The sequence below is a fragment of the Glycine soja genome, chromosome 18 (genome assembly GCF_004193775.1).
Source record: "Glycine soja cultivar W05 chromosome 18, ASM419377v2, whole genome shotgun sequence".
Taxonomy (NCBI): domain Eukaryota; kingdom Viridiplantae; phylum Streptophyta; class Magnoliopsida; order Fabales; family Fabaceae; genus Glycine; species Glycine soja.
This window is the reverse complement of record NC_041019.1, coordinates 6,335,789-6,407,877: the sequence shown is the minus strand read 5'-3', so window position 1 is coordinate 6,407,877 and position 72,089 is coordinate 6,335,789. Positions and strand designations below refer to the sequence as shown.

Sequence of the window (72,089 nt, the reverse complement as noted above, 5' to 3'; positions counted from 1 at the left end):
GTTAATTGTCCTGCTTTTAATTCTCTTGCTTTTTTTTTTTTTTACTTATAATTCACTCTTATTGTTTCCTATTTTTTCTTCTACCCCTCTTTTTTATTTTAGCTTTAATTACTCATTTAGTCCCTATAGTTTTCAGAGTTATCCAATTTAGTCCCTATAGTTAATAAGTGGTTTTTTAGTTCTTGTAGTTTACCATTTAATTCCCGATAGGTCTCTACTGTTAAAATTGTTTAACACCGTTAAGTTAATGTTTCCAGTCTCCTTCCCCGTTGCAACGGATATTGCACTTCCACTCCCACCCTCACCATCGACGCCCGCTACAAATAGTAGTTGTTGTTGCCGTCAACTATGAATCTGAACCCGTGAGAATCTGAACTTGAACCTGTGATTGTTGTTGCCGTTGGAATCAAATAAGGACTCGAGGTTTATACGTGGTTGAGGGATGGTTGCAATCATTGTTGACGGCGTTGGAAGAATAGATCTGTGGTGAAAATGAGATGGAGGGAAACGACGACGGGGATGAAAAGAAACAAAACATTTGTCATCATCGTTGAGTGCTATGTCTAAAACGGAAAATTTTGTCGTATATCATGCCGTCAAAACTTTCCTCTCCATTTCTCGCCTTTGCATGTGTCGGAAAAATCGACGGCAACATTGATTTTGTAGCGGGCGCTGACGGTGAGGGTGGGGGTGGAAGTGCAGTATTCGTTGTAAGGCGGGAGCCTCCCAGAAGAGAGGGAGTTCCAGGAAAGGACGACTGACAACACTAATTTAACGGTATTAAATAATTTTAACAGTAGGTACCTATCGGGAATTAAATGATAAATTACATGGACTAAAAAAGTCACTTATTAACTATAAGGATTAAATTGGATAAATCTAAAAACTATAGAAACTAAATGGATAAATAAACCTTTATTTTATTTTCCCTTATAAATTGAAAAGTATCCAAGATAAATACAACATCAAATTCCGATAAATATTGACATTCGGACTTCCCAGACTTTATTATTTGAACATTTGATATACTTGTCAAACCCCTTACAAGCACCTTCCTAACATTTGGAACCTCTTAACCAACAAGTACTTAAGTATATAACTTTGCAGCAAACACAAAAAAAAAAGACCTTCGAATTATCTCTGCACATGACCTGTTTCCGCAATTTCGCAGCCAATCCTATTCACCTCCAACAAAAACGAGCATAATAACATAAATCCAGATGTACCTCCCCCAGGATCATACCAAAGTCTGAACCGCAGGATGTTTCTCACATATAAATCCATCATCCTTCTGCTATATACAGTGTGTTACTTATCTGTTTAAAACCAGCATAACAACCCCACCCTTGCCCCCCTTAATGTCTTGTTGAAATTGGCCAAGACAGGCTGCTGGGATTGTCGTCCACACCGCCTGAGAGTAGCTGAACCCCTTCTTCGTTGACCTTAGCCATTTCCAAGAATGTACATTAGCCTCCAATACTACGTATTTAATCTGAATTGTTTTTTGTCCAAAACTCATGTTATTCCTTCCTAACCAAATAGCACGGACTACAGCGAACCAAATTACTAGCCAACCCCAACCCTCCCCATCCAGCCAGCAGACCCTTTAAGGCCCTGGAATTCTTGAAGCTGGTGACACATTTCATTTTGCAGAACAGAATATGAAACCACCCAATGGTAAAGCCACTTTTGTGGCGTAGAAAGTAAAAAATGGCATGCGGTAAAATCTACCTCTACATAGCTAGGCCTGTACAATTATTGGTTGGAGTAATGAAATTTTGCCGTGGCATTCAATGCATAAATTCGAGGGCAAGCCCTGGTGCAGCGGTAAAGTTGTGCCTTGGTGACTTGTTGGTCATGGGTTCGAATCCGGAAACAGCCTCTTTGCATATGCAAGGGTAAGGCTGCGTACAACATCCCTCCCCCATACCTTCGCATAGCGAAGAGCCTATGGGCAATGGGTACGAAATTTTTATTCAATGCATAAATTCAAATCTTTGCCTATAAATAGCAAGCCATATTGCTCATCTATGCATCCCATCCAAGAAAGAAAAATAGATAATTTGTTCAGTGTCTCTTATTGTATTAAGAGAGGTCTATTATCCTATTATAAGAGAGATTGTAATCGTTCTCTTCTTTTATTTAGAGAGAGGTTGCAATTTCTCTTCTACTCAGTGAAAATATTTCTCTAGTCTTGTCCTTGATTTTTTCCATATCTTTTTAAGGGTTTTCCGCATTAAAATATTGCTTGCAATCCTCAAGGACGTAGAGAAGGTCTGCAAAACAAAACAAAAAAATCAGAAAATACAGCAAGTTCAAGTTGAAGAATATCAAGAGCATGAGGAAGAGAAACTCTTCGTCACCAACTGTTATGTGCTTTATGCTGCAGAGAGCAACATAGATGCTTGGCAGATAAACAAAGGCAGCAGCAGTATCATTGCTTCTCATGCAAACAATTCCAAGAAACCAGAAAAGACCTACTCTCCGAAGTCATGATAGCGTAATGGAGAATACACGATGTCAAAGGAAAGGGACAACTCGTAGTTGACACTTCAACAGGTGCAAACTAATCATTGATGTTCTTTCAGTACCTGGAATCAGTCAAACATTTTGAGTGTGAGTCAAATGCTTGAAAAACCATACTCAACATTTCTTACGATAAGTCATACAGGATTTATCATATTTGATCCATCCAAAAACAAATTGTTGATAGTAAATATGATACACAAAAACAAGTAGTTGCTCTCAACTCAATTATCTGCTCAAATAGAAAATGTCTTGGCAGCAAATCAAGCTATTTGGCTAAGAAAAAGCATACTAAATTGAGACAAAATTGAAATGAAGCTATTTTATCGTGGGGTGATCATAAATGATAAAGCAACCATTGCCCTCGCTAACACTCCAATCCAGCATGAAAGGACTAAGCATATGCTCTGTTCAGTTCAGATCTTTTTAGCATCATTCTATGTAGCAGGACTATTTATTTTTTTTCTGTTTATAAGTACCCTAACTCTATTTACTTTTCAGGACTAAGTTTATATGGTGGCATATTTAGAAGTTTAGGACTGAGTTTTGTGCTTGGTTTGTATGTGTCTAGGAAAGGCATAATTGTTAGCCGATGTGGGACTTGGATTATTTTCAACACACTCCCACAAGGAGGGCTAGTGGAAGCGTGATCAAAACTTGCTCTCATACTATCTTAAAAGGTGAGTTTGGGTCTAATTCAACCCCAAAAGTTATCATTATTCTCATTGTGAGGCCCTAATTCTGGACTGGAGGGGACACCAAAGGTCTCTGCCCTTCCATCCCTTGGATAGATAGATAGAGAGGAGAGACAGAGTTTTTGGTTTTTTCATGTTGTCAAAGAGTTGAACAATGAAAATGGATGACCAATACTTTTGAACTAATACATGTTTTTAAGTAATCAGAACAATCAGTCCTATATTTTTCGTGCTGAATCACCACTACTTTTGCGGTTAAAGTATATGATCCCAAATATCTCATTCTTTGAGAAAATACACTTAGAGCAAGACATGGGCTGGTTTCTCCACTTTAGGTTGGGGGTTTAATGAAGATATTCTTGAACTACGGATGCAAGATATATAACGCCCATTTTTTCTTCTTAATTTTGTTGTTGATTTTGGCGGCATAGCATTTATGTCCTATTTTCAATGAGCAGTTATTCAACTTGTTTATTTATTTTGATTGGAACTAATCATATTTAAAGAATGATGATTGATTTGCTAGATGTACTGTTTTGTTTTTTTTTTTTTATTGATAAATATTAGTTTATTAGTTTTTGTTAGAAATGTCAATTAGGGAGATTTGAATATGCATGTGATCTCTCCTTCTTTTGATTTTCTTTCACCATTTTTCAATTGGACTAACCTTATATCTCCTATGAAGAATTACTGCTTGATTCTCAAATTTCCCTAGTCTGCGCGCCTGCGAAATACCTTATATGATTTCTTGAGTGCGAGGAATATGCGAAATACCTTACATGATTTTTTGTTGTGCAAATTAACAACTCAACGAGTTGATCAATTTTTCAGCCAAAGCAGCCGGTTCGACTCAATTCATACATCGTTTTGGTTTGAATAAGGGTCATGATGGAGTTTTGGTCATGTAAAGAGTTGGCTCAATCCGGCTTGTAATTGGGTAACACTTTGATATTTATTTAAATATAGTTATAACTTTTTTTAGCTTAAGTTAATATTTTATGTAACATTTAATATTTTATATCTTGTGTTTTTGTTTTAAAATATAATTATAGACACAGAGACGGATCCAAAAAATCCATAAGAGGGGCTATTTTTTCATTATTTAAATATTTAATTTCTAACAAATAATAATCTCTAAAAAATATCTACTAGTTCATGTAACTTTTGTTTTAAATAATAAACATAAGAAACGTAATAAAATTTCCTAACACAAAAAAAAAACTATTTCAAAAGATAAAAAATTCTATAATACATGCGATATCGATTGTTTTAAAAAACTAAGCAAATGGAGTAATTATTTCTTAAAATTATTGTTGAATAATGAAATAATCACCTAATATAGATCGATTAGATTGTTAAGTAGTTTGTATGGATTTTCTATCTACTTGTCAAAAGCCTTGTATGTGTGCTTGTGTACGTCAAACATGCATATAACCGGCTATAATAGTCAAACCTGTTATATACATATGACCAACTATATGTTATAACCAAAACTTGTATACATATGACCAAATGACCGACTACATGTCATAACCAAAATTTGTATGCATATGACCAAATATACATAAGAAACCAACACTTGTACCAAAACAAGTAAACTTTATATTAATTAGTAAATTAATATAACTCTCCAGACCTTCACTCTTGAACTGTATGCGTGAGGCAAAAAGATGCTGGTTAATTTGAAAAATCGAGATGATACTGGATAAATATGAAGTCGTGTATAACACTTTCAGATTGAATCAAATTTCGGGGTTCAACCAAAATTGTTCAATCGGATAAAATCAGAAGATTATAATTCAAGAGTTTTGTTTTGGTCTTGTATGTTTTGTCACCCGTTATGCTTTCTGAACCAGAATGATTATTTATGATCAAAGAAAAGGTGGTTTTTGGCGGTTGATGGAAGTTATTTATTTTTAAAAATTGCCGTTGATGGAAGTTTTAGTAACTTCCATCTAACTTCCAACCGTTGATGGAAGTTTTAGTAACTTCCATGTAACTTCCAACCTTTGCCTAAACTGAACATCTCGTTATTACATTAAAACAAGCGTGCACTCTTATTTTAACATAATAAAGAGATCAATTACACTAAAATGTCCAACAAACCTCCCCCATTTTAGTGTAATTACCGATCAAATCACCAAAGTCATAACATACCACAAACTACTGCATAGATGAAATATCGTGACGATTGAATTTCATCTTAGCAAATTACACGTTTCAAATATTCGAATATCAGGGTGTCACTAAGGATTGAACCCTTTCTATTCATAATGAATACATGAAGATAATCTGCACAATAGTTTATAACATTACTCTTGCTCGACACTAGTTTTACTAGCCTGTGTCCCTATCCTTCATAAGCATATCAAAGCCAAGTCCCAACTTCTTGAAGCGGCTAAACTTCATGCTTATATAGGTAGTCCTTTTCTTTCTTGCACCTGCAAATGCAATTTTTCAAAAGGACCATTGAGAAGTTATACTTCAACCTCCTTAACTTACAGAACCGAACACATTCCTTTTGGGATACTTTCGATGATGTGTTCCAATCTCTACATGTTAAGCTTTCCACATTGAATTCAACACCTAATGTCATATTAGATGTGATTTGGGTATCTTAACATAAGAGATTTCAGATGGACTTTAATCTTAATCCCATAGCCGACCTTTTCACGAGATCTCTACTTAACCCTTTGGTTAAATGATCGGCCAAATTATGCTGAGTTCTCACAAACTCCGCTGATATCACACAATGCATGATTAACTCCCGAACCATGTTGTGTCTAACACCCAAGTGTCTAGACTTCCCATTATACACTTGACTATATGCCTTAGCCAAAGTAGCCTGACTATCGCACCTGATAGACATGGGAGGTATAGGTTTGGGCCACAATGGAATCTCATAGATCAGATTTCTTATAAATTTTAAATTTATCAAGAGCTTCATCTTTTGTATTTAATAAATATACATAACAATACCTTGATGCATCATCAATAAAAGTAACAAGATATTTTTTATGACCTAATGATGGAGTAGCATGCAAATCACTATGAATAAGGTCTAAGACTTTAGTCTCACTTTTAACATCCTTAAAAGGTTTCCTAGTGATCTTGGTCAACATGCAAGTTTTGCATTTTTCAATGTTCATATCAAAAGGAGGAATCATACTTGTTTTTGACATATCTTTTAATCTTTTGTAATGAACATGTCCTAATCTAACATGCCAAATTTCTGATTTTGTTATATTAGTTTTAGAACTACACGAGGCCATACAAACAGATTCATGAACAAAAGGAACATCAATGTTTAATTTAAACATTCCATTACAACGATAACCAAACCCAACAAACGAACTATGTCTTGACAAGATGTACTTGTCACTTTCAAGTACTTGTTTGAAACCACAATTATTTAAAACCATACCAGACAATAAGTTCTTACGAATACCAGGTACAAATAAGACATTATCCAAATACAAACTTTTTCCGGAAGTAAAAACTAAATTCACACAACCTAATCCTAGGATTGGTTCAGTTGCAACATTGCCCATCTTCACAATAGAGCCATCATCGATTGGTCTAAATTCCTTGAACCAACGACGATCTTTGCACACATGGCTTGTTGCTCCCGAATCAAACCACCAAGCAACGTCATCATCCTGCACATAGAATGCATCAGATATTAGTGATACATAATTTGAATTCGTATTCGAATTAAAATTATTCACTACAATCTGACCTTGTTGCTTTTTATGATCATTAGACCCACTTGGACCAGCCTTGTTCTTTCCTTTGAACACCCGGCAATCCCTCTTTAAATGACCAAGTTTCCCACACTTCCAACATGACAATTTTGTCTGTTTGTTTGGACCTTTGTTCTTATTTCCTTGAAATTTTCGTTTGTTACCTTTAGCATTGTAATTTTGCTTAACTGTTCCACTTTCCTCTACCATATTAACGGAAGAGGAACCTGCTACGATTTTATCATTGACTTTGTCAATTTCCTGAGCCCTCAGTGACTCCTCAATCATGAAATGACTATCGAGTTGAACCAGAGTCAACTCTTCCTTCTTATGTTTCAAGGTATGCTTGAAGTCTTTCCAAGAAGAAGGCAGTTTATCAATTATAGATGAAACTGCAATGGATTCATCCATTTTCAAATCATGTTGAGTAAACTGACCCAAAATCCATAGCAGTTCATTATATTGCTCCATAACAGGCCTCGAATCAATCATTTTGTAATTAAAGAAATTACTAACTAAGAATTTGTTACTTGAGGCATCTTCTACCATATACTTGGATTCAAGAGAGTCCCTTAATTCCTTAGCAGACTTAACATTTTGATAAATATCAAAGAGAGAGTCAGACATACCGTTCAGAATGTGTCCACGACAAATGTAATCGTCGTTCTCCCATTTCGAACGCTTCCTTGCTTGATCCAGAGTTTCGTCTTCCATAAACATCGGCATCGGTGTACTCAGCACATACACCACATTCAATGTTGTCAAGAGAAAGTGCATCTTCTTCTGCCATCTTCTGAAATCCTGCCCTTCAAACTGGTCCAACTTCGCAAACTTGCTTGTCATCTTCGAACTATCGTTCGTCATCTCAAAAAATTTGATTCAATCTTTTGTTGGTTAATTTGAAAAATCGAGATGATACTGGATAAATCTGAAGTCGTGTATAACACTTTCAGATTGAATCAAATTTCGGGGTTCAACCAAAATTGTTCAATCGGATAAAATCAGAAGATTATAATTCAAGAGTTTTGTTTTGGTCTTGTATGTTTTGTCACCCGTTATGCTTTCTGAACCAGAATGATTATTTATGATCAAAGAAAAGGTGGTTTTTGGCGGTTGATGGAAGTTATTTATTTTTAAAAATTGCCGTTGATGGAAGTTTTAGTAACTTCCATCTAACTTCCAACCGTTGATGGAAGTTTTAGTAACTTCCATGTAACTTCCAACCTTTGCCTAAACCGAACATCTCGTTATTACATTAAAACAAGCGTGCACTCTTATTTTAACATAATAAAGAGATCAATAACACTAAAATGTCCAACAAAAGATAATTTACACATCACTCAGGATAAACACTTGAATAGTGTTTCACTCACTATATATAGAGAGCTCCCTTCTTCATTTTTCCTTGCCCCAGTTGAGAAGCATTTCCTCAACTTTTCTTTTTTCCTCCCATATTTCAGCCGATGCATTTCCGGCAAACTTCTCCCTCTTTCTTTCTGTCGCTCTAAAATTTCGGTTGGCTATAATAGTGACTTTTTAAAGTCATATTTTTCGGTTGGCTATAAGAGTGACTTTTTAAGTCATATTTTCGGTTGGCTAGACTTTTCGAGTCATATTTTCGATTGGCTATTAGAGTGACTTTTCAATTCATATTTTCGGTTGGCTGTTAGAGTGACTTTTCAAGTCATATTTTCGGTTGTCTGTTAGAGTGACTTTTCAAGTCATATTTTCGGGTGGCTTTAGAGTGACTTTTCAAGTCATACAAGAGGGTGTAATTCTAGAAAAGATTCCCTCAGTGCAGTGGGAATCTTATACGGTGATCTGGACTGTTTTATCCTGGGGACTTCATGGTTGATAGTCTGCTTGCACAATGTTTGGCAGTGCCACGAAACGTCTTAAAGAAAGCGACATTGTCCGCGACTCAACCAGTAATTTTTTCGGTTTGCCATAAACTATTGTTCCAACAATTTTAGGTTTGAAGGGTATCATTTCAAACGTTGGCAACAAAAGATGAAGTTTTCTATGAGAAAAGTTGCCTATGTTTTAAACACTGATATTCCAATGATGCCTAAAGATGCTGAGAAGGAAGTGAAGGATAAAAAGACTATAGAATTAGCTCTTTGGAATGAAAATGATTACCTATGCAAGAATTACATTCTGAATAGGTTAGCTGATGATCTCTATGATTATTATAGCCCATATAAGTCTGCCAAATTAGTTTGGCTAGCTCTGAAAAAGAAGTATGATACTGAGGAAGTTGGGACTAAAAAGTATGTTGTTAGCCGCTACCTCAAGTATCAAATGACTGATGATAAATCAGTAAAGTCTCAATCCCATGAGATACAGAAAATTGCTCAAGAGTCATACATAGTTATGATAACTGAGATCAATATGATTGGAGGATCAGATGGATGGTGGGTAGACACTGGCGCTTCCTGCCATGTCTGCTATGATTGTGCTATGTTTAAAACATACACGAATGTTGGAAATAAAAGAAAGTGTTGCTGGGTGATTCCCACATCACTACTGTTGCTGGAACTGGAGATGTTGAACTGAAGTTTACCTCTGGAAAGACTTTGATTCTCAAAGATGTGATGCATACTCCAGAGATGAGAAAGAATCTAGTTTCTTATTTTCTTTTAAATTAAGGAATAGTGGGGGTACTTCATCTAGTCATCTTCCTGCTATTAGTAGTGAAAATCTTGCACAACCAGAACCAGATATAGAGCCTCGAAGAGGTAAGAGAGCAAGAATTACTAAAGAGTATGGGCTCGATTATATGAACTATACATTAGAGGAGGGTCCATTAGACCTTCAAGAAGCTTTGTCTTCTTGGGATGCTGACTTGAGGCAAGAAGCCATTAATAATGAGATGAATTCTTTAGAATCTAACAAGACCTGGCATGTAGTAAACTTGCCTCCTGGCTGCAAACCAATTAGTAGTGATCATTGTTGTGTAACAACTTTGATATGAAAGACCTCGGAGAAGCAAGTGTAATCCTTGGTATTAAGATTACTAGGTCAAAAGAAGGAATTTCTCTGGATCAATCTCACTACATTGAGAAGATCTTAAAGAAATATGACTACTTTGACTGTAAACCTGCTAGTACACCATATGATCCAAGTGTAAAAATGTTTAAGAACACTGGTGAAGGTATACAACAAACTGAGTACGCAAGTATCATTGGCAACCTTAGGTATGCCACTGATTGTACTAGACCCGACATAGCCTATGTTGTGGGATTATTATGCTGGTTTACCAGTAGACCTAGTATGGAGCACTGGCACGCTATTGAAAGGATAATGAGGTACCTTAAAAGAACCATAAACCTTGGATTACATTATAAAAGGTTTCCCGCTGTACTTAAAGGATACAGCGATGCAGATTGGAACACTCTTTCAGATGATTCCAAAGCAACCAACGGCTATATACTTAGCATAGCTGGTGGGGCTGTTTCTTGGAAGTCAAAGAAATAGACTATCTTAGCTCAGTCCACTATGGAATCTGAGATGATAGCACTAGCAACTGCTAGTGAGGAAGCAAGTTGGCTGAGAAGCTTACTTGCAGAGATTCCATTATGGGAAAGACTGATACCAGCTGTGTTGATCCATTGCGATAGTACCATGGCTATTGCAAAAATTGAGAACCGTTATTACAATGGTAAGAAACGATAGATACGTCGTAAGCACAACACTGTTAGAGAATTACTCTCAACAGGAGCTGTTAGAGTGGATCATGTACACACTGATGATAATTTAGCAGATCCTTTGACGAAAGGATTAGCTAGAGACAAAGTCCATAACACTTCTAAAAGAATGAGACTATTGCCCTTACTGTGATGATCATTCATGATGGTAACCCGACCTAAATGACTGGAGATCCCAAGAACTAGGTTCAATGGGTAATAACAAGTTATGAAGTGATATGAGATGAACATGCTGTTATAAGTGAAAGCAACATGATTCCTGAAGTAACAAGAGGATGAGTTATGAAAAAAAAAATTCATAATTCTTAATGAGATCTATACTCTACGTTGAGTGGAGTACCTAGGCTACAGGAGTACTCTTGATAGACTCACCTATGTGAATGTTGAAGTGGGGACCGCTTCATATGAAATTTTGGGCAAAAATTTTTAGAGCGTTCACTATACCAGGAGAAACGTGCATGGCCTTTAACGCACGGGCTTTATAGAATACACCTATGAAAAGGTTGTGTGTGGTTTGATGTTGGAGATAGAGTTCAAGACTTCGAGTCACTCTAGTAAAATCTGAATTTTACTCACTATGCAAAGGTTCAAGTTGTACGACACCTTTGTTTATGCACAATTTTATGAAATCCTCGAAAATCTTCTTTTCAAATTTCAAGTGGGGGATTGTTAGAACAAAGGAGAATGTGGATGAAAGTTTGAAAAAAAAGAAAGAAAAAAAAAGAAGGAAAAAAGGTTTCAAGTCCCACATCGCTCAGAATAAACACTTGAATAGTGTTTCACTCCCTATATATAGAGAGCTCCCTTCTTCATTTTTCCTTGCCCCAGTTGAGAAGCATTTCCTCAACTTTTCTTTTTCCCTCCCATATTTCAGCCGATGCATTTCCGACAAACTTCTCCCTCTTTCTTTCTGTCGCTCTAAAATTTCGATTGGCTATAATAGTGACTTTTTAAAGTCATATTTTTCGGTTGGCTATAAGAGTGACTTTTTAAGTCATATTTTCGGTTGGCTAGACTTTTCGAGTCATATTTTCGGTTGGCTATTAGAGTGACTTTTCAAGTCATATTTTCGGTTGGCTGTTAGAGTGACTTTTCAAGTCATATTTTCGGGTGTCTTTAGAGTGACTTTTCAAGTCATACAAGAGGGTGTAATTCTAGAAAAGGTTCCCTCAGTGCAGTGAAAATCTTATACAGTGATCTGGACTGTTTTATCCTGGGGACTTCGTGGTTGATAGTCTGCTTGCACAATATTTGGCAGTGCCACGAAACGTCTTAAAGAAAGCGACATTGTCCGCGACTCAGCCAGTAATTTTTTCGGTTTGCCATAAACTATTGTTCCAACATATCTATATATAGGTTTTGACTTGTGTTCCTACCTTTTTGCTCATGTTATGTAGTCTTATTTTTCTCCAAAAACATGTTATGTTGCTGTGCTGGTTCCTTTTTTAAATGTCTAATGATTAAGGGGTTAGACTAATCCCAAACTCTTGTGGTTATTGACAGCAAAATAAACAAGGCTATTTTAGTTTTACTTTGATTTTCTGTAAAAGTTGGATTAAGTGATATGCACATTATCATTTTGTTGGACTTAACAGTAGCTAAACTCAGTACTGTTCGTAATCATGGACCAATTGGGATACGTAATTCATGATTGTAAAAGTTCTATATAACTGGATTGGTGATCAATCTAAGGGTGCAAATTTTCTTGCTCTGTGTTGGACAAAATTCAATTGAGCTGCGCCTAGTTCCACTAAAAGAGATGCTTTAAGTGGAACTGAACTGAACTAAAAACACCTTATGTTGCAGAAAACTACTGAAAACAGAACAGGATGGACTTTTTAGAAGCTTTCTGCCATGAATGAATTTTATTAATTTAAGCTTTCCTGGCCACAGGCACACCAACTTCAACAAAATATCAAGCACAAAACTCCGTCGTAAACTTCAAAGTCGCAACTGCAAAAAAGAAAGTATGCCCTAAATATCTCAGCATATAAACTGCTTGAGATTTATCCTTGAACATCCAAGTTTAGTCCTAAGAGATTCAATTGTGTTCTTGGTTAGAGTGTCGGTTCCAGAGCTGCAATTAACTCAACTGACTTATTCCTCTCCCTCTTGGGTTGCATAAAATATAAATAATATATATGTTTAAACAATTGTAGAGATGGTATTAACTTGTTATGGTGTTGTTCCTACTGAGATACTTTATGTTTCACCAGAGGATTGAGTTGGACAACTACTTTTTTTTTTTTTGTTTCTGTTTATCATATTTACTATCATCACTTTGCCTCAGCATGAATCAAATATGATGCATCTGTTTTGATCAATTGAGGTTATAAGTTTTCTGGCTAATGTTGGGTAAAATTCAATTATTTGAAGTCGATTTCTGCTCTAAGAAATTCTTTAGCTTGATAGTATTGAGGAAAATCATATTGCATATTGTGTACTGTAGGCCAATATTTAATAAGGAGTGAAAAAAATAGATTTATCCATAACAGGATTCTTTCGGGTTGTGCTTCATAATGTTGTTGATGGACTACAGAAGGTACAACTAATAGTAGAAACGTACAATTGGTATGGCTCTGGTGTTAGGGTAATTATAAATCGAAAAATAAATAATCATGGTAAATTTGATTGATGCTAAAAAGAGAACAGAACATACGTTTCTACAAACTTTGAATCATACATTTCTGCCAGTGCTGAATATCATCATTTACTTAAGTTTTAATGGGCACACAGACGAACTTCTGCATAAACATTAACAAACCCCAAACTCAGTCCTAAACTTAAGGATCTAACATCTTTTGCTGTCAGAATGTCTGTCACAAAATTTCCCACAATATATGAATACAACTCGTCTCGAAGTTTATCCTTAAAAATGCAAGTTTTTTCATAAGATATTCAAATATATTTTTGGTTACAGCCTTAGTCATTATATGTGCTAACTCGTTTTCAGAGTTGCTATGAGCAAGACTAAGCCAGCTTTTTCTCTTTCTAATAGATTGCATGAAACTTAACTTTTGTGTGCCTAGTCCTATCATGCTTGACTGGAGTGTTAGGGATGGCAATGGTTGACTTATGATGATCCCACGACAAAATAGCTTCATTTCAATTTTGTCTCAATTTTATTTTATTTTTCCTAGCCAAATAGCTTGATTTGTTGCTAAGATATTTTTTATTTCAGCAGAGAATTGAGTGAGTTGAGCGCCACTACTTGTTTTTGTCTATCATATTTACTATCAAGAATCAACGAAGTGTTTCTTCATGGATCAAATATGATGCATCTTGTATGACTTATCATTAAAAATGTGGTGATTATAGTTTTTCAAGCATTTGGACTCACTCAATAAGTTTGACTAACTCCAGGTACTAAAAGAGTATCAATGTTTAGCTTTGCACCTGTGGAAGTCTCAACTACAATTTGTTCCTTTCCTTTGACGTCATGTATTCTCCATTACCCTTGGTCTCATGAAATTGTTTGCATGAGAAGCAATGACATTGGTGCTGCCTTTGTTTATTAGCCATGCATCCATGCTGCTCTTTATCATGCTCTTGATGTTCTTCAACTTATCTATATTTCCTTGCTGATTTTCATTTTGTTTCGCAGACCTTCTCTACATCCTTTGGGATTGCAGGCAATGACATTTATTATATCACTAAGGACAAGGAGGACACTTTCCATTTCTCCTAACATCATTATGCCTTTCACAATATTTTCTTCTTTATTTCTGTTTTGTCCAAGTTTCTTCCTTCAGTTGCAGGCAATTATATTGCTGTTGCATTCAGTTGTAGCTTAGACTTAATAGTTAAGCTATTAATGAATGTAGTTCTGAAATTTTCTTAGATCAGCTAAAATATTATAACAAACATTTATTCAATTAACTTTTATTTTGATTATATTTTCAGAATTCTATTCCTGTGAGCGACCCTGATGTGTTGGAGATAAGACAGACCAAGGGGGTGAAGATTTTGAGGCCTGATTCTGCTCTAGGAGCTGCGAGTAGTGGCGGCTCTGCAGAGCTGGGTGCTGTGGCGGCTATATACGCTCTTATTACTTGTTAGTACACATTGGCCCCTGCTTTTACTATGTTTCTTAAGTTTTAGTCCCTATATGCCCTTATAGCTTTATAGAGACTAAAACTTAAGCTTTTTGCATACAAGGACTGATTCTTAAGTGAGTGTCACCTATAAGGACCAAATGGTTTGTTTAACTCACTACATTTTATGCTTATAGGATTATGTTTGGTTTGACAAATTTGCTTGCTGACCTGAATTGTTAGAATTATCCAATGTGGAATTGTTTATCATGTTTGGAATGGGTGGTGAAACTATCATAATAAGTTAGATTGGGTGATATTGCTGACAGATCAGATTTAATAATAGTTAGGAAGCTTTCTATTTAGTCAATGCCTCAACAAATCTTGTGCTTGGTTATGTTCTAACCAATATGCATATTATCATGTTGCTTGTGTGTTACAAAACACAATTTTGCTTTTGAAAGTTTGCTTGCCTCTTGTCAGATTCTGCTTTTAGCTCTAATGGGGGTGGGGGGAATAATTCTGGGGATATCGAGTTGAATTCCAGTTCTAAAACGGCTATTGACATCTGCTGTTTCACTTCTATGATTTTCGGTGCCTATACAACCTTTTTTTCTAGAGATGAATTTGAGATTCAATGCATCAAACTTGAACCAACAAGAAATAAAATACCACAACCTTTTCACCTTCTACATGCCTCAAAAATTTTGGTTATCACCTTAGCATTTGGAAGTTATATATAGAGCATGGTGCTCAGTAGTGGAATCATTGTTCCTTGCTTTTCATGTTTGCATTAAGCTTAATTTGGCTCATATGTTGCTGAACAATTGTGGCACCCTAGGATGCTCAAAGAGGATCATCTACTCCAAATTGACCATGCACTGATGTATCACTTTTGCTGCCATTTTTTTAGCCATGCATCCATGCTGCTCTTTATCATGCTCTTGATGAAATTGTTTGCATGACAAGCAATGACATTGGTGCTGCCTTTGTTTATTAGCCATGCATCCATGCTGCTCTATATCATGCTCTTGATGTTCTTCAACTTATCTATATGTCCTTGCTGATTTTCGTTTTGTTTCACAAACCTTCTCTACATCCTTGGGGATTGCAGGCAATGACATTTATTATATCAGTAAGGACAAGGAGGCAACTTTCCATTTCTCCTAACATCATTGTGCCTTTCACAATATTTTCTTCTTTATTTCTGTTTTGTCCAAGTTTCTTCCTTCAGTTGCAGGCAATTATATTGCTGTTGCATTCAGTTGTAGCTTAGACTTAATAATTAAGCTATTAACGAATGTAGTTCTGAAATTTTCTTAGATCAGCTAAAATATTATAACAAACATTTATTCAATTAACTTTTATTTTGATTATATTTTCAGAATTCTATTCCGGTGAGCGACTCTGATGTGTTGGAGATAAGACAGACCAAGGGGGTGAAGATTTTGAGGCCTGATTCTGCTCTTGGAGCTGCGAGTAGTGGCGGCTCTGCAGAGCTGGGTGCTGTGGCGGCTATTTACATGTTGTTCCTTCATGTATCAAATTTTAAAGTTCAAGCACTAGAGTTTGGACCTACCGTCAGATGGAGATAGTTGAAGTGGCTGTTGCCCTGTCTCATGCATCTGTTCTTGAAGAGTCTCAGCTGATGAGATAGAAGCCGGAAGAGCGAAACCGAGCACTGCAAATAATGCAATGATGGCCAGCCAGGCAAGGAAGTCGTTTCAGAATGTCATGAGCCATGGAATGCGGAGGGCTATGCATTGTATTCTGGGGATGCTGTCATTATTTCAAGAGGATAATTTGAGGTCTGAGCAGAAGATTATTGGTGATATAATGTTGCCAGTTGGCCATGTGCCCTCCTCTCCAGTTTGATTAATGATGTAGTGGAAATTGCATAAAATGAAAAGGGAGGCTTCCAGTTAGAGATGAAACCTTTTCTTGAAAGTGATGGTGGAGACAGGGATGATAAAAATATTGGAATCTGGAGATCAAGCAGTCAAAATGAGTATGTACATATAAAATTTGATTTTCAGATTACTCAGAGAGTTCTCAGCCAGATGAAGCAATTTCAACAATACATTATACTGGTAGGAGGCAGTACTACAACAATGAACCTAAGGAGGGGTTGAGCTTCAGCATGTGCAAAAAAGTTGGTACAGGTAGATGCATCATTATCTATATCTAATTTGTGTATCATCATCATCTATTTGATTATAGTCAGATGTATAATTTCCCTGTTAACTTTTTAGCAGTAACTTATAAAGGACACATTCCTCCTCCTCTCTAGTGAATTTATGCGGTCATCCATTAACTGTATAAATTGATAGCAGTTAGCTTTAGACCTTAGAATTACATTGGTTAAACGAATCATTTGATCCTTATTGGCAACACTCATTTATGAATCAGTTCCTGTATGAAAAAAATTGAAGTTATAGTCCATATACGCTCTTATTACTTGTTAGTACACATTGGCCCGGCTTTTACTATGTTTCTTAAGTTTTAGTCCCTATATGCCCTTATAGCTTTATAGAGACTAAAACCTTTTTGCATACAGGGACTGATTCTTAAGTGAGTGTCCCCTATAAGGACCAAATGGTTTGTTTAACTCACTACATTTTATGCTTATAGGATGATGTTTGGTTTGACAAATTTGATTGCTGATCTGAATTTTCAGAATTATCCAATGTGGAATTGTTTATGATGTTTGAAATGGGTGGTGAAACTATCATAACAAGTTAGATTGGGTGATATTGCTGACAGATCAGATTTAATAATAATTAGGAAGCTTTCTATTTAGTCAATGCCTCAACAAGTCTTGTGCTCGGTTATGTTCAAACCAATATGCATATTATCATGTTGCTTGTGTGTTACAAAACACAATTTTGCTTTTGAAAGTTTGCTTGCCTCTTGTCAGATTCTGCTTTTAGCTCTAATGGGGGTGGGGGGAATAATTCTGGGGATATCGAGTTGAATTCCAGTTCTAAAACGGCTATTGACATCTGCTGTTTCACTTCTATGATTTTTGGTGCCTATACAACCTTTTTTTCTAGAGATGAATTTGAGATTCGATGCATCAAACTTGAACCAACAAGAAATAAAATACCACAACCTTTTCACCTTCTACATGCCTCAAAAATTTTGGTTATCACCTTAGCATTTGGAAGTTATATATAGAGCATGGTGCTCAGTAGTGGAATCTATCATTGTTCCTTGCTTTTCATGTTTGCATTAAGCTTAATTTGGCTCATATGTTGCTGAACAATTGTGGCACCCTAGGATGCTCAAAGGGGATCATCTACTCCAAATTGACCATGCACTGATCTATCACTTTTGCTGCCATTTTTTTCTTTAAAATTTTATGAATTAATATGATAACTTCAACTTTAGTGAAAGTATTTGTTAGTTTTGTTTGTTCTAACAATTCATTCGGAAAATGTAACTATGGGCAATCTGTTAATACGGAATTGTTGATTACTTATATTTGACACAATTTAGCATAGATTTCTCTCCTTACGGGCGGGATTCATCTAAGAGCTGGCATGCTGTTTCTGTCGTAATCTAACTCAAGTCATGATGTCCTTGGCTTAACATCGTTTCAGAGAAGATATTTTCCCCTGTATTGGAAAGATCCTTTTGTGTTTATCTCATATATATGTAACATCATTTATCCCTTTTTGGGAGCTTATCCTAGATTACTCTGAAAATACGGATTCCAGCAGGCTTACAACACACGCATCACAGGAAACCTGGAGATTATATTAGCAGAAATAAATTGCAATGATTACCATTTTTTTTTAATTTGTAAGATCATCCAATTAGTTATAGAATTTTCCTACCATAAACTAGACTAGAAAAAATTCTCTTTTTCTTTCATCGGTTGGATTAGGCTACCAATTAGAAGGTTCATGCATTTTGGGGTTAAGTGGGTGAATAGTTCTAGCAAAATGCTGAAGCGTTTTGCCCCAAACCCAAATTTCTTTCTCTGAACTTGGGGGATTTCTAAGAATATCAAACAATAAAAATAACCGGTTTTGTCCAACAATATGTTATGGCTTTTATACGTTAGTGCTTGCCTCCATCCGACTCCAACTGAGAGAGAGAGACGACATTAGGAGAAGAATCAAAATACGGGTTCATGAGTTGATCTTGAGTGTTTGGAAAATATTCGGTCAAATTAGTTTTGGCTATTGTTAATCTATTCCAAAGTCAATCAAGTGGCCCCGGCAGTGAGTGACTAGTCATTAACAAATTAAGTTAATATTATGATTATTTCATGTAACTTGAACATAATAGTTTTAAATCCTTTTATTTTTAAAATATACCAATCAAAATATCATATTATCTATTTTCTTTTTTCTTCTAATCCTAACCTTTTATCTTACAAATTTCTTTAAATTTCATTATTTCCTCACCTTCAGAATCTTACAAATTGTTTTATAACCCAAATTTGTACCCTTAACTATTTGTCAAGGGATTTAGTTCATCAGAGTATATGAATTGTAAATCATTGATATTATTTTCAATTCTTACTGATAAAAAAATCCTCAATTATTTGATAAGAAAATCATCAATACTGATGCAGTTCCTCCTGTCAAGTTTAACTTCAACTATCTCCATCTCACGGTAGGTCCAAACTCTAGTGCTTGAACTTTGAAATTTGATACATGAAGAAATGGCATGTGAATAGCTGCCACAGCACCCAACTCCACTCCACAGAACCACCACTACTCGCAGCTCCTAGAGCAGAATCAGGCCTCAAAATCTTCACCCCCATGGGATTAGTCTGGGAGACTCCATACTTCCAATACAAGTTAACTCCAAAGCCATAAGAACAAGGCAAGCTTTTCGGCTTTTAATACTGAACAAGGTAGGGACATGCTAGGTGCACCCAGCAACATTGCTGGTGCACCCAGCAATTAGGTGAATGGGCAAAATTGTCCTTGCGTTAAAAAAATAATTTCTTCTTCTGGAAGAACAATTTGTGTTCTACCGGAAGAACCTTCTTTCGAAAGCTTTTCGGAAGAACCTTCTTCCGGAAGAACAATTTGTGTTCTAACGGAAGAACCTTCTTTCGGAAAGCTTCCGAAAAAACCTTCTTTCGAAGAAACTACCGGAAGAAGGTTCTTCCGGTAGAACAAATTGTTCATCTGGAAGAACCTTCTTCCGGAGAAGTTATCGGAAGAACTTCTTCCGATAGCTTCTCCAGAAGAAGGTTCTTCTGGTAGAATAAATTGTTCTACCAGAATAACTTTCTTCCGAAAGAATGAATTATTTTTTTAACACAAGGGCAATTTTGCTCATTCACCTAATTGCTGGGTGTACCAGCAATGTTGCAGGGTGCACCTAGCATGTCCCAACAAGGTAGTGTGGGATAGGGGTGTCAAACCGGGCCAAGCCCGACGGACTTGTTCGGCCCGTTTTTAAAAAAAAATTGGATTATATTAGAATTTGAAGATGGAAGAGGCTACGAGGGAGAGAGAGAACACTTGCGGCAAAGGTAGTGAAGGTGGAAGCACAGCAAAGAACCAGAGGGGAAAAAGAAAACGGGGAGAAAGAAAGAGAGAAGAAGAGGGTAAAATAAAAAATAAAAAAAAACAATAACCTTTGATTTTAAAATAAATTAATCTAATGAATTAAAATAGACTTCGGATATCTTGTTGAAAAATTCATCAAATTCCAACAATGAAACCCAACACTTTCTCAACAAAAAAAATAATAACACATTCGTTACGAAGGACAAATTCAAGATTTAATGACTAGGGACCAAAATCAATCAATACGTAAACATTAAAATTCACCCAAAATAGTAGCTTTAAAAGCTTAATCTGCCATGGTATTAGTAACGTGAATAAGAAATTAAGTGGATGCCAGCATATTAATTGGTCATTTGAAATCTTCATGACAATTCACCCTTCAGATAATTAATGACAGACCTCAACTAATAGGAATAATCTCTTTATTATTAATTAATAGGCCTTGCGGTTAACAAGCCTGGTGTCTTTTAGAGCAAATATATAACTCCTATTTTATACAACAGTAACAAGGTTTTAATCTAAAACTTAGTATATATAAACTACCCAAACTTTTCAAAATATAAATACATGTATATAAAGAAAACTACCCACGAGCAAAACTAATAATAAAATCACAACTTATTTATTGGATGGGTCACAATTATTCCTGACAAGTGAAATATTATATGACTGGACCTTTCAAGTTCGTGTCAGCCATGGATGCCAGGCCATGGTAAGTGATAGAGGCGACGAAAAGGGTCATGGTTGGAGTAGGAAGGGATTGGTCTCTGGTTCTGTATACTTAATCTGAACTGAACCTAACAGCAAAATAAACAGAAAAACGTACAAGCCTTTGCCGTTTTCCATTGTGTGTGTTGATCAGAAGGTGCGTTGAGACTTAATAGAAGAAAATATTGTCTTGATAGTAGAGAGAAAGTTTGAACCGTTGTGGAAGGAAGAATTTATACTTATAGGAACGTATATTCCTCTGTATTGTTTCTTGAAATATAAAATTTACTAAATACTTATTTTTCCAAAAGTCATCAACGTTGCAAAACTTTCTTGCTGGTTTATTCTTATGTATGTGTAAATTATCTTTCTGCCACACGCATACAGTTCAAGAGTGAAGGTCTGGAGAGTTATATTAATTTACTAATTAATATAAATTTTACTTGTTTTGGTTCAAGTGTTGGTTTCTTATGTATATTTGGTCATATGCATACAAATTTTGGTTATGACATGTAGTCGGTCATTTGGTCATTAACTTTGGCTAAATATATTGTCTATTAATATATAAATTTTCATCGAATTTAAAATTAATTATCTGTTAATTTTAATTAAATAGATTGTCTATTGATATATCAACCTTTTTTTTTATCAAATTTAACTCACATTTTTTAAATAACAAGGCCTTGTATCCAATACTAAATTCAGCTAGAATTTTGTCCAACTAATCAATATATTAGCGGTGGAAGTCTGTATAAAATGTCATAGGAATTTTGGCCTCGTGAATTCGTGATGTTGAAAAATTCATTATCTTATAAACCTAGTATATCTATTATTTAGTCAAAAAAGGCAACAAGAGGCGCATTGGAAGGCATTTATTTTCTGTTTCAAACATAAATTCTCGTACACGGTTAGGGTCACTCATTATTTATTTTGTTATTCGATGACTCATTAAAATTTTGTTCTTACTAAAAAAAATGTTTCGATATATTAAAGAAAAAGAATATTTATAAATTATCACCGATGTCATCTTCTAATTAACATGAGACTTTGTAACCTACCAAACATTTTTCATATAAATTAAGTCCCTAAGCATTAGATCGATTCTTCTAATCTATAAAAACAGAACATCATACTAAACCAAAATAAGAAGATTTCAGCGATCCACGAGAACATGGATGCTACATAACACGGTATCCACGCGAGCTTCCTAGGCTTCGAAATTAATTTGGCGGGTGGCGTGTACCACGGATGAGCTCAGTGATATCCTTGTAGTTGAAGCAGAATGATGCCACGAGTAAAACAAGCACGTTGATGATGTACCACCATAAAATTTCAGATACAAGAACCCACATAAGTGTTTGACATGCAACTATTCCAGAAACGTGGAATATGAAAATAGTGGTTGGCAAGCTCATTTCAGCTGTGGATGCAACCACGTGGCTACACATTGCTGTGAGGAAAACCACATGTACTTGGGCTTGAATGTTGGAAGGGGTTGTTATTTGAGCCTTCATACTTAATACCAACTGCGGTTAACATCAAGGCCATGAGAATAGTGTAAGCTTTATGCTTCATTTGTGTGTTGATGGGAATTAACAAAATCAGGTAGTATTGGTAGTTGGGGGTCGTTTGATATTACGAACGTTGATTAAATAGGAGTAAGAGTATCATAGCTAGTAGTATCATAGCCGCACTTGGCTAGCTAGCTAGCTTCGATTCTTTTTCATGTTTATTCTTTCCCTTTTAGCTAGTCTCTGCTTACGTCTTGCTCTTTCTCCCTTTTTAGTGTCTGCTTACATCATGCTCTTTCTCCCTTTTTTTAGTGTTTAGTGTATGCTTAAAAAAAAAGCTTTCCTATTATAACATATGGATTTTTAATAAAATCAATATTAACAAAAGGATGATGATATTTTATAAATAAATTTATTTTTGTTAACATTGATTTTTTAATAATCGATGTTAAAAAATAATGTTGTTATTTGACAATAAAAAATAAAACACGTAATAGAGAAAAATAATAATAAACAAGATGCAAAAAAATTTATTTAGGATTAAAAGTGAAATTTATAAAAAGAAAGCTGAATTAAAAACATAATTAATCCCATATTTAATAATAATTAATATCATACAAATGTACCTCTGCATGGTATAGGTATTCTTGTCATCAGTGGACTTAATCCGTGTCCGAGTGTGTTTGAGATGGTAATGATATTTTAATAATTGATTCTATAAAATATTGATTATTGTTAAAATATTATGATCAGAATTAATTCTTATTTCGGTAAATTTATTGAAAAGCGATTTTAATAGACTCAACCCTTAACTCATAAAATAGAATCAAGCCTTGAGTTAGATGGTTTAATCAGGAGATTCACATAATTATGTAAAAAAATCACAAATAAAAAAATGTCATACCTCGCTCACCTTTTCATTTTCTTCTATTGAATAAAATCACCATTCCTCCACCACCTTTACATTTTCTTCCTAAAGTACATGATAATTTATAAATTGATCTATGATGACATAGTAGTCCCAGTTTGTAGACTCTGCAGTTAGGTAGAAAACATGCTAAATTTGTTTTCTATACTTAATTAATTTGTTTTTTTTTTTACCAATGTGTACTTAATTAATCAATAACTATTATACAGTACTTATACGCGCGAAACCCTTCATCTTTTATCACGTAGCCATCTTCTTGTTGTTTAGTAATAATGTTGCAAATATGCATATAATTTTCAAATATATATATATATATATATATATATATATATATATATATAACACTAAATTTTGAATGAATTGGGTTCATTATCACCCTTAACTGTAGCTATAACTTATTTGAGATAATTTATTTTAATATAATTTTAGTCAAATATCTTTTTGATGCATAGCAACACATAATTTGATTATGAATAATTAAAGTTATTTATATGTTGAAATACACTAAAGTATAAACAATATGAAATAAAAAGTAAAATATATAAAAATAAAGAAACGTATTAAGTACTAATTTTCTTCTAAAGCTTACATCTGAAATGTAAAAAATCACTTTTGAAATGTGAATTCAAACGTATTAAGTACTAATTTGCTACCTTCGTACATAAGTTTTATTTTAATTCCAACCTCTTTTTCTCGCATTATTTGGATTGCATGTGATATTTCTAGCATTCATGCAGTCAACTAATCAGAATTGTTGGATGATAATTAGATGGCTCATTTTATCTTGATGAATTAATCCAACATAAAACATGCATCTGAGATGTGAATAGTCCTATTTTCCTCCAATGGTATCGATTCATGAGTGTGATAATGCAAGGAATTCACTTCCGTAAGAGTTGACACTTTCTTATTTTGGTGTTTTGTTTATGTGTTGTATAATGTGCAAGTGAACTATTAAATTGGACACTGTATATCTTGTTTTCTATGGTTACGAAATTGTGAAGCATTTGAATAGGGACATGCAATTCTAGTTTTCTTTGCTTTGGATTTGCCCCTCTTTAACTGTAAGGTTTAGATTTTACAATTACATTATTTATTTTATTAGTTCATGTGTTTTATCAATAGTTATTGATCCTTTAACAAGCACTCTGTATATTCTGGGAGTCAAATCCTTTTTTTAAGCCTGTTATAATATTATATACAAGAATGTTGAAGGAAATTCTTGTGTGCTCTTACTAATACAATAATTAAAACACACGAATGTGATGCAGAAATTTGATGATGTGTATGCGGAGTTAATATGATATTTAAGAGGATTTAAGCCATTGGTCTATTGCTTTAAGAGTATGTACGAATTTCTTTTGTTTCTTTGAATTTTCTTTTTAAATATGTTCTCTGAATTGGTTTTAGCCTGTTAATTTTGGGAATGGGAGAAATCGCGTATGCTGGGGATGGTTTTTTCTAATGCTAGATTTGCTAGGTATAAATGTCATTTATGTAGTTGAAAATAAGGTTCTTGCTTGAAGTTACAATCTATAGTCATTGATTTTTACTATATTTTTCACTTGCATGGATGAAGGGAGAACCAAGTTTTCATCTATTTGGATTCATAATGTGCATCGCAGCTACAGCAGCCAGGGCACTCAAAACAGTGCTTCAAGGGGTCTTGCTGAGGGTAATGAGCTCAAACTTTCAAGCCATTGTATTGGAACTCTGCTGATTGAATGAGTGAAACATTCATATTCCAAATATAGTATCTTTCTGATTTTTTGTCCAGGTCAGTACTGAAATGATTTCTTTGGTTTCTCAGGGAAAAGCTCAATTCTATGAACCTTCTTATGTACATGGCACCAGTGGCTGTTGCATTCCTTCTTCCAACTTCAATCATAATGGAGGAAGATGTAATTGGAATCACAATTTCACTTGCTAGAGAGGACTCAAGCATTTTGTGGTTGCTTATGTTCAATTCTGCATTGGCATATTTTGCCAATTTGACCAATTTCTTAGTCACAAAGCACACCAGTGCATTAACACTTCAGGTAATCATCCCTCTTCCTTTCCCCATTGAAATTGATGATTAAATATTAATGATATAATTATTATATTTTTTATATATTTAAAGATTGAATAAGAATTTTTATTTTTTCAAGAATAAAATTCCATCTATTTATATATTTAGGAACCAAAACAAAAATTGTTATTTATCCTTCAAAAATTAATTCTATAACTCATTTGTTTGAAGAAGTGTTTAATCCATATAAAAATTGAGTTTTAACCTCAAGAAAAAAATTAAGTTATGGTGACGCATTTGTGTGTGAATACATTGGAGAAGTTTTAGATGTGCAGGAGGCACGTGATAGGCGCAAGAGGTTTACATTTCTTCTAGATGTAATACACATTGGTGCCCATCCAATTAATATTAAAAAAAAATGAGCACGTATGTTGGTGCATGCACTCCTTATAAAAAAAATATGAAAAATGAAAATGACTGTGCTCATTTTTTAATACACTGCATGCGCATCACACAGTCGGATATATGGTATTGAGTTGTTTAAATACATAATATTAACTATTTTTGTTATTGTTCCATGTAACAAAAGCAGTGGCGGCGGAGCTTGGACATGATATCTAGAAGCCACGGTTTCCCCAAAAGTTTCTAGAAGTGCACATGTACATGTAATAAGATGTGGATGTTGATCGGGATTTCAAGTGTTTCTTTTTTCCTAATTCGAATCAAATCACAAATCAACCTTACAATAAATTGGTTTGGTTCAGGTGATCCGATATCCAACCAAGAAAACTAAAATAACGGCCCATGAAAGCGCAAACGGCCAATGACCTTGAGAAGACACGAATTGATAAATTTTCCTTTGGGAATTTGAAGCTTCACAATTTGACATTATTATTCCTCGTCATCATCTAATCATCAATAAATAAAAAAAATAAAACATTAACTTTATTTGTCCTTAGAGTGGGAATAGGTCAGGCCGACCTACAGATATCTACGACTTGTCTACATAAAGTCTGACTTATACTGACTTATTTAATTAAAAGGTTAAACTCATACTTTTTTAAAAGTCTATTAAATTAAATAGGTCGGGCTTACACTTATTAAAAAACATTATATTATTTTTTTATATCAATTATATTTATATTATTTTTTGGGTAGAATTATTTTTTTTAAAACTAGCAGAGTTTGATTATATATTACTGCTCCACAATTTTCATTCCTATAATCAAGTAAGACTTTAATTACAAGTTAGGTGTTTCTTTTTTCTTTAGCTTCCCTAATAGGTTCCCTACTCTAGAGCAAATGAATATTAAAGAATTAATGTGAAGAAGTTTTTTAAAAAGACTATCAGGTTAGGCTTTTTAAAAGATCAGACCGAGTCAAAATAAAAGTCTTTGATAGACTATAGGTCAGACTCAAGCCTCGGAAATTTATCGTAGGCTAGGCTCAGGCCTTTTAAAGCCTGGCCTATTCCCACCCCTATTTGTCCTAAATGTCGATATTTTACAATTTCACTCAGGGATTCGCAACATTCACAAAACACAACTCCACACAGCAGCTTTTACGATAAAACCAAATGCTACGCATCTACTAATTATAAAGATAATCTGTGTGCCAAATTTTTAATTAAAAAATGGTTGTGTACTAAGGTGAAAATGAGTCGAGGTAAGTCAAGTTTTACTAGGTTTGAGCTCGGCTTGACTTGAACATGTAAGGTTTGAGTTTGACTCATTACTTGTTATAAACTTTTTTTGAATACTCGATTTGGCTTACATAAAAGTTTAACTTGACTTAGAAGTCTATTTTTTATCAATTAATTATTTTAAAACTAAAAAAAACGTACATAATTTCAAATAAGTAATGTACAAATCCAAAAATAATTAATAAACAAAATCATATTGAATTCAAGTTGTTAAAACACAAACTATATCAAAAGAAAATGAAAAAATAGAGTATAATATTAAAAAAATGTATGAATTAGAGATGATTTATACTAATATAGCCAAACAAAAATATTTAAATTGTTTGAAAATGTCTTTACAAAATATTTTTTCTTGGAAGTATTAATTTGGTTGCATTATCCTTTTATTCTCTTTCCTTTTGAAAATTTTTTACATACAAGTGAACTCTTTAAGCATTTTATGTTACTTTATCCTGTCATTCATAATGTCATAAAAATGATATAGATAATCATCGTTAATTTGTCAGATGCTATAAAGCTAGCAAATAAAATATAATTCAAGATATACACGCTTAAACCAATACATTAAAGTGCATACCACAAACATGATGTTTAACATTTCGTCAGCACTAGTATTATTATTATTATTATTATTATTATTATTATTATTATTATTATTATTATTACTTCAACAAATTGACTTGTTAAGTTTAATAATTTTTTTTATAGTTTGAGATTGACCTTTTATCTAAAAAAAATTTAAAAAAATTTGAGCTTGACTTTTATAATAAATAAGTCAAGTCGAGTTAAGTCTTAAATAAGCCAAGGCAAAAGCTCTTGACAAACTGGTTGATCATCTCTGTTATATACTTATGCTTGAGTTTATGTGAATGATGGATTATTTTTACACGCAATAAAGCCTATGTATACTTTGGATTTGATTTTTACTTTTGTTAGAGCTATTTAATCTTTCAAGTTAAACTCTCACTGTCCCAAAATATAAGACTTATTTAAAAAATTTAGTTAATTTAATTTAAAATATTATATTTATTTGTAATTATAATATTTTTAAAATTATTGAGACTGTTATAATTATGGGTATTATTAGATGTATCTTTAGAGTAGATTTCCCTATTTTATCTTGTTGTAGAAGACAGCAGTGTGTACTGTCTTGTCAAAGCTTGTTAAGTTGTCTCTCTCCTGTTTGTATGTATATATATATATATATATATATATATATATATATATATATATATATATATATGTTATTTGAATGAAATAAAACCAAGCAAGTGAGTGAAAAGTTTCCTTCCTCACATATTCAAAGCTTCAAGTTGGTATCAAAGCGGGTCGTATCCGCCGCCGTCTGCGCCGTCGGCCGTCTTCACTCCGACCACCATTTTGGCCGGAAATTGCAGGGTTTGGTGCGCCTCGAAGAGCACAACCTAACCCAACTGGTCGCCTGACCGGAAACTTCTCCACGCGCCACCACGCGCCGTTCACCTTCGTGCCAAACACCGACGCATGACCACCACGCGCCGCCTTCCCATGGCCGGAATCACACGCATCCTGTGTCGGCCGGCTCGTCGGACTCTCCTGAGTCCATATCAGTCATCAGATTTCAGTTTCAGCACCTCGTTGGTTGATCTTGTGTCTTCCTCTTCTCTTCTTTAGTGTTTCTTTGATCCGTGAAGCGAAAATGACCTCGTCTGGCCCAGTGCTTTCTTTTTCTGGAACCCCCACAATCACAACAGCAAAGCTCAATTGGAAAAATTACTTATCCTGGTCTGCTTCAGTAGAACTGTGGTTCCTTGGGCAAAGGCATCATGACCATCTTGAAAAAGATGCTGAGACAGTTCCGGATGATAAAAGACTTGAGTGGGAAAAGTTAGATTATCAGCTCTGTGCTGTCTTATGGCAGTCAGTTGAGGCAAATGTTTTGGAGATTCTCAGATCGTTCAAAACATGCTGCTCTTTTTGGAAAAAGGCCCGGGAAATCTTTGCCAACGATATTCAAAGTTTGTTTGATGCAACCATGAAGGTCACAGCCCTCAAACAAACCAGCCACGATATGATTGCACACATAGGTAAAGCTCGGGCAGCAGTGGAAGAATTGAAGAGGTTCCTTGTGGCTGAATCGTTTGAGGAAGTGAATAGAAAGCTAGATAAGTTCTATATGGTTCTCATCTTGAGGAGTTTACTTTCAGACTTTGATCACGTTCGTGATCAAGTCTTAGCTGGAGATCAGGTTCCATCGATGGATTCTCTCATCACAAGGCTGCTTCGTGTTCCCCATGCATTGAAAGAAGAAAATCTGGCTGATGTAGTGAAGACGTCAGCCATGGTTGCACCTTGTGGGAGAGGGGGAGGACGTAACAGTAGAGGAGGCCGCAGTGGGAGAGGTGGACGTCCTCAATGCACATATTGCAAGAGGATGGGCCACATTCAAGAGACTTGCTACTCCTTGCATGGCTTCCCTGATAAAGTAGCTCAGGTAACTCAGACCGAAAAATCAGAGTTTAAGTTCTCTGATAAAGAATATCAAGAATATTTGAAGCTGAAATCTGAGAAATCCAGCAGCCAAACTTCATCTTCCCCTGTACCATGTCATTCAACAGCATGTATTTCTCAATCTATTGATGGTCCCAGTCCTTGGATACTTGATTCAGGTGTCTCTGATCATATTTCTAGTAACAAGTCTTCTTTTACATCCATTTCTTTTCCAAAAATTCATCATCTTGTTACTGTGGCTAATGGTTCCAAAGTTGCAGCTCAAGTGAGTGGTCAAGTGTCTTTATCTTCCTCATTGAAGTTGGATTCTGTTTTGTTTATTCCTCAATGTCCCTACAATTTAATTTCATTGAGTCAGTTAACTCGTTCATTAAATTGCTCAGTAACCTTTACCGCTAATTCTTTTGTTATCCAGGAACATGGCACGGGTCGACTGATTGGAGAAGGACATGAATCACGAGGACTTTACTACTTGAAGCCCAACTTTTCTGTTTCTTGTTCAGCAACTTCAAACCCCAAACTTTTGCATGATCGTCTAGGTCACCTAAGTCTACCAAAACTGAAAATGATGGTCCCTAGTCTGAAGAATCTTCGAGTCTTAGAATGTGAACCTTGTCAACTAGGAAAGCATGTTAGGTTATCATTTTCACAAACTGTTCAAAGATGTAATTCAACCTTTTCTATCATTCATTCTGATATTTGGGGACCAAGTCGTGTTTCCTCTTTTGGTTTTCAATATTTTGTAACTTTTATTGATGAATTTTCTAGATGTACTTGGGTCTATTTAATGAAAGACAGATCTGAACTTTTGCCTATTTTCATGTCCTTTCTCAATGAGATTGAAAACCAATTTAAAACAACAATTCAGGTTTTTAGAAGTGATAATGCCAAAGAGTATTTCTCTCATGATTTCTCCTCTTTGTTATCTTCAAAAGGCATTCTACATCAATCTACATGTCCCCATACACCACAACAAAATGGTATCGCCGAAAGGAAAAATCGTCATCTCCTTGACACCGCACGATCACTAATGTTAGCCTCTCATGTTCCCACACACCATTGGGGGGATGCGGTGCTTACTGTTTGTTTCCTAATTAACAGAATGTCTTCCTCCTCTCTTGAGAATCAAATTCCTCACTCAATCATTTTTCCTCATGATCACCTATTCCATGTTTCACCTAAAGTGTTTGGTTGTACTTGTTTTGTTCATGATCTCTCCCCTGGTTTAGACAAACTTTCTGCCCGTGCAATCAAGTGTGTCTTTTTAGGTTATTCTCGTTTTCAAAAGGGTTACAAATGCTTCTCACCATCCACCAGGCGATACTACATGTCTGCAGATGTAACCTTCTTTGAAGACACACCATTCTACTCATCCTTTACTGACCATTCTTCTTCCATCCAGAATGTTCTTCCAATTCCCTCTCCATGTCCTCTAGATACCTCAAATCCAGATGCCAGTGAGGTTCCTTCTTCTCCACCTCATCCAACTGAAGTTGCTTCTCCACCTCTTCTCACAAACCAATGCAGGATACAGCCAGTTGGTCCTTCAGTACCTGAAGCTTCTCCTCATGATTCTCCTCCTTTTTCAATCAATCCTCAAGCCGTGGATCCTGCTACTTCTCATCCCTCTGATTCAGATTGGCCCATTGTCATCCGAAAAGGTACTAGATCCTCTCGTAATCCTCATCCTATCTATAACTTTTTGAATTATCATCGTTTGTCTCCTTTATATTCTTCGTTTGTTTTATCTCTATCTTCACATTCTGTCCCTTCTAATATTCATGAGGCACTTAGTCATCCTGGATGGAGACAAACTATGATTGATGAAATGCAGGCTCTTGAACATAGTGGTACTTGGGAACTTGTTTCTCTTCCTCCTGGTAAGAAGGTTGTGGGTTGTAGATGGGTCTATGCAGTTAAAGTTGGGCCTAATGGTGAAATTGATCGACTTAAGGCTCGATTAGTAGCTAAAGGCTATACTCAGATATATGGCCTTGATTATTGTGACACCTTCTCTCCGGTAGCTAAGATCACTATTGTCCGTCTCTTTCTTGCTATGGCTGCCATGCGTCATTGGCCTCTCCATCAGCTTGATATTAAAAATGCATTCCTTCATGGTGATCTTGAGGAAGAAATTTATATGGAACAACCTCCTGGGTTTGTAGCTCAGGGGGAGTATGGTCTTGTTTGTAAGTTGTGTCGATCTTTCTATGGGTTGAAGCAATCCCCTCGGGCTTGGTTTGGTAAATTCAGTCATATTGTTCAACTTTTTGGGTTGAAACGTAGTGAGGCTGATCATTCTGTTTTTTATTGTCATTCATCCCCTAGAAAATGTGTTTGCTTGATAGTATATGTTGATGATATAGTAATTACAGGGAATGATGCTTCTAAGATTAATCAGCTAAAGGAGCACTTATTTAGTCATTTCCAAACCAAAGACCTGGGATATTTGAAGTACTTCCTTGGTATTGAGGTGGCTCAGTCAGGAGATGGTATTGTGATCTCTCAAAGGAAGTACGCCCTTGACATTTTGGAGGAAACAAGAATGCATAATTGTAGACCTGTTGATAGTCCTATGGATCTGAATCTGAAGCTTCTTGCAGATCAGAGTGAAATGTATTTTGATCCCAAGAGATATAGAAGACTTGTGGGAAAACTCATATATCTCACCATTACAAGACCTGATATTTCCTTTGTTGTTGGAGTGGTGAGCCAATTTATGCAAAATCCTCGTGTTGATCATTGGAATGTTGTTATGCGTATTCTTAGATACATTAAAAGAGCTCCAGGTCAAGGATTACTTTATGAAGACAAAGGTAATACATAAGTATCTGGATACTGTGATGCAGATTGGGCTGGTTGTCCTATGGATAGGAGATCCACATCCGGAAATTGTGTCTCTATTGGAGGGAATGTTATTTCTTGGAAAAGTAAGAAGCAAACTGTTATTGCTAGATCTAGTGCAGAGGCTGAATATAGATCTATGGCTATAACTACATGTGAACTTATGTGGGTCAAACAAATTCTTGAAGAGTTGAAATTCTGCAAAGTGATGCAAATGAAGCTGTATTGTGATAATCAGGCTGCTCTTCATATTGTTTCAAATCCAGTCTTCCATGAGAGAACCAAGCACATAAAGATTGATTGTCACTTTATTTGGAAGAAGCTACTGTCTAAAGAGATTGTCACTGAATTCATTAATTCCAATGATCAGCCAGCAGATATTTTGACTAAATCCTTAAGGGGGCCTAGAATTCAGTTTATATGTTCCAAGCTTGGTGCATATATTTTATATGCTCCAGCTTGAGGGGGAATGTTATAATTATGGGTATTATTAGATGTATCTTTAGAGTAGATTTCTCTATTTTATCTTGTTGTAGAAGACAGCAGTGTGTACTGTCTTATCAAAGCTTGTCAAGCTGTCTCTCTCCTGTTTATATATATATATATATATATTTGAATGAAATAAAACCAAGCAAGTGAGTGAAAAGTTTCCTTCCTCACATATTCAAAGCTTCAAGTGACTAAATATATTACTTCTTTTGTTGGGAGACAAAAAAAATATTTAATATATAACTTTTTTTACTTAATTACTTTTTACCTATATAATTAGATTAGATTATGTTTTTCGGTAAGATATTTCAACTAATTTTTAAATTGTTTTTACTAGCTGAACAACTTAAGTAATTTTTTTAATGAATTTTAGTATTTTTTTTAAATATTAGTTGAATTAGTATTTTAAAAATATTAATTTCTAAATTTTTTTTTCTTTTCTTTTTGTTCTTGATATTTTTATCAAATTTTCTAATTATTATTTTTAAATAAATTATAATTTTATTGTTTTTATATTATTTTACACTTTTTAATTATTCTAACCACTAATTTTATCAAATATTTATAATTTATTTAATTTTGTAGCATCATGTTACTGACTTTTAGTTTTTAACTATTAATTAATTTTTTAATTTTTAACTAATTTTTTATATAATTTTACCGAATATAATCTTAATGTATACGGAAAGAGTAATAGTAGTAGAGTTTTAATTTTTAAAAGTAACTTCTCCGATCCCTCCATCATTGTGAGAAAGAATCAATTCATGACATCTATTATTATTTATGGACTAAAATAACACAATGTATTTTGATAAATCCATTTTACTAATTACACTTTAAGATTCTCATACTATTCGATTTTATACAGCTCCAATCCCACTAATGTCATTACACTTTCAGAATTTACTAGAAAGATCTGCTGTTATGTTTGGAAAGCCGTACTAATCACTGTCCGCCACAATTTACAGCAAATTCTGCATCCATTAAATTTATTATATTTAAATGAATAGTCAAAGAGGTGTTGTCTACCACAATTTACAGGACGAACTTGAAATTTATTATAAATTATGAATAGTCAAAGTGTGGCGTTTCGCTGGTCGGTTTGGTTAGAAAATAAAATAAAATAAAATAAATAAGAACAAATGTAAATTCTTTAATTAAATAATAAAATAACAATAATAAAATAAATTTAATTGACAACACATGAATCAATAATGCATTATAGCATACAATAAGCACAAGAAAAAAATTAAATCAAGGAAAAAAATTAAATAGTTTGGATTGACGCACGTAAACGTTATCCTCAGAGAGAAAACGCCTCCACTGCACGGGTAAAAAATTCTGATTGCGCTTTTCTTCCAAGATACGACAAATCATTGGTTTTGATCGTGTGCAGCGAAAGAATCCCCGAATCTTATGAACAGTCATGTTCTTACTCTAAAGAAATAAGTTTTTATAAGAGAAAAAATATAAGATTTTAGGAAGAAAGGAATGAGACTGTAGGTCTCTGTCAGTAGTGTGTTCTGTTTCTAGATAGAAAAAAAGATATATATAGGCATTTATGCAACAACAGAATATGACCGTTGGAAATATGACATGACTGTTGGATAACAACCTAGAGGTACCAAGATAAACTTAACACACTGTTGACTCATTAAAACAAAATCTTAAGAAAATCTAAAATAAATATTTTATTTTATAAAATAGAATTAATATAAGTAATATATATTTATAAATTTTAAATTATAACGCAAATATTTACCAACATTCCCCCACATAATTTAAAATTTTAAAATATATTTTCTAAAAGATAATTTGTATAAAAACAAATGTAAGAGAAAAAACATGTGATATTGTATTTCAATATAAAGAACCTTCCGAGTTTGAACCTTATACTTAGTGATTATGAACTTCCATTCGAGAAAAATGTAGTGACTTAATTGTCTTGAACTACATATTCTTTAACCGGACTTAGTACACAACCCCTACAATATTGGCATTCAATTAAGTTCTAATTAGCGGTAGCGCATTACACGTCATTGCACTTGTATCTTGTTTCGTGTGTGTCACTTATAGATTAACTCATATCTCACAGTGACAGTCCCACCACCACACTCACTAGGTGAATCCTCAAAGAGTGGGTTGTGACCCCCACCCCTACAATAATTTTCATCGGATTCATTAAGAGGTATTTTTGTTTTACCAAAAATACACATATATAAATACCTCAACCTTAATATTGTCACAATTTATAATACACCTCATCATAAAAATGAGAAACGGAATAGCTCCGCCAAATTTCATTTTGGTGTACTTTAGTCAACAAATAATTTCGTTGTTACCCATTGAACTTCATTCATGGGATCACCAATCACACGGAGACGGGTGTCCATTGTTGTAACTAAATAATGGACTTTAGTCTCATTCCCCTCGACGACTCAAGTACTTGTTGACATGTCAACCTTTTTGTAAGCAGATCCGCAATATAATTTTCTGACCTGACAAAGTCAAGAGAAATGACACCATTAGAAATCAAATTTATGTTAGACTTATGTCTCACTCTTACGTGTTTTTTTTTATTAAAAGTTTTGCTAATAACTTTAGATATAACAACTTGACTATCACAATGCATTAAAATTGGAGGTATATAGGCTTATTCAACAATGATAAATCGCATAATAAATTTTTAAGAAATTCAACCTAACTAGCTAGTAGCAATATCTAAAGCAATAATTTTTGCTTTCATGTGAAACAATAGTTTGTCTAGTAGGTTTTCACGATACTGCACAACCAATTAAAGTAAAGACATAATCACTTGTCAATTTTGTTTCATCAAAATCAGAAATTCAATTTGCATTACTAAACCTCTCAATTACTTTCCAATCTACAAACTGCATATGCAATGTCAGACCGGCCTAGAGAAGTTTGTCAAATGTAACAAAAACCAATAATTTGATAATATTTATATGAAAAAAAATTAGTTTAATCAAATTTTTCTTTAACTTAATGGATGAGTCATAAGGAACAAAAACATTTTTCACATCAAAATAATTGAAATTTCTCAATAGCTTTTCAACATATTGTGATTGGGTTAAAAACATATCATCATTTTTCTTTATAATCTTAATACCCAATATCACATCTACGTGACCAAGGTCCTTCACACCAAAATTTCTAAACAAGAAAGACTTCACATAATTTATGAAATGTATTTACTACCAAATATCAATATGTCATCCACATACAAACATAAAATGACACATCCAATATCATCAAATTATTTCACATACACACATTTATCACTATTATTAATTTGAAAATCATATGAAAGAACAACTTGATCAAACTTTTTGTGTCATTGCTTTGGAGCTTGTTTCAAACCATATAAAGATTTAACAATTTATTTTTCAAGGAAAAACATTTTCAAAGAAAAGATGTCATAATAGCATCATTAGAAATTTTAGACACTTCTGAATTAACAACTAAGAATCTATAAGTAGTATTATGTAAAGAATACCCAACAAAAATATAATTAACATTTTTTTGTCAATCTTTCTTTTCTTATTAATAGGGATGTTAACCTTTATTAGGCACCCTCACACTTTAAGATATTTTAAATTTGGTTTTCTTTTTCACCATAACTCATAAAGATTTTTTTAAAAAAAATTATAAGATACCATGCCATGAAAATGACATACAAAATATAAAACTTCACCCAAGTATTCATTTTATTGCTTTGTATTTTATATTTTCACATGTTTATTATTTTTATAGCAAGAAACTACATATATAGAGACAATCCATCACTAACGTGTAACATTAAGAAATAGAAAATAAAAACTCGAACAAACTTCCTAACATTAAATACTTTTAACGTTCACAAAGGAAATTGACAAAGTAAAATATAGCTTCATAACATATATGAATGAAATTAGTGGGATGTTTATAGTTTTTCACATAAACTAATTCTAAAAGCATTTTATCTTTAAAACTATCATTAGTAAAGAAAATATATTTAAATTTTAAATTTCAAATTATAAGAAAATATTTTTCAACAATCTCGCACTAATTTAAAATTTAAAGAGATGAAATAATACAAAAAAAATATTTTTAATGGACCATAAGGACTCAATGTATCCATTGCATACATTTTGATAAAACAGGATGCTACTGCAGAAAAGACTATGCATGAAGAAAGTATAAAACCCTTTTCTCTCTAAGACGGTTAGAAAATAAAATAAAATAAAATAAATAAGAAGAAAATGCAAAGCCTTTAATTAAATAACAAATAACAGTAACAAAATAAATTTAATTGACAACACATGAATCAATCATGCATTATAACATATAATTAGCACAAGGAAAAAATTAAATCAAGGGAAAGAATTAAATAGTATGGATTGAAGCGTGTAAACGCTATCCTTAAAGAGAAAACGCCTCCACTGCATGGGTAAGAAATTCTGATTGCTTTCCTCTCTCAAAATATGACAACCCGTTGATTCCGATCGTGTGTCGCGAAAAGATCCCCGAACCTTATGAACAGTCATGCTCTTACTCTCAAAAAATAAGTTTTTATAAGAGAAGAAATATAAGATTTCAAAGAGAAAAGGATGAGACTGTAGCTCTGTCAATGTTCTGTTTCTAGAGAGGAATATAGACATATATATATATATATATATATATATATATCCAACAATAAAATATGACCGTTTGAAGGTACCAAAACAAATTTAACATGACTTATTAAAATAAAATCTTAAGAAAATATAAAATAAATATTTTATTTTATAAAATAGAATTAATATAAATAATATATATTTATAAATTTTAAATTATAACACAAATATTTACCCGCAAGTTTTAATCTGTTCTGGCCCATGCATGGGTGGATTTGCAATTGCTACTTAAGAAGGGGTGATCTAATAAAATGTTTGCGTTTTTTTCAACCTTTATTTTGCCTTGTGTCATTGACTGGATGTTGTGATTGGATGTGTGGGTGTAAATCGTTCTAATTCTCATGTGACTCCTTAGGCCGAATGAATGTTCTTCTCTTTAAAAGCACATCAATCATAACTTTACTTCTCTTTGTATTTATTCTCTTTAACTCTTTCAATTTTAATATTTTTTATCCAAAAAATAAATAAAAAATAAATAATATCAAATTAATATATTGAAAAATTTTCAAAATTTTAAATTTGTTGATCCAAAGACACTCTAATAAAAAAGAAAAATGTAGTAAATCACTCCCCTTTATTCAGAAGTTTTACATCACTTTGCTAAAGAAATTAAGTGGTCCACATACAGAAAACCCAAATCGAGAATCAAAGAAGAAGTAAACCGAAAAAAAAGGGGGTAAATAAAAAGTGTGGTGCATTTGCTAGGCATGAAGGGGACGCGTGGCCAACGTTGTTGTAAGCGTGGGAACGATGTGGGGCCCACACAGAAGCCACACGTTCCGGGAAGAGAACTAATTTTATTTGAAAAGTACAAGTATTGTTACACTTTTTCTCGGGTACACGAATATTTGTAAAAGTTACTTGACTTGGTTTGGTTGACCATTGTTTTGGAATTGGATTGAATAAGCTCCTAGGAGTGGTACTTAATTTAGAGAAAAATATAAATTGTTGTTTTTTAGTTATTGCTGCAACTACGCAGTCAGCGTGGAGGACTGGAGGTGTTGAAATCTGATCCCGGAGGTGTTAAAAAGTACCAATACTGTTACAGTTATTCATACTTCAGGGGTTATTGCACTTTTCCCAGCCCCTAAGACTACCACACAACATGAAAGTTCAATAGATAAAAAATAATTAATATAAAAGTGAGGTTTTTTATATTTATAAGCAACGCTAAATTTTGACATTAATAGGATGTTTATTTCAAAATAACTAATATTAGTAACACTTGTATAGCAGACATTTTTATTACTTGTTAAGAAATTCAACTACTAGAAATATATTGTATAAAAATAAGAATACCAAAAGATATAAAGTATATTTGTTCTTTTCAAATTTAATATTTTCTAAAAATATAATTTAAGTGACATGGTTTTTACATGCCTAATCCCATGTTTACCTGTGATCTTGATGTTATGGTGGTGTGATTTTGAATAAAGTGACTAAAAATATATAACCTTTTAAATAAAATATTTTTTATATTTTTATTTATTTATACCATTGACTTTTCATTCATGTGTTAAAAGAAAATACTATAAACTTGTATTATTTTCTTCTTATGACAGACAACATGAAGATTGATACAGAATAACTACGATGAGTAAATACTATAAACGTGTAAAGACAGGGAACAAGTGTATTAATTTATTTTTTATTTTTATGTTTTTTTATTTCTTTTATGGTTTTTCTTTATAACAAAATTTATTTACTCCTTTATTTTTATAAGAAATTGGAATAATAAATTTAGTATGATGAAATAATTCTATACACTTAAATGTATAAAATTATCCGTACTGTACATTTAAATTTCATAATGTTTTCTTTTTTAATGTTTCTTTCATCTTAAAAAATGAAAATTTAACTAAATATTTTCACATTTTCCATTAAATATAATCTTCCACATCAATTTTTTTCTTGTATTATTTTCACATCAAGTGTTCTTTTATTCTCGTCTCTTTCTTATATGGGCTTGTGTGTGAGATGTGTTTTTTCTCCTCCAAATAAATCATTTTATTTATCAAGAAACAAATGTGGTGAAAAGAGAAATCGGTGTACGGTCTTTGAAAAATTATAATTATTTAAAAAAATACCACCCTTTTCATGTTCTGTTTTGTGGTACGGACGTTGACCTCGTCAAGGGAAGTTTCGGTCGGTTTCCAAGACTGGACCCCACTAGTTTTATAAATACATTGGCCCAACGTTCAACTTCTTCTTCAAGACATGAGTATTTTCATCCTTCTGATCAACACACACAATGGCAAACGGCAAAGGCTTGTACGTTATTCTGTTTACTTTGCTGTTAGGTTCAGTTCAAATTAAGTATACAGAGGCAGAGACCAATCCCTTCCGATCAACTCCAACCACGTCCCTTTTCGTCGCCTCTATCACTTGCCATGTCCTGGCATCCATGGTAGACACGAACTTGCAAGGTCCAGTCATAATATTCCACCTGTCAGGAATAGTTGGATGTGAGGTACTCATCTGGGTTCTTCTCACTGACATTTTGTGGTACTCTATGGTCAACATGCTTGCTTCACTCATAGCTTTCGTATGCTTCTTCAATCATATTCCTAACATCTTTGCTGATCATGAGATGCCAATTATAGAAATGCAGCCGCTGGAAGAAGAGGTGTAGTACTATTTGTAAGAAAAGCCCGGTGCATGTGTGCTTGTGTACTCATGTTTTGGTTCGTGTGTGACCCATCCAATAAATAAGTTGTGATTTTATTATTAGTTTTGCTCGTGGGTAGTTTTCTTTATATACATGTATTTATATTATTCTGAAAAGTTTGGGTAGTTTAAAACCTTGTTATTGTTGTATAAAATAGGAGTTATATATTTACTGTAAAAGACACCAGGCTTGTTAAGGCAAGGCCAGTTAGGCGCTTGGCTTTGGCCTATTAATTAATAATACAGAGATTATTCATATATATATATATATATATATATACATATATACATATATATATATATATATATATATATATATATATATATATATATTCCTATTAGTTGAGGTCTGTCAGTTCATGAAGATTTCAAATGACCAATTAATATGTTGGCATCCACATATTAATTTTCTTATTCACGTTACTAATACCATGACAGACTAAGCTTTTAAAGCTACTATTTTTGGTGAATTTTAATGTTTACGTATTTGATTGATTTTGGTCCCTAGTCATTAAATCTTGGATTTGTCCTTCGTAAAGCACATAATAATTTATAAATTGATCTATATGACGACATAGTATAGTCCCAGTTTGTAGACTCCGCAGTTAGGTGGAAAACATGCAAAATTTATTTTATATACTTAATTAATTTGTTTTTTTACCAATCTGTACTTAATTAATCAACAACTATTATACAGTACTTATACGTGCTAAACCCTTCATCTTTTATCACGTAGCCATCTTCTTGTTGTTTAGTGATAAAGTTGCAAATATGCATATAATTTTCAAATATATATATATATATATATATATATATATATATATATATAATATTAAATTTTGAATGAGTTCGGTTCATTGTCAATCTTATTTGAGATAATTTATTTTAATATATTTCTAGTAAAATATCTTTTTGATGCATAGCAACACATAATTTGATTATGAATAATTAAAGTTATTTATATGTTGTAATACGCTAAAGTACAAACATATGATATAAAAAGTAAAATATATAAAAATAAAGAAAGAAAATTATCAAGAAGATAAAAAAATGCTATTCAATGGATACTAAAAGAAATACTCGAAAAATTGTAGAAATTATAGATCATAGATAGAGTTGAAGGCAACCAATTTTTCATTTTTTTTCTGAAATTGCCGATAAGGTTGGCGATATGTTTGAAAATGGTCTTATTTGATTATTTTTTTAAGAAAAAAATAGTGTCATACTTTGTTCTATTACTATTAAAAGCAAGTCAAACATTTTTTTGTCATTTTCTAACTTTTGTTGGTCTCCTTTATATCGTTTGTGTTGGTTGGTCTTGGGAGGGAGTGGAGAAACAGTCAACGGAGCACGAACTGTAGCTTCTGCGTTGTTTCCATATTTTGACGCAAAAGTGTCCCCAAAATAAATGCATGTGTTGGAGGTGCATGCAAAAACTCTCTCTGAAATTCGAAAGTTGGGGTTGGTATTGGTAATAACGGTGACAAACCATGCACGTACGCATCCATGCGTTATATTATTTGAGCAAGCAAGTTTCTGTCGACATAAATCCCACAGTTTACTTTATACACAAAAAAAGAAGTAAAATTTAGACACAACTAATGGTAGGATGACACGAGTAAAATTAAAAGAAAAATAGAAATTTGATTAATTTTCACGTATTTGACACATGCCAAAGAAATTGAATAATGTATTAGTTATTAAAAATTTTGATATCTAAGTTCGCTTCTGTGAATATAAAAGAAAAGATACTGCGTGATATATAATTTAAATTTACTGACAGAATTTAATCTGTCAAAAAAAAAAACCATTGGTAATTAATATTTTTTTTACAGCTATAGTCAATTTAAATTTACTGACAGAATTTAATTAATCTGTCAAAATAATCCTGTAAAAAATGTCATAGGAATTTTGGCCTCGTGAATTCGTGATGTTGAAAAATTCATTATCTTATAAACCTAGTATATTTGTTATTTAGTCAAAAAAGGCTACAAGATGCGCGTTGGAAGGCATTTATTTTCTGTTTCAAGCATAAATTGTCGGACACTCATTATTTTGTTATTTGATGACTCATTAAAATTTTGCTCTTACTAAAAAATTGACATGAGAACCGGGCCCGAATCTGTGGAGTCTGTCCTGGACTCACCTCGATTTTGACAGAAAAATCTGAACTAAATAAAATTGGGGTCGAATTTTTCCCGATAACTAAAGTCAGATTCGGAGTTGGGAATGAAATTATTAATATCCGCCTTGAACTCTTCCCCAAATCCATCTGTCATAAAATTATAAGATTGAATTTAAGGTTAGTATTGAATTGAATTTTATGTTTTATTTAAAATTATATTTTTCATTTTATGAAAAATTATATTTTTTAATAAAATTTTATAAAAATATCGGGGCCGGGACGAGACGAAAAAAACATGACCGGGGATAGAGATGAGATTAAATATACACCTCCATCGATTTCGAAAAACAACGAAAAGTTGGGAACATGGTGAGGTAAACAAAACCCGATCTCGACCCACCCCATTATCATACCTATTAAAAACAATGTTTGGATATATCAAAGAAAAAGAATATTTATATATTATGAAGGATCTCATCTACTAATTAACATGATACTTTGTAACATATCAAACATTTTTCATATAAATTAAGTCCGTACGCATTAGATCGATTCTTCTAATTTATAAAAACAGAACATCGTACTAAAACAAAATAAGAAGATTTCAGCGATCCACGAGAACATGGATGCTACATAACACGGTAACCACGCGAGCTTCGTAGGCTTCGAAATTAATTTGGCGGGTGGCGTGTACCACGGATGAGCTCAGTGATATCCTTGTAGTTGAAGCAGAATGATGCCACGAGTAAAAGAAGCACGTTGATGATGTACCACCATAAAATTTCAGACACAAGAACCCACATAAGTGTTTGACATGCAACTATTCCAGAAACGTGGAATATGAAAATAGTGGCTAGCAAGCTCATTTCAGCTGTGGATGCAACCACGTGGCTACCACTACTACAAAATCAGAATTTAACTTAGGTTAAAAACGGTATTCTATGTCGGTTATGGACCGTTAGGTGGAAAACATGCAAAATTTATTTTCTATACTTAATTAATTTGTTTTTTTACCAATCTGTACTTAATTAATCAACAACTATTATACAGTACTTATACGTGCTAAACCCTTCATCTTTTATCACGTAGTCATCTTCTTGTTGTTTAGTGATAAAGTTTCAAATATGCATATAATTTTCAAACATATATATATATATATATATATATATATATATATATATATATAATATTAAATTTTGAATGAGTTCGGTTCATTGTCAACCTAATTAACAACTTATTTGAGATAATTTATTTTAATATATTTTTAGTCAAATATCTTTTTTGATGCATAGCAACACATAATTTAATTATGAAAAATTAAAGTTATTTATGTGTTGTAATACACTAAAGTATAAACAATATGAAATAAAAAGTAAAATATATAAAAATAAAGAAAGAAAATTATCAAGAAAATAAAAAAATGCTATTCAATGAAAAGTAAAAGAAATACTCGAAAAATTGTAGTAATTATAGATCATAGATAGAGTTGAAAGCAACCAATTTTTCAATATTTTTTCAGAAATTGCCGATAAGGTTGGCAATATGTTTGAAAAGGGTCTTATTTGATTTTTTTTTCATAGTGTCCTGCTTTGTTCGATCTATTACTATTCAAAGCAAGTCAAATACTTTACTTTCCGAAAGTATAAAAAATGTAACAAATATATTCAAACGTTAATAATAGATGATGACTCATTATTACAATTTAAAAAAATTATAATGATTATAACAATTTTTTTAACAAACTCGTAAATTAAATTGAGTTTAAAAGAAAAAAGAATACTCATCTTACAAACTATAAATATTATTTTTACATTCTCATATTTGATGAAAGGTTCAAGTAAAAAAAATACTTATTGTAAAGTATTATAGTTAAATTAGGTCCATGAATAATTTTTAGGAAAAATTATAACGGTAATGACACCTTTAATTTGTAAAACATACGCACCTCTTTTGAAATGATTTTTTTAAGGATATGATTTTTTAAATGATCAATCAATAAAAAATAATTGTGTATGATTTAAATTTTTTAAAAAAATCAACAAACTTTTTAGAAATTCATATTTTATTATGAAAAAATTATTAAAAAACAATTAATTAGATAAATAGAGTTTAATTAAACAAAAACAATAATTTCCTTATCGTTTCACAATATAAAAAAAAATTGTTTTTCCTGTGTTGATAGCATTTGTTCGAGAGTTAACAACCAAACGATTGATTTTTTTTTTTTGTAGTTGAAAAAAAGTAAGAAGAAATCACCAAAATAATAAAAAAATCACTTTCATTGGTAATATTTTATATATTTCTTAACAGTTGATGAAGTTTAAAAATTATATAACAGAAATAGATACTTACCGATGTGAGATAGCTCTCCCAAAATTTTGTCGTAATCATTATAAATTTTTTCAAAATTTTGATAATTAATCATAATCTATTATTAATGTCCAGATATATTTGTCACATTTTTTACACTTCTGAGGGCTAAATTTTAGATTTTCATCTTTCAAGAATGTATTTGTTAGCAGAGGGAGAAAGAAAAATTCAAAAAATATATTATATAACAAATATGTCTCTATACTGACCAGAGATGATCATGTCAACAATCATTCCGGTGACAAATTTGTTGTTCTGTATCATGTAGACTATTTTATTAATGGTGAAAAATGGAAATTAACTATCGAATATATTTATAGTATTTTTTACATTTTTAATAACTAAATTTTGTATTTTTTTTATTTTTTAGAGATACATTGCTGAGCAAATGACACATTCAGGATAAAAATATTACTTTATAAAAAAACTAAGTAAAATTTAGACACAACTAATGATAGGATGACAAGAGTAAAATTAAAAGAAAAATAGAAATTTGATTAATTTTCACGTATTTGACACATGCCAAAGAAATTGAATAATGTATGAGTTATTAAAAATTTTGATATCTAAGTTCGATTCTGTGAATATAAAAGAAAAGATACTGCGTGATAATTTAAATTTACTGACAGAATTTAATCTGTCAAAAAAAAAAACCATTGGTAATTAATATTTTTTTACAGCTATAGTCAATTTAAATTTACTGACAGAATTTAATCTGTCAAAATAATCCTGTAAATTTAAATTATACAAGGCAACAGAGTAGTGGAAAGGAACCATTACAACCAAACTTATTCGCACGCTGAGACTAAGAATAAGAAAATTTCTGATGGAAAATAAAATCGATCCATCACGACATCTTTTGTTTGTCTTTATTTGTCTTATCAGGTCAACTATTTATTACATCTATTCCACTGGGCGTAGAATAACATACGAGTGTTTAAGAATCGTTTTCCTTAATGTTATTATTCTGTGTCTTCAAATCCAACATCTGATCAGCATTTGAAACTGTATCCTTGAAGCAGAAGCAGCAGATTGGTGACATAATACCACCACCACCACAAATAAACATGAGTGTTTCACATGCAAGTATCCCAGAAACGTGGAAGATAACACTAGTTGTCAAGTTGGTTTCACCCATGCATGCAACAACGTGGCAAACCATGGGTGTTAAGGTTTAATTGAACCATTTAGCCAAAACTAATTTAGCATTATTTTACCGATCGATAATTAATATAATATAGAAAAGGATTACTGGGTGAATTTTGTCTTTTTAAATTATTAATAGAAATATTTCCAACACTCTTCCACATGCAGTGGGAGATGTTATATTTTCCCACCGTAGAACCCATCCTTTTATTATTGGATATTTTTAAATGGAAGCCCATGTACTGTAGCAAGCCACTTGTGAATTGTATTATTTCTCAACAGCCCAAACTCTGATGTCTTATTTCCTCTTCAAAGTTATGAAATTCAATTAGAGAGTTTGTATGTCTAATCCCTTGATGCTCTACATAAACATCACAATGACAAAATACAAATATTAATTATTAGTTTGAAGCCACTGTAACTTGTTTATAGAATGACCCCTCAATCACTATACAAAATTTGGATTCATGATGTAACACTGATCCACTATGCAAAGTTCCCTGGTCCGTCCTGGATTTCTAGCTATGTAACCTATTAAGAATTATTAAACCAATGCCAATTTTATTTAATGAACCAATTAGATCAATTCTATAATGAAAATATTTACACTGTTTTTGATTCGCATGAAAGTTGAGAGATGAAACAAGCTGAAACACTTTCAGCTCACATGTTTGTTTCTACTACAATTGTGATGAAAGTTTTTTTTTAAAAAAAAAATTGAGTTCCAACTGTGAAATTTTCACCTTAAAAAATGAAGTAAAAGTGAACTAAATATATAGTGTCCCTTTGTTCGTTTGTCAACATTCCAAAAGAGCCCTTCCCTGCATGCACTAGTGCTCTCATGTGAATCATAAAAGCTTTTTTACAGACACATAATCGACTATGGACCTTTAATATTTTATTTTTTAAAACGAAGAAGCTTACTACCATTTGGCATAATCAATTTTTGAAAAAAGCTTACCAAAGACATGTAGTAGATTATGCCTTTCCTATCAATTTTTATTCTTTTTAACAAAAACTTTCGTACTATAAAAGACGAGCAATTTTATTTCCACTGGTGGTCAAAACGAGATTTGATAAATGCATACTTTTAGTTTACTTCTTTTGTTGTTTACCTAATTATTTTAATTTAAATATTATATTAATTTTTCACTTTCTTTCATATTTATCAAATAACCTCACTTTTTCTCTCTCTTTCATATCTGTCGTTCATTCATTTTTATTTCTCACGCTTTCATTCCTTCTCATTTCTCTACCAAACACAATATTAGATATTTGCTTTATGAAATTTTATCTAATTCAAGCTTAAATAACCTTTTAGTCTATATAAAATAGGAAATTTCTATTCTAGGTTTTTAAAGATTTTTATTCTAATTACTCATTTAAATATTTTTTATTTTAATTTATTTTTAAGTAACAATATTATATAATAATGTAATAACTACATAACAATTCATTAATCCATTAACTTATCTTATCGTATCATCAAAGAATGAAAGAATATAATAAGATAAACACATGTAATTTCTTTGTAAATTATATTTTTAATTTGTCACATGTTTAAAGCACTAAACACATAATTTATTAAACAAAATTACATTCTATTATATACTTGTGACATAACAAGTTATTAGACTATTAATATTGGGAATATATTATTAATTAATGTTAGTATTTAATATTAAGAACTAAAAACAATAAAAAATCACTTTGTTCAAAATTTAGATTAGGACTAAAAGTATAAATTAAAAAAATAGAAATAAAAAATACTAAACCTTTCTTTCGATTTTTCTCATCTCTACTACCCTAAACCTACTCAAAATAGGATACACATTTACAATTTTCCTTTTTTCTTAATTCTTCCCAAAGAGATTCTTTAATCGCATATATTAAAAAAATGATTATTTTAATAATAGTATAACAGATAACATCCCCTCATGTTTTAGGACTCACGTAACAAAATTTTCCAAACCCTTTCACCTCCACAGAGCTTCTCACTCTGCATCACCCATTTTTTCCTCTCGCATTCCTTCTACGTACTCTCCCCCAAAGCCAAAACCCATTTCCTCAATCCACCCTTCTTTCACCCCACATCATCAAAATCCTCTCTTCACCCATTTCAATTCCTCCCCCACCCCCCACTCCTCCTTCTTTTCACCTCTCAGATAATATCCACACCATTATCATCTCTAAGAAAAAAAGAAAAAAAAAATAGCAACAATCACATCAACACCATTGATACATTACATATACACCACAATGAAGGTTTCAGTCTCGGGAAAGCTCTTCACAGTAGGGTTGATAAGTTTCTGGTACGCCTCCAACATAGGAGTGTTGCTGCTGAACAAGTACCTTCTGAGCAACCACGGTTTCAGGTACCCTATATTCCTAACACTGTGCCACATGATGGCTTGCTCAATTCTCAGCTACGTTGCCATTGCATGGCTCAAGATGGTGCCCATGCAAACGGTGCGTTCGAGGGTGCAGTTTGTGAAGATATCGTCGCTGGGACTCATATTCTGCTTGTCCGTGGTTGGGGGCAACATCTCCCTCCGCTACCTACCGGTGTCGTTCAACCAGGCCGTCGGCGCTACCACGCCGTTCTTCACGGCGGTGTTCGCCTATTTGATGACCCTCCGGAGGGAGGGTTGGCTCACGTATGTCACACTCCTCCCGGTTGTCGCTGGTGTTATTATTGCTAGTGGGGTATCACTTCTCTCTTACCTCTTTGAATTGAAAAATTATAGATGAATACCCAATATGCTAATGGACTCCAGACGATATACCCAATATGATAAAAGTGGGAGAAAAAAAAATATAGATTTTATAAGTAATGTGATTCGACGTATAAAGAAAAATAGAGAAAAATTAGAAGTGTTTTGTTAAGTGTATAAAAAACATAGGTGTTCATCTATCATCACTTCTTTGAATTTCTTTCTCCTAGAAAGAGGATTAACGTCAAAGGACAAACTATTATTAGCATGTTTGAAAACTCGTTAAGAATAGAAGAATGACATATAGGATGCGGAAGTTATAATTATAAATATTAGCTTCTAAAGCTTACATCTGAAATGTAAAAAATCACTTTTGAAATGTGAAATCAAACGTATTAAGTACTAATTTGCTACCTTCGTACATAAGTTTTATCTAAATTCCAACCTCTTTTTCTCGCATTATTTGGATTGCATGTGATATTTCTAGCATTCATGCAGTCAACTAATCAGAATTGTTGGATGATAATTAGATGGCTCATTTTATCTTGATGAATTAATCCAACATAAAACATGCATCTGAGATGTGAATAACTAGATGTACGAAGGTAGCAAATTAGATGATAATTAGATGCCTCATTATATAGTCCGATTTTCATCCAATGGTATCGATTCATGAGTGTGCTAATGCAAGGAATTCACTTCCGTAAGAGTTGACACTTTCTTATTTTGGTGTTTTGTTTGTGTGTTGTATAATATGCAAGTGAACTATTAAATTGGACTCTGTATATCTTGTTTTCTAAGGTTACGAAATTGTGAAGCATTTGAATAGGGACATGCAATTCTAGTTCTTTGCTTTGGATTTGCCCCTCTTTAACTGTAAGGTTTAGATTTTACAATTACATTATTTATTTTATTAGTTCATGTGTTTTATCAATAGTTATTGATCCTTTAACAAGCACTCCGTATATTATGGGAGTCAAATCCTTTTTTTAAGCCTGTTATAATATTATATACAAGAATGTTGAAGGAAATTCTTGTGCGCTCTTACTAATACAATAATTAAAACACACGAATGTGATGCAGAAATTTGATGATGTGTATGCGGAGTTAATTTGATGATATTTAAGAGGATTTAAGCCGTTGAGTCTATTGCTTTAAGAGTATGTACGACTTTCTTTTGTTTCTTTGAATTTTCTTTTTAAATATGTTCTCTGAATTGGTTTTAGCCTGTTAATTTTCGGAATTGGAGAAATCGTATGCTGGGGATGGTTTTTTCTAATGCTAGATTTGCTAGGTATAAATGTCATTTATGTAGTTGAAAATGAGGTTCTTGCTTGAAGTTACAAGCTATAGTTATTGATTTTTACTATATTTTTCACTTGCATGGATGAAGGGAGAACCGAGTTTTCATCTATTTGGATTCATAATGTGCATCGCAGCTACAGCAGCCAGGGCACTCAAAACAGTGCTTCAAGGGGTCTTGCTGTCTTCTGAAGGGTAATGAGCTCAAACTTTCAAGCCATTGTATTGGAACTCTGCTGATTGAATGAGTGACATTCATATTCCAAATACAGTATCTTTATGATTTTTTGTCCAGGTCAGTACAGAAATGATTTCTTTGGTTTCTCAGGGAAAAGCTCAATTCTATGAACCTTCTTATGTACATGGCACCAGTGGCTGTTGCATTCCTTCTTCCAACTTCAATCATAATGGAGGAAGATGTAATTGGAATCACAATTTCACTTGCTAGAGAGGACTCAAGCATTTTGTGGTTGCTTATGTTCAATTCTGCATTGGCATATTTTGTCAATTTGACCAATTTCTTAGTCACAAAGCACACCAGCGCATTAACACTTCAGGTAATCATCCCTCTTCCTTTCACCATTGAAATTATATGAATTTTTCAAAGCATTAGTACACCAAGAATGATCATATGTATGGAATAAAAATTTCTTAATAGTAATAGCTACTTATCTTGTCGTTTTCTATTAAGTAGACAATAATGCTATGATTGAATGGAACAATGGAAATATGTCTACTGGAAAGAAGTTTTGCAAAACTGTTTTGTGATGTATAAACACAAAGGTTTATAACTTGATTGAGATCGTATGGTATCTACTTATCACTTCGTTCCATCTGTTCCATTTATCTGAAAGTCTTACACAGGTTATGAAGGTTGCACTGGGTTAAAAAATAAACTACCTAAAAGCTATTTTTTTCACACCCTTCTCTTTTCTTCTTTTCTTACCAGTGTATAATGTGTTCCTGGTTAACAAATTTGTGTGATTGCCTACATACTGCATAAGATAATTAATATTGGCATTACTGAACATCTTTGATAGGAATCAGGAAGTCTGCACACTGTTTCCTTGAACACTAACTGCCACTAATAACATCGAGAATTAGTATTTAGATGAAAATAAGGTGTTTAATTGCAGTCTTTTAACAGAAAGGAAAACAAAAGTAAATGCAGATAGAACAAGCCCTTCAAGAGGCTTGCTCTATTGTGCTCATATCCTAACTCAATACTTGCCTAACTTCTCTCTCACCCTATCCTGAATCCTCCCTTATATTCTTGCCGACCTCCCATGTTAGCAGGTTAGTTACAAAGTTTGTCTTGCTCTTGCCCTTTCATATTTCTCACACAGCCTTCATAAGGAATAACATCCTATATTCTGCTGTTTGTACCCGTGTTACTAGCGTGCACCTGAGTAATAGGAGGGTGCTTAACAGTCTTGCAGACCATAAATTCATTTTGTATTAAAGCTTCGAATTGAAGGGTTCCCTGTATTAAAAGTTTCTGTCGGCATATTAGTATAGAATAACTTGAATTGCATGGTCTGTTTGTTATACACTATTGTTAACATTAACAACTATGACCTTGTGTTGTTTGGTGTTCCTGCATAAACTCATTTTACATCAATGCTATTCGGAATTTGAGCACATTAATGTATTCGCTGGTTTGTTTGAGGTGATAATATAATTTAGTGATATTTTCAATAACATCTAACCCCATGCATTTTTTGTTAATATCGTACATCGTTAACTTTAAGTCATAAATACTGTGCCAGGTGCTAGGAAATGCAAAGGGAGCTGTGGCAGTTGTTATCTCCATTTTGATATTCCGAAATCCTGTATCAGTGACTGGAATGTGTGGATATTCTCTCACAGTCATTGGAGTCATCCTATATAGTGAAGCCAAGAAACGGGGTAAATAAAAGTGAAAAATGCATCCATTGACTCTTAAAACTGCTGATGCAACTATAGGAAAGATTTAATCTTCTGATTCATTGAAAGTATAAAAATTTTGCCCCTTCAGCCAAAGTTCAATCGTATTTAGTCAAATTTTTTAAGAAAAAGTTGGAAAGTATTTTGCCTTAGCAATCATCAGCAGTGAAGTGAATCAGCCTATGGGCGAAGTTAGTGCTCGGGCTTGAAATGTGTAGGAATCAGTGGACTGGAGAAAGAACTTAATTTGTTGTAGCATTTGCCTTCGTTCTTTTAACTCTTGTATGATATTTTGACCTATAAGGGATGCTGACGCAATTTTGGTGAAATGAGCAATTTGCCTCAATTTAATATTTATTTAAGCAGTACTATTATATGGTTAACTCAAGGTTTCTACTTACATGCAGTATTTTGTTATGAAGTTGTTCCAGTTCACAAAAAATAAAATCACATCAACAAGAAAAATGCACACCAATTGTTTCACATTGTTCTAAACAATAAACAATAAATTCAGGAGAAAATAAGGTGGCAGGAAACTAATACACATAAGAAATCCACAAAATGCCAATTCGTTGCTCACAAGGTTAAAATATCTTCAAAGATGTATAACAAAAACAAGTTCAAAAGGCATTAAAATCCTAATATCCTAACCCAACATCTAATAGGTAGATTAAACTTGAGGTTTCGTATCTTCTTCATCCTCTTCTATCTTGGGAGCCAAATAGAACCGCACATAACCCATCTCAGCAATCTTATACTCGACTACAACTGGCAGCTCATTTGACAGACTAATGGTAACTGTGTTGGACAATGGCGTTGCCTTTGTAAAAGAGTTCATATATCGCAAAGCAAATGTCAAGGACACAGGCTCATTCATCTCAATGACAGTAGCTTCTTCAGGCTGCAATATTAACCAAAAATTACAAGCATGTAAAAATCTCACCACAATGCAATTCAATAATTGACTATTAAGCTAAAAAAATCATAAATGGAACAGAAACTACAAGAAGGAAAACAATATCTCACCTTGTCCACAGAAGTATTCTGCCTGCAAACTATATTGGCAGTTCCAATGTCTCCTTTGGTGGAAAACTTAACACCCTCCTTAGTAATTGAAATGACAACTTCAACATACACAACAAAACACCCAACATTTATCAGCATAAATTTCTCAACAAAACAATCAAACATTAACAAACCACTGAAACAGAGAAGCAAAGCCAATTACCAGTGTCACCAATACTACTGAGATCCTTGCAGATCCTAGCAAACTCAGAGGATGGCATCTTAACAATGGCATGATACTCTGCCTCTGGAATCCCAAGGTGCTCACTGTCAATGTCCATCAGCTTCATCTCAAAATCAGAAATCTTATCTTGTGCTGTAAAACACAACCCCAAAACATAAGTCAAACTAAAATTGCCATAAATAGTAATTATGTTTCTTGACAACATATGAGTACACACCTCAATTAACATTCATTATTTCTATACATCTCTCTAATTTGACACATCACATTACATGTTACATCCATGTTTTTCTCACTTTCACTCCTTTTTCTCTCTAGCTGTCTACTAATGCATCAATTTTCACATTAAAAAAGTTCAAGACTTCAGAACTCAGCCATACAGTACACAAATACTTCCTTGATAAAAGCAACCCCAAAAATCCTGAAATTTGGGAATCTTGAACCAAATAATTGCAGTATAAAGCTAAAAACATCAATGGGTTTGTTAAAAAAAACCATTCTTTATGCAAAACCCATACCATTTCAAAGAGAAAACCTATTTCTTTTAGAGAAAAATAGAAACAATTGTCTCCAGCAAGTAATTGAAAATCGAAGTACAAATGAAACAGTGCGTGACTGGTTTCGATTCAAGAACACACATCTCGGTAGTTTTTCATGTCAAATTAATAAAAAAAAAGTCAAAACATGTTATATCTACTTCACGCACAAGAAAACACAACGATAATTATAAAAACAGAACAAATAGCACTAAACAAAAACAAAAACCTAAAACATCAAATTCGGCAACAAATTCAAAAATTAAAATGAATGTTCAAGAAAAGGGGAACGTACTAGGGCTTTCGAACATGAAAGTGACGGTGTCGCTGCCGTCGTCGGCCTTGATGGTTATGATGTCGTCATTGCCGGCGCACTTGAGCATCTTGGCCATGTTGTTGAGTTTCATGCCCATGGAGGTATTGCGGTCGCAGCGGTAGTGCTCAAAGCCCTCGGACCGGAGGAGGAGCGCAACGAGGGCGACGTGGCTGGAATCCATGGCCTGGAGGGAGAACCCGGTGGAGGAGCAGTCGAAGTTCGCGTCGTTTACGAGCTCCTTGATCGATTCCAGAACCTTCTTCAGAAGGGAACCTTGCACGAGACGGAGTTCCAACATCGTAACGATCGGAGAAGAAGACTTTTTGTGACGACGAGAGGAGTTAGGTTAGGGTTTGAGCGGATATTGAAATTGAAATGGAAATGAGAGGGAAGGGGGGTTTATATAGGGGAAGGTTCTGGAAGCAGTTGGCGGGATTTGGGGGGAAATAATTCAGTTCCCACCATGAGGTTTTGTGGAATGTGTGGAGGGAACGGAAAAATATTTAATTTTTTATTTTCTTTGTCTTTTTACGATTATTATAATTAGAGCAGTTGATTGTAACCAAAAAATAATTAGATTGAAACACAAAAATCAAAATCAAAATCAAATAAATTAATCTAAACTCATTCATTATTTTATATATATATATTAATTATGACTTACTATATTAACTATATGAAACAACTTAATAGAAACATAAGACAACCAATCTAAAACGTCACAAATCCTCAGCTCTGGGATGCTCTCAATGTCAAGGAACATGTACAAGGTGTATGTGTGACCCGTGCAAATCGTATATTAAGAAGAAGAATTTAATTTCATTTTTTCAGTATTATTGATTGGTTAAGATATTGTGAATGGAGTTTTCTCAATCACTATTCTTGAAACAACTTATATTTTTGCCTAGACCCCTAATTGGAGTTCAAGATGGGTTGTTGCTTCTTGCAACTTTTCAGAATGTATTTTTTTACCCTTCGAATTAACCATTTCAGAAGCTAAAAGTGTAACTAATCCAAAAGGTAATTTTACATTCTTTGAACAACCCAGAAGTAAAAAAAGGGTATAGGAAGCAAAATTTAGGTACAGGAAGCAACAGCCTCAACAATGTGGGTTTGAACTTTGAACGCGGAAATAAAGGCCTAATATAAGCCCACAACCATAGTCCCAATATAATTGGGTTTATCTACTAAGTCTTTACTGGGCGTACATGTTTCTTCTTTTATTTTTTTTGTCGTATTATTGACTTGTTGAATGTTGGTTATGGATGTTTAAATTAAGTTTGTCTCTTTCTTATTCTTCTGCATTGTTTGAGAACCGTAAAACCCGAGATTACATTCAAGACAACAATTATTTCCATGTTAAATCTGTCTTTATTAAAGTCACTAATACTTTTTTTTGATAAGTAACTTAATATATACATATTTTGAATAAAACTTAATTCACTTAAATATAAGATGAACACGACTCATGATATAACTTATTAGAGATTTGGCCATTTGGAGATGAGACGTATTTTTACAAAGTAGCAATATAAATTTTTACCAGAAAAAACTCAAAAATCAATCGGGTTCAAAACATTATAATTCTCACTAGAATATATAAAACTTAAAAAAAAAAAAAAAAAGGTCACCATAACGTGACAGTTGTCAACAACTATCACTATTATTTTGGCCATGTAACGTCGATATTTTCATTAAGGGGGTAGCTTTCTTATTACTGCATCTGCATCTCATGATTCACATCAATTTCTCCCTTCGTACCATTTTATCTCGGGTCTGAACGAAAATTTGGAGTGTGAAAGTATCGCAATTAACACTGCACACAACAACTATATAACTCGTTTGAAGGAGAGTTTTGGATTTAACAGAAAGTGGTTGCTTGCGTTAATGCTACTACTCTCCTTCAGCTTCTTAATCACTCACTCAATCCTTTCTTCTTCTTCTTCTTCCCAGAGTCAACAATGTCAGATCCCAACCAGATTTCGTTCGCTCAAGCCTTCTTTTGCAGCGCTTTCGCCGCCTGTTTCGCCGAGGTAACCTTCCTTCTCTTCCTGGTTCCTTTCGTTTCATTTCGATTTCGATTCAGCATTCGGAATAAAGCTTCTCGCATATTTGATTTTGTTGGATAGAAAACTGAATCGTACTGTTTGAAACCGAAGGAAAGATAATTGAGGACTCAGTTGTGTGTAGAAATTGTGAAATGGAAAATTGTGTGTTATTCACTTTGCAATATGCATTATATGTAATATATAATGTTCCTTGTTGTATTTAGTTTGAGAAAATAGTGTAAAGTTTTTTTACACCGGGATCCGATAAACTTTCATTTTTAGTAAGTTGACTTTTACAATAATTATTTTAAAAGTTATATCAACAATTATTTTTCATTAGTTGACAGTGTGAATTTTTTTCAATGACAATGTATTGAAAAAATTGTGAAGTAAAATTTTGAGCTGGCATATTAGGATATGTTAACCAAGGATCTAGCTCAATTGGTTGAGGAAAGTGCCTGAGTTGTTGTAAACCCCTTGGCACCTGTTTTCCAACAACAACAACAACAACGCCTCATCCTACTAGGTGGGGTCGGCTACATGGTACTGTTTTCCAATCACAAAAAAAAAATCGCATGAACACTGCGATTCTTAAATCTTAATACTTAGAAACAAGCATTTTTGGGGAAAGAATATAGGGATCCTAGTGAACAAAGAGAGGTTACGGACTGGTCCACTTATACCTATCGTTGTTGATCCTTGATGCTCTCTTATCATACAGATAGATTGTCATGACTAGTTACCTGACCCAATCTCTTAGTTTCTATGTGTTTCTTTTGCAATAGCTTTGTACTTTGCTTTTCCTCCTTAATGAAATTTCTTTTTTCTATATAAGAAAGAGAATAAAATGTGCACCAATAGTATAAAGTTTTTACACTGCCAACTAAGCATAAACTCTCTTGTATGGTAAGTTTATTGACTTTGATAATAACTATCTTGAACTTAATAGGCATATAAAGGATGATTTCTAATTGGTTGACAATGTAGTTTGTTTACACTTACCATGCATACCTATTAAACTCTAAAAAAAGCTAGTTATCATGCTTCAAATTTCTCTACATGTTTCATTTCTGCTTTTTTAAAGTTAGATTATTGATAAATGAATTCCTTTATGTCAATATTCTATCCCAAGTCTTCTATAGAACTTTAAGATAGAAACGTGTCTGTCAGAAAGTAATTCTAATAATTCCTTTGTGCTTGGGTTTTGTGTAGTTTTGTACCATTCCTCTGGACACCGCTAAGGTCAGGCTTCAACTCCAAAAGAAGGTAGGGGTTGATGAGGGAGTGGGTTTACCTAAATACAAGGGCTTGCTGGGCACAGTTAAGACCATTGCTAGAGAAGAGGGTATATCTGCCCTGTGGAAAGGCATTGTTCCTGGTTTACACCGCCAATGTTTATATGGGGGCTTAAGAATTGGGTTATATGATCCTGTGAGTATAAATATCTAACTTTCATTGAATAAGACTGTCATTGGAAGAACATTGGTTGCACATTTGAACTGAATCATGAACAGGTGAAAACATTTCTCGTTGGTAGTGCATTTGTTGGAGAGGTTCCGTTGTACCATATGATACTGGCTGCTCTGCTGACTGGTGAGTACTTCTGAACAGTTCTGTTTCTTCAGATTGCGTGGCATTCATTGACCTTCTCACCTTTGTGTGGAAATTAGCCTCCTCCCTGGTTTCAATGGGACAAAAAAGTCATTATAATTTAAAAGGAAAATAATGCTTGAATTATGTTCATTTCCCCCATTTACATGAAAATTAAAACTTTAGCTGTGTTTTTATATATTTGTTATTTATCAAGCAACTTCCTCATCTTGATATTGTAGCACAAGACTTTATCATAAATGTGAAATAGTAACTGCATATTGTAAATTTAGACTTAATGACTTTACATTCTTATAATAGAAGTTGAAAAAAGAAAAAGCTTGTAAATTGGAGGTATGGGAAATGCTAATAGGCAAGGAAATTAAGAAGGGAATTAATTAGATTTGTCTTTCTTTTAACAATAAGATTTAAATGCTCACAAGTTGTATTTTCCTTCTAAATAAAGAGAGTGGTTCCTTATCCAATTCAAGGTGTGGAGAATTCTACTTCTACACAAAGGTGAGGAACTTAGCATTCCCCATAGATATAATATATGTATGTTTTGTATTATATTATATGTCATAGTCATTGACTCACTTTTTTGAACTTGTGATAGGTGCTTTGGCAATCACAATTGCTAATCCGACTGATCTAGTCAAAGTTAGGCTTCAAGCTGAAGGTCAATTGCCATCTGGGGTACCTAGGCGTTATTCTGGCGCTATAGATGCATATTTAACTATACTGAGACAAGTAAGCCTTTCTTATAGTTATTTTGGTCTTCGTTTCTCTCTATATGTTGTAAATATAGTAATATACTAATCGAGTCTAATTCTCTCTATATTTTTTTTGTTAAACTAGGAAGGGATAGGGGCCTTGTGGACTGGTCTTGGGCCCAATATAGCTAGGAACGCAATTATAAATGCTGCTGAATTAGCAAGCTATGATAAAGTGAAACGGGTAATCACATTATAGGGTATTCTAAATTGGATTTTTCCTATAATTCGAATTACATCCTTACATAAACTTTAATTGCAATGCTGCTCTGATTCTTTAAACTTATGCAGACGATTTTGAAAATTCCAGGGTTCATGGACAATGTCTATACTCACCTACTTGCTGGCTTAGGTGCAGGTCTTTTTGCTGTCTTTATTGGCTCTCCTGTTGATGTGGTAGGTGCTACCCTAGCCCCCTTTCCTCTCCCCTTTTTGGTTTGTCTGCAGTCTACACTTATGCTTGAGTAGAACATATCATCGATATCAATGATAGTCCTGTTTATAAATGAAAAGAGACAGAAAAAAGGAAATTATAAGTAACTTGGAATTGTGAAATTCGAGAACTATTGCAAGTTTCCTAAACAATATTGGTGAAATTCCAATGAATAAGCACATTCTACTTTTATGAATCAAGGGTTGACTTATATCCATGCTCATAATTCTCCAGGTGAAATCCAGGATGATGGGGGATTCAACCTACAAAAGCACATTTGACTGCTTTCTCAAGACTTTGCTTAATGAGGTTTGTGAATTTCTTTATTTGATTTGGTCATTGATATTATAATTGGTGTTTAAAATCTAGAAACCTAGGGAAATTGAAAGATTTCTTACAATAGTTAGCACCTTTTTGTTGCTATTTTTTTAATTTTGATTTTTTAATTTGGTTGTCTATATTGTTTTATAAATGTCCCTGGTAAAGACATTAATTATATGATGTGACATGGGAGACCGGACACAAAAATTTTAGTGCATAGTTAAAGAGGCTATTGAGCAGCGCACTTAATCCCCCAACAATGAATATTGCTTTTCATACTTACTGCAAGCTTTGTTGTTCTGATCCTTGAACAAACTGAAAATATTTTTAACAGTTGCCACGAGGTTTTTAGTTCGATAAACAAGTTAATATGAAGGTCTGCATAAAGTTTATCTTTTTATCTGTACAGCTTGAACTCATATCATAAATGTATTGCAGGGATTTTTGGCCTTCTATAAAGGTTTCCTACCTAATTTTGGTCGAGTGGGAATCTGGAATGTAATTTTGTTTCTTACCCTTGAACAAGTAAGATATACATCTTATCTTGGCTATGCTGTTTGTGTTATCTTTATATTCTTATGTAATTTATATATCGTATTACACCTAGTTAACCACTTACAAAATGTCCTGCTTAAATGTTTAAGCCACTTGTAATATGTTCAATTACACTGCTAGCAAATTGTACTTAGTCTAATCAATATTTTAAATGTTTTTTTCCTTCTGCTTCAGCTTTTACTATTACATGTCTTGTAGAGAAAATAGCTTTCTGTAACTTATTTTTTCACCTTGATCAGAATCAAATAAGTAGAGCTTTTGTGTGAAAGTTGTTATAGCCAAGTAGAATGATCCTGTTTCAAACCAAGGGTGGATACACTCGTACTTTTTCACTTAACATGCTGTCATGCTTTCTTACTTCAGAGAATCTAAATTACAATTCTAGACCCACCTTGGGTGTAGACATCTGTGAATTTTCCCGTAAAATTGGCCTTGTAAATTACAAAAGATACTTTTGCTTTCTTACTATATGAAACTGCTTGTCAATATTAAAAGTGTTACTTATTCCTGTGACAGGCAAAGAGAGCTGTAAGAGGATAATTCTTGTTTCTATTCATGATTAAGATTCACCAAGCAGATATAGTGTTCTTTCTCCGGTGATTGCTATCAGATGAACAACAGATTTGTTAGAGGAGAAAGGTGGTTGGTCTTTCTACATTTACTTCTGCCGTGTGGATGGACGTCACGCTTCATATATTCTTAGTCGAAGAATAAACAGTCAAATTAGCTTTGTCTCCTACTTGTGCTATGTGGACGCCACAATTCAAACATTCTTAGCCACAATGAACAGACCATGAAAATTACATTTACTTGAAAGGCATTCACTGTGCTGGATTGAATAGACAAATGTTTTTCTGGGAAATAAGTTGCGTATTTCCCGGCTCATTGAATAGACAAATGAAATGAAACATGTATGAATACTTAAGAGTAATAGGGTCTATTGTCATTTTAGAATGAATATTGAATTTTGTTGGTTCCATGCAAGAACCCAGATAATCTTGGCCTTTGGGATTATAATAATTATCCTTCCTCTCGTTTGCAAGTCAATAATTTGGAGAGATTCAAAAAATAGCTTGCTAATATAGATTTGGGAATGGACTATGTCACAGTCACTTCAAGGTCAGATTCAATCACCTGGAAATCAATAAACCAGCCTAAGGATTTTTCATATTACATCAACAGCAATATTTGGATCACTCATTACTCAAATCATTTTCTTTAAAACATGTCTAACTAAAGAGTAATTCTATTTGCACCCTCTTTATTCTCTTCACATTCCTCTACTTTTTTTTTGTTTTTTGTTTTTTTCCATTTTGGAAATTAGTCTCTAGTATTCTAGAAACTAATTTATGGAATGAAAAATAAGTGAGAGGGTGGAACCAGAGAAATAAAGTGGTGCAAAAAGAATTTCCCCTCAGAAAAACTTTATGTTCTGGCTATCAAATAAACTCTGGCCTTTATAACAGAACCATTCCCAAGCTTAAATCCAGGGCTAACCGGAAACCCTACAACCTGACCAGCCGGCACTCGGCCGCCTGAAAATTTCACTACACTGTCCATATACTGGGGATGGAACTCAGCTCCACGGCTTGCCTCAAACTGACTTGGTGCAGGGTTCAACGAGAATGCCAGTAAATGAAGCAACCACACTGTCTTGGCCACCCCTAGAAACTCATTGTAGAACTCACTCCTGGGGTGGTTCCCTGCTTGGACATGACTGTGCTGCTCCAAGTTCCCAAACAAGGACTCCTCCATCTTGGGATGGACAATGGCAAGGTACTTCTTGGAACAGAATTTGCCAAAATGACATGTTGGCAAGATTCCAAGAAGCTCAGTTGGATCCATGGACTTCATGTCACGGTACTGAGTGAAGCAATCGCGGCGAAACTGGTCGGGGTTGAGGAGCGAGGAGAGGCTTCCGTCCATGTAGAAAGTCTCGTGGTCAAACCCTTGGAAGATTTTCCTGGATATGTAGGATTCAAGGGCATACTTGGCATGGTAAGCCGAGACAATGGATGTGGTTGAAGAAGTGTTATGGAATTTATCAGTGGAGGCGGTAGCAGCTTCAATGGAACGAACTGCAGCTGTTATGTCCCAATGTGCATTGTGCATGAGAGACAGAAGCAGAGATGTGAAAGACTTTGAGGATTCTCTCACTTGCATCATCGTTGCTTCAAAGAGTTCAGGGGTTGGTACTGCTGCCATTGCTGCAGATAGAATTTCACAAATTTAGAGAATGAGATCCTCCATTCATTTCCTCTTCTAGCAAGTCTTAATGTTTGTTTCGGCCAGAATTTACAAAATTGACTTTGTCAGATTGATTTCCCAAATTTGGATATTTTTACTCTAAAAGCAAGTTTGATCTAAAACTCTGTAAATTTTGCAACCTAATGCAAAAACTACTTCTATTCTATCACTTAAAATCAAGTTTTGGCATGTTTGGATTCACGTTAGATGATCCAAAATTACATTAAAATATCAACTAATATGATTTTGAGTAAAATTTCACATATTTGGTTCTATGCCAAGAAATTAATTTTGGATTCAGAATTGAAGTACCTCAAGGTAGCTCTACATTGAATGAAAAAAATTATATTGAGTTTCACTACTAATTAGCTTTTTGAAAGAAAAAAAGAAAAAAAAAAATCCCAACATAAATCATGTCATTTGAAAATCAGTTTTACAAACTTTCATCTAAAAATACTAAAATCAGGTTTGAGATAAAATTATTTCTCATACTTCACAGTTCACACTTCAACCAAACACACACTTAACTATGGTTTAGCTTGAAGGAGCTTCTGAAACCCAAAACCACGCAATGCAGGAGTTTCCCAAAAGCCAAACCATTCACATCCAAGAATCAATTCGAACAAAAGTCATACACTTCTCTACTTTATTTTGAATTAAACACACTTCCAAGTTCAAAGCAACAAAATAAAACAAAAAGAGACTTTCCACTTTCCTTTTCTAATTTTTCTGAATATTCCATCCATCTAAATCTAAACACCGCAATTTCATTAAAAAAGAAGAAGCATCTTTTCTGTTAAATAAAATAAAAAGTAGTTAGCATATTGAAAAATGTACCTTGAATTCCCAGTTTCCTCTTAGACAGAGACCTCCCAGGCTTCTTTTCAGCACTTCCATTAGTAGTGAGAGCAACAGCACTATCAAGCTTCTCCCTCAGATTCTTCACCTCCAAATCCTTCACCTTCACCTCCTTCTTCAGCTCCTCCACCACCGCCTCGTACGGTGCCACTACCTCCCTCACCGACGCCACCCCATTGCGGCCGCCGCCACCTCTTCTCCTGCCCTTCTTCCTCCCGCCGCCGCCGCCGCTCCGCCGGAACCTCTCCCTGAGCACGGCGAGCTTCCGAAGCTCCGCCACCACCGCCACGTCAGCAGCTCGCATCCTCTCCGGGTCCCACGGCGAATGCGCCTCCTGAAGCCTCACGTAAGCCCTCTTCATCGACGACACCGTGTCGAACACTTCCTCCATCAGCACCTCCATCTGTTTTACTTTGAAAGCCTTCAAGGGCCCCAACATTCTCTCTTCCTCCTCGTACTCCTCGTTGTCTTCCTCCTCGTAATCCTCGTCATTCTCTACTTCTTCCTCGGACTCGTAGGGCGAGTTGTCGTCTTCCTTGGCGGCGGCGGTGGCGAGGGGGTGGAGGAGGCAGGAGGCGGTGACCCTTTGGATCAGATCCGAGAAATTCGAGACCTTTCTCGTCATTGGTCTTGTCTTGAGATGCGTTGTGTTGTGTGTGAGAGAAAAGAGTGAAGCTCAGAAATGGTGGCAAGTGAATGTGCAAGTGGGACCAGACCAGTGTGACTCAATAATAGTGCCATAAAAAATTTAGTAATGCATATTGGGAATACGTGTTGTGTGTGTTTGCGAGAATGTGACTTGCTGGATTCTGCCAACAGTGTCAGAGACCACCTACAAAGGCTTCTCTCATAGATATGCAATGTAAAATAATTATTGAATGATTTTTATATTCTTTCTTGATATATAAAAGACATCTTTTTTAAAAAATACATAATGTTAATTTCTTATTATGTTTTCAATTTTTCATACAAGATGATAAAAGTTTCCTTTCTTATGAACTACTAGTAGTTACCTAACTATCAAATGGGATATAGGTGAGAATGTGTAAAATTGAATGAGCTATAACTACGCCGTATACAAGAGGTAATGTACATATATCTATTTGAATATATTTTCTGATTTTCACATATTTAGTTTTATTTGAACAAGAATTTTAAAGAAAAATTTAGAATTAATTCTAGATTAAATTAATTTTAAATAATTTTTATGTTAAATTCAAAATTTTATAATAAATTTTATTCCTAAGTTAATATTATAATAAAACATCTCAATCTAAACCATATCACCTCAAAATTAATTTTAATATCAACCTCCAAATACATACTGATAATAATTGGGAATTAAATAGTACTGGTGTTGAGTTCCAGTTTTTAAGAAGAGGGGGAATGGGCACTAGGGAGGGACTACTAAAATGAGAAAAGAAAACATGAAAAGATAAAGCAATGGCTTGGTAAGGTAACACTAGGGAGTAGGGACTACAATGTAAGGAGAAAGAGAGAGATGGTTGACCTGTTGCCGGAGTAATGTGGCGGCGTGCTGCGGCTGACGGTGGCAGTTGTTAGAGTGGGGGTGGTTGTGTTCTGCAATTAATGTGGTGGTGACAATGTATGGATGGAATGGAAAAAGTGGAGCTGATTGGGATTGGGTTAGTAATTGCTTGTAGTGAGAGCATGTGATGAGATAAGGAAATGCAGCCAACTGTGTTGTGTGGAGACAGAAGAGGACATTCTTAGTGTAATATCCTTTGGCTGTTACCCAAGAGTTTCTCATTGTTAATTGTTTGTTATGCATAAAATATAGGTCAAATATATAATTTTTGGACTTTTATATGTGGAAAAGAACAAAGAAAAATGTTATAAAATTTATATTTTCCTATTTAATGATAAAAACGGAACATGAAAAGTTCAATAAAAAAATACAGAAAATATATATAACAATATTCATACCAGTGGAAAAGGGGCATATTCTCTCTATATATATTGAAAAAAGTTAAAAGACAAATGAAAAGTTAAGAGAATAGCTGTTGATAATGGTTACATAGTTAAAGGAAAAATAAATGAAAAAAAAAATCATCTCAACCAATAATTATGGAAGTTAAAGAATTGAAGGATAACAAATTATTGATGTAATGATGTAAGATAATGTTGTATTTACATATAAAATAATAATAATAATTTGTATTTTGATTTTTTTATGGAAAATTTTCTTAACAACAAGAGATAGTAAGCAAATTAGTTTCTAACCTTAGACTAAAAAAGAGATAATTCAATTGAGGGATAAAGAATTGTGTGTTAGTGTGCATTTTGGGTTTGCCCGAGAGCCACCCACATAATCTCTGCGGTCTTCATGGTATATGAGCTTTAATTTTATGAATCTATTTAAATTGTGGGTTTTTTATCTTGGCTTGTTTAACTTGTGGGTTAAACAGGTTTGACTGTGGGTCTCGTAGAAAAATCATAGGTTTTTCATGTCTTAATTAAAAAATATTTTTTTATTTAGTAAAAGTAAAATCAAAATAAAAACTAGACTAACCAAAAAAAAAGAAAGAATAGGAGCCGTTCTACTTCAAATTAGATACATTTCAAAATAGCCAACACCAAACTAAAATATATAAATAAAACTTCTCAGACCTGCATTGATTAATTGAACTATAAAATGATAATAAAAGGATTTTTAATTTAATTTTTAGTCACTTTTTTAATTTGATGTTTTTAGACGACTGTTTATAAAAGGATTTGTAAATAACTTTTAGATTTTTAAAATTTGTTTTTTTAATTTTTTTGGTAGATGCAGGCATACTTGTTTAGTCCACGGGCTCGCTAAAACAAAGCTCGTTTGATTACGGGCCTCGCAGAACGAGCTACTTGAGTCCGCAGGTTTTTGGGTGTTGCTAGGTGCAGAAGGCATATTGTTTCTGCACCCAGCATAGAAAGTGAATTTCTTAAAATGTCCTTCATGTATGAGTTATATATACGAATCACTTGATCCGTGTGAGTGATATGAATCACTTGATCTATAAGTGTTAGCATGAAGCATTAACCAACTAAATTAATAGGTTAATTATGATATAAAATAAATAATATTGTTATATATAACAGTAAAAATTTTAATATATATTTAATACACATGTAAATTTAAATAATAAATTTTGTGACAATTAATTTTAATATAACTCATACGAATTATATAATTCGTATATTTTTTATATAAATAAAAAATATTTACTATTAAAAAATTATTAATAAATTAAAAAAAACATATGAATTAACTAATTGTATAACACACAAATATTTTCTTGTTCTTAAATATAATAAAATTTTAACTAATTTTACCTCATTTAATATTATTATCTTTAAAACAATCTTTATTTAATTCAAATTTTAGTACAAATAACTCATTTTATTCTTAATATTAAATTTCAATAAAAAAATAAATCAAATAAAAGTTTAATTTTTAATTAAAATTAGTTTAATTAAATATAATTAACTACTTTTTAATTATGCCGATTTATTTTCTTTTATTTGAGATAAGATAAAGATGTTATTATGGTTACAACCAACCGACCCTATTCACTACATTTACAGGACTTTTCATGAATTTTGTGGTTAATTATTACAAGGTAACTGGTTAACTTTATTTCTCCCTAAACGTGTAGGAAAGTTGGCCTTGTCTAGCATGAAACCCAAATGGATAAGATTTCCTAGATATTTTGCATGGAAAAAGGGTCTCAAAGGGATATTTTTGAGGACGTACCAACTAGAAGAAATGTCAGCTCCAAAAATATCTGCCAGAGCCACCAACTCTTACAAATACACATCCCATTGAACAAGTTTTCATTGCACAACAAAAGGTAGGTGAGGAAAACTTTGGACAAAAAATGGAGTGCTACACAAGGCCAAACAGGAGTGACATCCACCTCTCAGCAGAGGAAGAAGCCACCATAGAAGCAAAGACCAGAGAGTACTTTGATGGAGTCGCACCACAACGCCACACAAAGCCTCAACGAAGTGACTATTCAGCTCAATATGTCGATGCTTTCTCCAATGCCCATCACTCTTCTTTAACTATACCAGAATTAACACAATTCCAACTCCTCCAGAATGATCCCCAAGAGAAGGTTAGTTCCAAATATCATCTCTATTTTTTTCTTCTTCATAATTTCACTTTTATAGAATAATAACAAAAGAAGTAATAAAAAATGAAAATTGCGTCCCGTCCTAACCGTTGGACTACACACGCTTGTCATGTTACTTAGCATTACTTTTTGAACTTAATATAAAAATAATCTTGAATAAGTACCCAGATTATTAGTTACCTGATTCACTTCTGATTTTGAGACTTTGAGTTATACAAATTATGTTTTTCTTTTAAATAATCTTCGTATGGGCTAGATCTGTTATTTATTTAACAAAAGGGTTGACGTAGTGGTAAGATCTCATTGTGTTCAGATGTGGAATAACTCATTTAACAGCAGAATTTTTCTTAGACTAACAACAGTTACACACCGTGTTCTGACCCAAAAAAAAAAAAAAGATCTGTTATTTATTTATAAGCTAAGATATTATGTATAGACTTTAATTTTGATTTCATTGAATCCTTTTACTCCTGTAATTGTATTCAGAAATTGGTGTACAATGGAAGTCAAGTACCGGAAGAATTTGTGGAAACAGAGTATTACCAAGATCTCAACAGCGTGGACAAACACCACCATACGGTATTCAGTTCAATCCTACTTGCATGCATTCTTCTCAAAATATTTGATGTGTCTCGCAAATACATATCTGCATTAATTTATATACTCGTTTCATTGAATTTGATTGCAAAATATTGAAACCATGTGTCCTTGTAATGAAGACTTTATATTCAACAGGTTACCTAGGCTTGTGTTTAGCATTTACAAATTAGATTTGGCTCTTTCTCCTTATTTATTAGCATGACAATGTCATGGGTTAAATAAACAAGATAGAAAAGCAAAAGTAATAAACATTTATAATAGATAATTTTTATATTAGTAATATGATAGCATCTAAATCCTTTTACAAAAAATCATAGGCGTTACATGAATGAAAATTGTTTCTGAGAGAATATTGTATGGTTTTTAACCATGAGAAAATGATAGAGAAAGGCCAAAAAGGATGGAGAAAGAAATTGTTGCGGGGAATATAATAGTAAATAAACATTTTTGAGAATTTGTTCTTTCACTGAGTTCATTGAGATTTTGTGATACATGCAATCGACCCCGTACAATAAAATAAGACTTTTGTTGTTGTAGATACAGAAGAAAACAATAAATGAAAAAAATAATTATATAATGCAATATCAATTATTTATGTTAAACAATTCATGAATGTGTCATCCACAGACTGGAACAGGATTTATCAAAGTAGAGAAAAATGGAAATGACTTTCACATAGAACCAGATAATGACACTGGTTGCCATCACTCTTGCAAGGGCAATCCAGCAACCAATGATTGGGTTCCTGCTCCTTCCACTGAGGTACCATACCATATATATTAATTTAAAATTTTTCTCTTTTACTGAAAACAGAGTATATCGTCTTTGTGTTTTTCAGAAAATTTTGCTGACATGAATACATTTCAGGTGGGTTTCAATTCAGGCAAACCTAACAGGAGTGACAACTAGAAATGGAGGAGTGGCTACATGAAGATATCAATATCTCAGCTTCTTTTCAGATTGTGTGGATTCCATGTGTTGTTTAAAATTACAATCCAAATATATATATATATATATATATATATATAAATAAAAACCTTGTGATTTGAATTCAAGGTTATTGTGTTTGAAATGTGGTACTAGTTAGCGTTCCATCTTGTATCCTTGGTATCTTACATTCCCGGATATGTCATTAATCGCATATGAAGATTATTTAAGCAAATTAGCATTTTAGTGATGCACCATGAATTAAGTTCAAGAATTCTAAGAAAGTGTGACATCAGTCTGACTAAGCTAACAATCCCTCATTGTCATATTGCAGTATTCGATTCCTCATTCTCCCTCCAATATAATATTAGTTATAAAAAAACACATAATAATAGGAAAAGGAAGATATATAATATCCATTTAATTGAATGCATAGTTATAAAATGATCATAACATGCATGTTGCATAGTTTTCACAAACAAGGCTATTCACCTTTCATTCACCTTACATTGATCCCACAGATGCACATTTCAAAATATTCATATCCAAACAAAGTAAAACATATAGAATAGCATAGATACTACTAGCAAGTTTTATAATCAAATTTCAACAAATTGTGATACCTAATAGATAAAATAAAACTACAGTTAATTTGTTCATTGATCAGAACAGAATGCACTATCCTCGCAAACAAGTGAACTCATTTCAACTGACATAAGGATATTTGCTTATATGTGTGTTCTAGAAATTAGATCAATATTGGACTGCGAGCAAAATTTCCATGGTTTGAATAGAATATAGAGCAAGAAGTAAAAATTCAGCAAGCAACCAAGACATTTGAACTCCATGTAAATGCACATATTCCACACACAATTTAGATTTTAGATCAATATTCCACATACCAGATCTTCCCCCGAATATATGCTCCAAATTAAACAACTAAATATACATTCTAAGTGAAATGTTTACTATGAACTCTAATTTATAAAACTCCTACTCCAAAATATAAAAAATAAAGAGAAAAAAAAGAAGAATTACCAAGAAAAAAAACATAGAAAGAAAGAATCACCTATCGGAGGATCTTAAAATATATAAAATAATGTTAAACGTCAGTTCAATTTTAGAGTAGAGGGAAGAGAGAGATAGAGAGAAGAAAGAAAAAATAGAGAGAGAAGATGATAAATATAATGTAATTTAATGAAGAAGGTAGGGGAAAATAATAAGAAAAATGAGATGAAATGCAAGAAAATGAAGTGTATGTTTATAATTACCCGTCCACATGCACCATTAAGAAATATAATGTAATGTGCTTTAAAAATAACGAGCATCTATATACTCCTGTTGTATCTTTTATCTTCTGAATCAGATACAATGAAATTACTTTTATAATACTCCTCTCCTGTTCTTTGATCTTTATGATGTGTGTGCTCACATCAACTCTTGTATTTTTACTCAATTCTTTAATATAAGAGGACCTTTGACAGGGATAAGTTTTTTTTTATGCTAGAGGATCATGATTTTTAGAAATAGAAATAATAAATTTTGAGAATCATTTGGTGAGAATAAGTAAAATTGATTTGATTGACCATTGAAAGCATTTAAATAGGTTTTCTTAAAATTAGAAAGTTATGTGATATTTTTATTGGTTATTTTAATTACTTGTTATATTAATAAAAATAACATGATATTTTTATTATAATAAAAGAAAATTTAAACTTAAAAAAAGAAAGATTTCAGGACCTCAGAAAACTCAAAATTTCTCTTCTATCAAACATCTCCTAAGTGTCTGTGTACTGCATTTTTATACGGAGTACAAGCCTGTTTTTCAATTTGTAAATTACAACGTTGTTTCATTACACATATGGATGCAAATAAGATATGCAGAGTGTATTAAACAACAAACATGTACACACTGTATATGTTTATAATTATAGACACACTTGAGCAACAAAACTCACCTAAGAAAACATGTACAAATATATCAAACTGCCTTTGTCTCCGTCAGTTTTAGTGTTGGATATGATAGAGCACAGGTACAAAGTATGATATCTCACTCGAAGAGAAGATCCAGAAAAGGCTTGAATTGAACCAAATTCACCAAGTTAATTAACCCTTTGATTTTAGGAATTTTCTTGCTGCATCCAATATTTTTTCAATATACCCGACGGTGAGAAGAAAAAACCAAACATATTCTTACATATAACCACATATGGTTTATAATCCATATGAAGTTTACATTGATAACCTGTTCATATGGATTGGTAAGAAGCTTATGGGCTTATCAATTGGCAATCCGTGGATCCCATAGGCATGTGTATTAAATATAAAATTTATATATGTAAAAATATATTATTAGATCAAAATTAATTGTTACAAAATTTATTATGTAAAATTATATATGTATTAAATATACATTAAATTTTTTAGTATTATATATAATGATGTTAATTATTTTTTAACATAATTAACCTATTAACTTAACTTATTAAAATATTATTCTAATAATACAAAAAGCACAAATTCAAAAACTATGTAATCCATTAACTTTAAACTATTTCATAAAACATATTTTTAACCATCTGTATACATATTGACCTTACATGTTGTTAAAAGATAGGAAAAAGGTTTCATAATTTTATTCCAAAGACCATGATAAACCCAAACTTTGATCACGCCCAAAGAATCTTCTAATATCACGTCCAAGGCCCCAGAGCATAATCCATTGGTAATGTGTAAGGTGTTCCCAGTCACGACCAAAATAAGAAAAAAAAATCAGATAATTTTCCCCAAAACCAGTGTAAATTTTGGCATTTCATCAGAGATTTAAAATATATTTAAAAATCCAAATGAATTTTAAGTATTGTTTAACGAATATATATATATATATATACACACAGGCATATTATATATCACTTTTGTTGTTATTTGAAAATATTAAATAGTGAAGGCACTTCTTTTTCATTGCACAAAAAATAGCGTAAAAACTTGGCAGAAACTAGAGTTTAAAAACATTAAGTGGAAGCTTCTCTGTTTTATCAGAGCCTGGTTTCGATCCAGGGACCTGTGGGTTATGGGCCCACCACGCTTCCGCTGCGCCACTCTGATTGTTGAGATTTGTATTTTAAAATTTAATAATTATTTAATCATTATTTCGTTTAAACTTTCCATTCAATGCAAACACTGCTTAGGAAACACAAATAACAAACATATATATATATATTGAACAATGATTTGGCAAAATCAGAAAAGACTAACGGGAAAATTAAGAGAATTGCAGAAACAGTTTTGTATAATCCCAGGCACTTGGATTTGGCCGTTTATAAATGGAAACTAGGGAAAGTTTGTAGCTTTGGAGGAGCTGGGTTTGTTTTTGTGGTCCTTACAACAAAATTTAGTTTTAAAGTTAACTGCAGAAGGTATGGAAGGTCAATGGGACTGCATGGAAATAAGATAAATTTAATGTAATTTTAGCTATGAGGTGAATGATGGAGTTGTAAAAATTCTTAAGGGGTTTCCTAGACTATCAATGATAGGAAACAACAGGATCTTGAAACCTATGATTCTCACAAACAATCAATAAATAACAATAGATAATGATGTGTACCTTTCTCCATAGGAAGACTTGTACCTTTCTCCATAGGAACTTCTC

The 72,089-nt window shown here is 33.2% G+C and overlaps 5 protein-coding genes and 1 non-coding gene across 6 annotated transcripts; 3 read left to right on the top strand and 3 right to left on the bottom strand.

Annotated features, from left to right (window-relative positions):
- The first annotated feature begins 48,085 nt into the window (after nucleotides 1-48,085).
- On the top strand, nucleotides 48,086-52,119 carry LOC114395034 (probable sugar phosphate/phosphate translocator At3g11320). Its single transcript, XM_028356722.1, has 4 exons — nucleotides 48,086-48,615; nucleotides 50,017-50,120; nucleotides 50,254-50,482; nucleotides 51,695-52,119. The coding sequence occupies exons 1-4, from the start codon at nucleotides 48,169-48,171 to the stop codon at nucleotides 51,839-51,841; spliced, it is 927 nt and encodes a 308-aa protein (XP_028212523.1). The 5' UTR covers nucleotides 48,086-48,168; the 3' UTR covers nucleotides 51,842-52,119.
- Nucleotides 52,120-52,332: 213 nt separating this feature from the next.
- Nucleotides 52,333-54,339, bottom strand: LOC114394980 (proliferating cell nuclear antigen-like). The gene is made up of 4 exons (XM_028356665.1): nucleotides 53,932-54,339; nucleotides 53,080-53,232; nucleotides 52,878-52,975; nucleotides 52,333-52,752 (listed from the first exon to the last, which is right to left on the bottom strand). Exons 1-4 carry the CDS (start codon nucleotides 54,248-54,250, stop codon nucleotides 52,522-52,524), a joined length of 801 nt encoding a protein of 266 aa, XP_028212466.1. The 5' UTR covers nucleotides 54,251-54,339; the 3' UTR covers nucleotides 52,333-52,521.
- A 1,314-nt stretch (nucleotides 54,340-55,653) lies between these two features.
- LOC114395639 (mitochondrial uncoupling protein 2-like) lies at nucleotides 55,654-60,651 on the top strand. The gene is made up of 9 exons (XM_028357469.1): nucleotides 55,654-55,985; nucleotides 57,213-57,431; nucleotides 57,515-57,593; nucleotides 58,207-58,340; nucleotides 58,449-58,547; nucleotides 58,655-58,759; nucleotides 59,031-59,105; nucleotides 59,556-59,642; nucleotides 60,189-60,651. The coding sequence occupies exons 1-9, from the start codon at nucleotides 55,914-55,916 to the stop codon at nucleotides 60,210-60,212; spliced, it is 894 nt and encodes a 297-aa protein (XP_028213270.1). The 5' UTR covers nucleotides 55,654-55,913; the 3' UTR covers nucleotides 60,213-60,651.
- Nucleotides 60,652-60,722: 71 nt separating this feature from the next.
- Nucleotides 60,723-64,474, bottom strand: LOC114395638 (protein GRAVITROPIC IN THE LIGHT 1-like). Its single transcript, XM_028357468.1, has 3 exons — nucleotides 64,288-64,474; nucleotides 62,757-63,411; nucleotides 60,723-61,879 (listed from the first exon to the last, which is right to left on the bottom strand). The coding sequence occupies exons 2-3, from the start codon at nucleotides 63,400-63,402 to the stop codon at nucleotides 61,098-61,100; spliced, it is 1,428 nt and encodes a 475-aa protein (XP_028213269.1). The 5' UTR covers nucleotides 63,403-63,411; nucleotides 64,288-64,474; the 3' UTR covers nucleotides 60,723-61,097.
- A 2,079-nt stretch (nucleotides 64,475-66,553) lies between these two features.
- On the top strand, nucleotides 66,554-68,694 carry LOC114394416. The gene is made up of 4 exons (XM_028355988.1): nucleotides 66,554-66,895; nucleotides 67,400-67,492; nucleotides 68,141-68,275; nucleotides 68,381-68,694. Exons 1-4 carry the CDS (start codon nucleotides 66,656-66,658, stop codon nucleotides 68,420-68,422), a joined length of 510 nt encoding a protein of 169 aa, XP_028211789.1. The 5' UTR covers nucleotides 66,554-66,655; the 3' UTR covers nucleotides 68,423-68,694.
- A 2,779-nt stretch (nucleotides 68,695-71,473) lies between these two features.
- Nucleotides 71,474-71,545, bottom strand: TRNAM-CAU. Its single transcript has one exon. It is a non-coding gene; the product is annotated as a tRNA-Met (tRNA).
- Nucleotides 71,546-72,089: the final 544 nt, after the last annotated feature.

Excerpts from the sequence above, each read along its gene's own strand:
- LOC114395639 (XM_028357469.1), top strand. The coding sequence starts at position 55,914 with ATGTCAGATCCCAACCAGATTTCGTTCGCTCAAGCCTTCTTTTGCAGC. Across the intron at positions 58,341-58,448 it reads ATTTAACTATACTGAGACAA|GAAGGGATAGGGGCCTTGTG; the intron begins GTAAGCCTTTCT and ends TTGTTAAACTAG. Across the intron at positions 59,643-60,188 it reads TGTTTCTTACCCTTGAACAA|GCAAAGAGAGCTGTAAGAGG; the intron begins GTAAGATATACA and ends TTCCTGTGACAG.
- LOC114394416 (XM_028355988.1), top strand. The coding sequence starts at position 66,656 with ATGGAGTGCTACACAAGGCCAAACAGGAGTGACATCCACCTCTCAGCA. Across the intron at positions 66,896-67,399 it reads AGAATGATCCCCAAGAGAAG|AAATTGGTGTACAATGGAAG; the intron begins GTTAGTTCCAAA and ends AATTGTATTCAG. Across the intron at positions 67,493-68,140 it reads TGGACAAACACCACCATACG|ACTGGAACAGGATTTATCAA; the intron begins GTATTCAGTTCA and ends TGTCATCCACAG.
- LOC114395034 (XM_028356722.1), top strand. The coding sequence starts at position 48,169 with ATGAAGGTTTCAGTCTCGGGAAAGCTCTTCACAGTAGGGTTGATAAGT. Across the intron at positions 50,121-50,253 it reads GTCTTGCTGTCTTCTGAAGG|GGAAAAGCTCAATTCTATGA; the intron begins GTAATGAGCTCA and ends TTGGTTTCTCAG. Across the intron at positions 50,483-51,694 it reads CCAGCGCATTAACACTTCAG|GTGCTAGGAAATGCAAAGGG; the intron begins GTAATCATCCCT and ends ATACTGTGCCAG.
- LOC114395638 (XM_028357468.1), bottom strand. The coding sequence starts at position 63,402 with ATGACGAGAAAGGTCTCGAATTTCTCGGATCTGATCCAAAGGGTCACC. Across the intron at positions 61,880-62,756 it reads GAGGAAACTGGGAATTCAAG|CAATGGCAGCAGTACCAACC; the intron begins GTACATTTTTCA and ends TTCTATCTGCAG.
- LOC114394980 (XM_028356665.1), bottom strand. The coding sequence starts at position 54,250 with ATGTTGGAACTCCGTCTCGTGCAAGGTTCCCTTCTGAAGAAGGTTCTG. Across the intron at positions 53,233-53,931 it reads TTTCATGTTCGAAAGCCCTA|CACAAGATAAGATTTCTGAT; the intron begins GTACGTTCCCCT and ends TGTGTTTTACAG. Across the intron at positions 52,976-53,079 it reads CAGTAGTATTGGTGACACTG|TTGTCATTTCAATTACTAAG; the intron begins GTAATTGGCTTT and ends TGTATGTTGAAG.